At 34.8% G+C, this 56,491-nt stretch overlaps 3 protein-coding genes across 3 annotated transcripts in view; 2 read left to right on the top strand and 1 right to left on the bottom strand.

Moving 5' to 3' along the window:
* Window positions 1-529, bottom strand: part of Smp_009580 (putative ubiquitin (ribosomal protein L40)) — a gene marked incomplete at its 3' end in the record, with an annotated part of 782 nt that extends 253 nt beyond the window's left edge. Inside the window, 2 exon segments of the mRNA XM_018794870.1 lie at window positions 1-11; window positions 15-529. The exon segment at window positions 1-11 is cut by the window's left edge and continues 253 nt beyond it. Of these exon segments, the coding sequence (XP_018649239.1) occupies window positions 1-11; window positions 15-494 (491 nt within the window). The 5' untranslated portion in view covers window positions 495-529.
* Window positions 530-21,064: 20,535 nt separating this feature from the next.
* On the top strand, window positions 21,065-26,587 carry Smp_009560 (hypothetical protein; the record flags this gene model as incomplete). Its single annotated transcript, XM_018794869.1, has 3 exons — window positions 21,065-21,283; window positions 23,225-23,476; window positions 26,002-26,587. The coding sequence occupies 3 exons, from the start codon at window positions 21,065-21,067 to the stop codon at window positions 26,479-26,481; spliced, it is 951 nt and encodes a 316-aa protein (XP_018649238.1). The 3' UTR covers window positions 26,482-26,587.
* Window positions 26,588-28,590: 2,003 nt separating this feature from the next.
* Window positions 28,591-52,899, top strand: Smp_009550 (putative DNA mismatch repair protein MLH1). The gene is made up of 10 exons (XM_018794868.1): window positions 28,591-28,930; window positions 31,140-31,253; window positions 32,402-32,688; window positions 34,713-34,792; window positions 39,705-39,893; window positions 41,729-42,030; window positions 42,936-43,345; window positions 44,040-44,559; window positions 48,960-49,189; window positions 52,396-52,899. The coding sequence occupies exons 1-10, from the start codon at window positions 28,724-28,726 to the stop codon at window positions 52,811-52,813; spliced, it is 2,757 nt and encodes a 918-aa protein (XP_018649237.1). The 5' UTR covers window positions 28,591-28,723; the 3' UTR covers window positions 52,814-52,899.
* Window positions 52,900-56,491: the final 3,592 nt, after the last annotated feature.

Below are 56,491 nucleotides of genomic sequence, written 5' to 3'. Positions count from 1 at the left end.
CGTTTTACCAGTCAAATGTCTTCACAAAAATCTGCATACCACCACGAAGACGCAACACCAAGTGAAGAGTGGACTCTTTCTTGGATATGTAAATCAGACAATGTGCGACCATCTTCTAGCTGCTTACCAGCAAAGATCAGACGTTGTTGATCAGGTGGAATCCCTTCTTTATCTTGGATCTTGGCCTTCACATTCTCAATGGTGTCACTCGGCTCAACTTCCAAAGTGATCGTTTTACCAGTCAATGTCTTCACAAAAATCTGCATACCACCACGAAGACGCAACACCAAGTGAAGAGTGGACTCTTTCTGGATATTGTAATCAGACAATGTGCGACCATCTTCTAGCTGCTTACCAGCAAAGATCAGACGTTGTTGATCAGGTGGAATCCCTTCTTTATCTTGGATCTTGGCCTTCACATTCTCAATGGTGTCACTCGGCTCAACTTCCAAAGTGATCGTTTTACCAGTTAATGTTTTCACGAATATTTGCATCGTAAGGTCTATCGTTTACACTAACGAACAAGTATGGCAGCCTTTCGATTTTGCTGGCTATATATAGTCTATACTACGTTTATTTAGCGCTACCTTCAATTCAGGGCAGTAAAACAAGGTATTCGTCGAGGTGATTGTTACTTACTCAAACCACATTCTAGTCACATTTACTTTCAGAAAATAACTTGTTACAGTCTGAACCTCCTAATTCATTATGAAACGTTTTTGTTAGTCAGCAACTTCTCATTCAAGTGCCACATTTTTCGAGTTTCAAGATGACAAAAGTTTAGGTAATAATGTAAAATAAAGTTTGCCATTTTATCTTTATGGGTTTTAGTTCACGTGAAGTCATCAATTTATTAGAGCAGTTAACTGTTGGAGATATGCTTCGTTAGATCGGAACTTAAACATCTCCAAGTGCATCATATGAATGATTTTTCACATCTAAATCAACAGAAAACAATTGTGAAGACCTTGAAAATGTCTCACTAGTTTGTCTCTGACTTAAGCGAGTAAGAGACGTTCAGATACTTCTGCAGACGCTAAATTGGAAGACCCAGTTCACAACAATTGAGCGTGAAAATAACACGACTGTCCACGAAGGTTATAAGAATTCCGACTTACAAAGTGGTGCGACCATTGGATTAGCCGTGACTCCTGGATTTCGACTGCTTGTCACCACCCTCATCTTCTTTCCGACATCACTTCTTACTTTCTTATCACTTCAATTTGTCAGAAACTAACTAGCACTCATCAGAAATGTTGACAAGAACTACGGTTCTGAAATTGAGCGTGAAAATCTGGTTTTGGATGGAATAATCTCTTTTCTTAGACTATGAAACTTCATATTATAGCCTGAAGATATTTGAATATTTTCTAGGTTAATTTTTCAGAACACATATAGTGGAGGAGATGAGTTCATTAATAGGGACAATTCAAGTCCGGAGAAGTCAAGTTATTCTGCAATGTGGGATCAGCATCCAGTCACAGGTCTGCTAATATTATATCTTTACTGGCAAAAACGTTTTCGCCAACAACCTCTCACTATGGTTTCTTTGCGGAAGGATGACTGCCGAGTAATGTTTTTCTAGCTCCTTCATCGAACACATGAGGATAAAATCGCACACTGTTTAATGTAGTTTCTCGAAATTAGACTCTTAAAAAGATTTTAAAGGAACTTTCTCCTTTAAAAATGGGAAATTCCTAGACTGAATCCCAAAGAGAAGATTGCATTCATTGCCCAACTAAGCTGGTCGATATGTGTCTCGAACGTAAAAAGCTTATTTTATGTTATATTTCCACTTACACGGAGACACAAGATGGCGTTTTCAAGTCATCAAGCCCTGATGCTCCGAGTGTGAAGAATAATGATGGGACCAACTAATACTTTCCAAACCCCAGATCATTCCCTAGTATTCACACTAGTGATAACATCAACACCGGTTTCCCATGAATCTCTGATGTTAGCTTATGTACGAGGCTAACACACCAGAAAATACGCTGTCTACAAAACACATTTCTTGGTCCACATATTATCTACCTCGATTCTGAGAGAAGGAACAGTCAGAAGTTTCCTTACATTGACCATGTTGACAACCTCAGTGACTTAGAAGCACTCACCTCCGCTATTCCGGCAGCAATAATTCTCTTTTGGCTGGACGTATTCGTGGGCTTGATAAACGCTAAGAGAAGGGATGACGAACATTACAGGCTTCAATTTTCTTGGGTTAGTGACTTTCTCAAGCTCGAGTAGAGAAAACAGGTCGTGTGTGGTTAGTGACTCCATACAGCAAAATATTTCCGAAAAACACTTACCAGATAAGTCATTTAACCTCTTCCTTGGTAGTTTGGCAGTCTTACAATTACTTGTGCCGAAAGCTGGGACTTTTTATGAGCCACAAAAACGTAGACCTTCACAATGACCAGAATGGCAGCCAATATCGGAAAGTGAAGTGTTCGCACACAATTGAGGACCGTTCAGATCGTGTCCAAGTGAGAAGACACAATCTGGTGGTGATTGAGATAAGTGAAATCAATCGGAGACAATCTGGAAAGGAAAGAGTACAACAGGGAGAGGTGCCGTGACTTTTTTGTCATAAAGAGCTGTACTATAGTTGCATGGAGAAGTTTTAATATCATTTTGGGATTGAAATTTCGTGGCTTTTGGTTCATCAAGGCATTCTTCTAAAAAATACCAGAAAGAACTGCAATACGTCATTGTGCTTCATACCCACATATCATAGTTACACAGTTTATAAAACCCCAGTTCTATGAAACACTGCTGGTTCTCTTCATTGCAGGACAATATTCAGGGAGAAAAGATTAGCCAGATGGGAAGACTGAATCCCAAAGTATGTAAAGACCGCCTAATCACCTCCACCATTTTAATTTTTTTTCACTGCTCCTGGATTAGGTGGTCTTCGTTCGCCGTCGTTCATGGCTTCGCAGTAACAACTTTTCCATAGATTCTGTTGATTCTCAGTCTGTTCCGCTTTGCATCATTCTTGGTATTTCCCTTGGAATTCTGAGAGACGTCCAGGGCCGTTCTGTTTTCTTTTGGTAGGTCCTCTTTGCGTCTTCTACGTAACTGGTTCCTGTGACTTATGCATCCATTTTCCTCTCTGGCCTATTATTTTCTCTTTTGTACAAGCTTCTTTTCCAGGTCTTTAGTCACGGAGATACACAAATGTTTCGGTCGCATGTAAATGTCTTGTTTTTGTTCTGTCTTCTTGGTTGATTTCATTGCATCACTTATTGTCTGTTGCTTTCGTCCCATGAGAGCTTCCGTCGGTGAGTTTTGTTGTGGCGTTCTATTGTTAGGTATACTCCTGCATATGAGTAGGAATCAATGGATGATTTCTTTTACGGCTACTGTTTTTGCTTTCAAGTCATCTCTTTTAAATGTGACCACAGAACGTTCACTTTGGCCGTTAGATTACGGGTGGCATGGTGGAGAGCGAATAAGAGGGATAGTATTTAGGTTGCAAAAATCACTGAATATGCCGGATGTAAATTGGGAGCCATTATCGGTGACCACAGTCTCTGGAATTCCATGGCACGGAATATGTTCGTCTATACTGCTAATTTTTTCCCAGTCGTTAAAGTTACTAGTGGATGGATTTCAGGCAACTTCGAATGCGCATTTACTAACACTAAGCAATAAACTACTCTTATGGGACTTGGGAAATCCAGATGTAATCTGAACGATGGATGTTGTTGTTCTGACCAATTTACTGATTCAAGTTTCGCTGGGTTTTTCGGTGCAATCTGACATTGTTCACACTTGTCGGTTATGTCTTCAATCTGAGGATGGACTTTACTTTGGATTGCTTGAAAGTCGAACATATTTAGACCACCGGAATGAACTGGGTTGGTGCAGTGTGTGAGGTTGGTTATTCATTGATACTCTTCAGCAACTTCTTGAATATCGGGTCCTGATCAAGACGATGTGACATTCGTGTGCAAATATCAGCAATTTTTTCTGATTGTAAACTACAGATAAGCGTTGATGATTTGAACTGAACCTCAAAAAGAGATTTTAATTTGTAACTCACACTCCCTCAATTTACTATTCCAACATGTGTGAAAACAATCATTCTTTTCCTTCGTTACTAGTTTCATGCATCGATAACGAGAATCAAAAATCGAAAACTGGTCACCAAACAGCTGAAGTGGTTGTTTCTGCAAACGATTTTTCACGTGGATTTTAAAGAAATATAATATTTCGGTATTTGTCAGTTTCTGATGCAACGAGTTTCCGCGAAAGAATTCGTACTTTCCAAAAGTGTCCTTGATCTCCAAAATCGACACTAAACGTACCTACATATCGGAGGAACCGGGTATCGAATGTTACGTTTGATGATGAGTCATAATTGAATTTAGCGATATTATTGGTGTAGTTGTCGAGTGTACATCCAGATACGAAAGATGATGGTTGTGGACTCTTAGTGATTTGCCTATTAAATAACATCTCAATCAGTTTTGGATGTTGTTTTAGTTGGCGTTCAAGCTCATCAGCAACACTTTAAACAGTCAGCTCTGTCGCCAATTGTTGTGTTTTGTTATTGGGCTTAAGAACGGCCTATAATGTTACTGATTTAAGAACGAAGATGACTGAGCCTCTATAATACGATTGGTTTTCTTCGGAACCGACAACAGTCAATTATACTCAATACGTAAAAATATCGACGGCTACGACAGGATAGCAGAATATGACTTCCGAGTACGGAGCAATTAAGCGAACTGAAGAAACAAGACAACCAATCAGAGGACAAAGATCATGCAGAAATAGAATTGGCTGAAAATTTGCGAGTGGTTATCGTCCCAGAAGAGATCTCAGCCTTTCTAATAAAATCTCTTCTTGCGACCGCCTTCGAAATTTCACAGAGTAACATGCGTTTTAGGAGATCACACGATACAGAACAAGAATGATCACGTTTGCATCAATAAAAATATTCAGAAGTTCCGTGGAAAACGTATAAAGACAGAAGTCAAGTATAACAGATCAATACCTGGTGGTAGCCAAGTTGAAAGTGAAAACAGAGAAGCACCAGAAAAAGCTGCGGCACAAGAACATATTAGAGAGCTATGTGACACGACCGAAGAGCCATTAGGAACATACTGTAGACTAAAGTGATCAGCTAGGAATAGATAAGAAACACCAATTGCCGAGGTTCAGTAGTGGTGGAACACGTGTGCAAAACGCTTTGTAGAGCTAGTGAATAGACCAGTGTCATCGAACTCACCGGCCATAGAAGCAACTCACATAAACCTCCCTATAAGCGTTACCGAACTAACAATAGAAGAGATAAGCACGGTCATCAGACAAATCTTTTAATTTGTTCACCGGTCAAACCAAAAATGCCAAAGCAGGAGGACTAGACAGACTAGCGACGGAAGCACTGAAATAATGTGGAGAAGTATTTGTAAAGATGCTCTAATTTCTCTTCAGAAGTTTTTGGAGGGAAGGGCAGTTAACAGCAGACTTTAAAAGGAGATATCTTAACTTGATGCCGACAAATGTATATCGTGGTGATTGTAATAACTGTAAAGGCACCACACTGTTGTGAATATCAGGTAGTGTTTTCATCAGCATTACTGGACCGAATAAGAGATTCAGTATATACCGAACATCGAAATCATCCAGCTGAATTTCGTAAGGACTGATCTTATTTCCACCAGGTCGTAGTATTATGGATCACTGATGGACAAATATCTGAATTGAGCCCATCTGTAGAATTTGGCCACCATAATTATGAGAAAGTATTGAAAGCGTGGATCGGCGAACGTTATGCAATGTTTTTCGATCATTTGGAGCATTTTAATGGACTATTATTGTCACTTATGCCTTTGTTCCTACACACACCGCATATGTAGACAAAGGCTACCAGTGTACTAGCGGCTTCAGCAGAAACGTACACCAACATTCACAGCGATAAAAGAACAATTATGAAGTACGGCACAGCAGGCAGCAAATAAATCGCACTTGATGATGTAGCTCCAACACAAGCGGAAGCCTTCATGTACTTGGGTAGAATCGTTAATAAACAAGGTCAATTCCATGAAAATATCAACCCACGAATCTATAAAGAAAGGACCACATTCTTATGATTGACCACGCAAAACAGCTGTTGTTCGAGAAAATAGTCAGATTCATTAATGTTAGGGTCGTTTTATCGTATGGAGCGGGGATTCGAAGGACTGCCAAAACCATTATCAGAAGGCAGAGGTGTCCATAAACAGTTGTTTATGCAAAACGCTTCAGGCCCATTGGCCGAAGACCATCATTAACGCCCTTCCTGCAGAAGACAGTCTAGTTTCCATATAAGGACAAAATTTAAAAAAGATGCTAGAGGTGGATCAGAAAAATCTCGTGAAAGTTATCAAACTGCATAACAAAGCAAACCGCAGCCTGGAATCCCCTGAGAACCGTTACTTTACCTTAATATCCTATTCGTAGTCAGACATCATCAACATTGTGTTCTTACAAGAAAGTTTCTGGTGTCAAGTACCCAAGTTGTTTTATTACCTATCGTGGCGAGTTTTACTTTACATTTATTATTATTTTCTTAACTAACTTTGTTTCCTCTTTCCTTCCAATTTTCTAGTTTACTTTTTGATGTTTTATATGCAAATATTCCTAGCAAGTATATTTTCACATTTTTCGAAGTACACTACCTAATAATATAGCATAGTTTTAATAATCTTCCCACTCTTATTAAACTATCCCATACTTCTCTTTCATACCACTAACAACCTTAAAAACGGTCCGGACTATACGTTATCATGACAGACTCGCATGTTTTATTCTTGTCGAGACGGAAGTACTGCGTGACAACTGCAATAAATGGTACTACAATGTCGTTAATAGACTCAACCTTATTAAATATAAGGGATTTCACGAACCATGGCCTCTACGGCTGTGAAATAAACGCTGTTTTAGAACGTCTCTCTGGATGCTGGCGCTTTTAGAGCTTCCGAATTCATCTGATGAACTTCCCATTGATGGATTTTAAGTTATAGAAAAAATGAAACGGTTGGTGAATCTTAAGGATTCACAGACAGTTGACGAGGTCAAACTTCATGTCAGTAACGACTGAATCGCCAATATTCAGTTTGGACACAGAACTAATGAACTAAAATTTATTCGACTAGACCAGACTACGTTCTTCTGTATAGCGTTTTTGAGTTACTCATATTAAATGATATCAAGACACAAACTCTATGTTCAACTTAGACGGTTCTAATTTAAGAAAATAAATTTTATCAAAAATACAAAATACCTCGAACTGTACAGGTTGTGCTATACAGTCAAGGGTTTCTCTAGCACAAATCAGCCTGCCAAACAACAAAAGAACGAGATAATACACAGGAGTTCAATTCCTGAAAATCAATAAAAATATTCTCAGCAAGATGGAATCAGGTATCTATTTTCAGAGATTAGAGTAATCTTTTCAAGCACACAGTAAGAGGTTAATAGTGACATGCAGAACCACGCTGTAGCATTGAGTTGAATCAAAAACGACCTTGTTGTCAATGGCCCGACAACATGCAATAGAAAAATTAAGTAACGAAAGGTAAGTTTTTAATGAAAGTCACAAAATAAAAGCTCAGATGGAGAAGACTGAAGAACACAAAATGTGATTAAGAAAGATCTGAATAAAGGTAAAAATATATGACAGGAAGAAGAAACAAATAAGTGACAGTACTGTGCAGCGAAATGCTGGGAAGGAATTTTCAGCGTTTTCTTCCTGCTACAATGTCTAAATAACACTGAGGTCGACTTCAGAATAGCGATTCCCAGAGGACTAAGGAATAATATCGAAAACCCGAGGTATGGACACGGTCACAGAGGCACCGAAAACCAACAGTATCCATACATAGTGTAGAAGTTAGTCATCTTCAATCTATAATACCATATATTAAGAGGAGACTTGATAACGACGTATAGGATATGGGGAAATACGTTTCTTCTTGACACATATTCTGCTTTTTCCCTCTATTCAATTCAGAACAGCTCAGTGGAAACACCCAGCGAGCTCAAAAGCAAGTGATGGAAAAATTTCATGAGATACAAGCTTTCTCACCGAGTAATCAACTGTTGGAGTGGACAGTTGCATGTTGTCTCCAGTCCAACTGTCTCATTGAGGATAAGATTAGATAGCCGTAGAATGTTGCTAGATAAGGAATGATAAGAGACCCTGACTGTCTTTCCTAAGGAAATAACATGTGCAGCATAAATGGATTATGAGGAGTATAATCTTAACGTTTTATCTTTCACTTCATTTTAGCACTAGACTATATCAAAGAGGATATACATTTTGTAGAAACCATGAAATGACTGGTAAAAATTTCTACAAACGCTTTCATTGTCATAGTCGTCAAACAGTAAGATTCCACGCCAGAGATCATAGTAACGGCATGTTTGCAGTCTTTCAAAAGAAGGCTGGATATCTACTTCGGCGCGGTTGCTACTGTGGGTGATCACGCAGTGCGACTTACAGTTATGATCACTAACTATGGCCGAATTAACTTACCTTCAGATTCGTAAGAGACATAAGAAGTTTGTAAGAGTACCCTCTCCTTGAAAGACACAAATCTACTAGACATCGTACAGAGACGTTGTGCTAAATGAGAGGTGAGACTAAGGAATAAGCCACATAGATAAAAACTCAGAAACTTGGCCAAGCTGTAGGATACCGAGAAAAGATCTCTTGATCTCAATCAAAATATTAAGTACTCCAAGTCTCTTCAATATGAACATCCTATCAGAATACCACCGCCACACTCTTGTAAAACTGCGAGATCGCGGATATCCCGTCACTTTTCGCCATTAATAGTAGCCCTAAGTTGGAACACTTTTCCAGGTGAAGTGACCACATTTCACTAAGTGGACAGCAGCATTCACTCAGTGATTCAACTCTTCATGGACCACCTTCACCTTACGAACGTCTCGCTACTTGTGCGCTATTATCACTATCATATATCATTAGCATGTTCCCATACCACTTATTATCATCCGTGATTTTCTTTTATTCATACACAGGACTTGCCACATTGTCTATATTGTCAGTTATTTAGTGAGACGGCCATCTTTTACCTTTTTAGTTTTCTCGTCATTATCTTCAATGTTACAACCAAGCGATCTCTTTTCTAGCAACCCCATAGCTACACGTATCCAGAAACCCCACTGACTTGAGAATAACTCACTCAAATTTAAAAAATATACAAACTAACAAATAACCACCAAAGTGACTAGAGCTTAAGTAGTCGAGTGGCTAGATTACTGCCTGTCGAACATTATAAAAGACGTAGAACCACACTAAGACGACAGGAAGAGATAAGCAAGAGATCAACTGGTTCGTATATGATTGTCAAATAGATATTAGTTACCTGAAGTTATTGCTTATTGAATGTTGGAGATAACTTCAGTTTCAAGGTTGGCTTGTTTGCTTATCAGATAGTAACCGTGACATTACCTGTTACACTGTCCCATGAAACTGGAATATCAAAATCAGTATTTTTACCGGGTTTTAAAAACCCAAGGCAAATAAATTAGTTCACTGAAGTTTAAATTGTGTCCATTGTTAAGGAGAAAGCACATCGATTTTAGTTTTGACCTTTGTTATTGGGAAATAATTTGAGACTACTTGTCTTCTTAAGCATGTCGAGAATGTGTACAAGTGCACTATGTAATGTGCGCCTATTTTTATGGAACCATTGAAGGGTTTGTGAAAGTTCTGTAATTATCAGATTAATATCAACTACATTACTGTTCTGTTATCTAAACTTACGGATCGGTAGTATCGGAATATTTTTCGGGATCTCTTATGAAGACGCTTTGTCTTGGAATGAAGAAGCCAGATTTTGGGTGTATCACCAATCAATTATCACTGTATTTTCCCTACGCATTCCTTTGACTGGATGTGGTTATAATTGGTATTAAAAGCCTTAAATCCTAACAATTAAAGGACGGTTGCTTTATTAGAGGAAAACGGATGCTTAGATTTGTCGTACAGTCAGATCTATGGGTTAGTATTAGGCTGATGGTTTGAGAATCTTAACTGTAACCATAACGTGTTCTTTACAGCATGTTCAGTATAATTTGTTGACAGGGTCGTAATAAATTATGCTATATTTAAATGTACCACTTTAAAAGTTGGACATGGAAATCTAGTTCTTACTCGCGGATAGATCACTGATAGACGCAGTACAATGCTTCTAGGTCATGTAATCTTATAAAAATATAGGTATCCGTATACTAATCCCGTCCTTATAGTTACTAGCACCACACCTTCATGACCTAAGTGTTCATTCTCTGTAAAACTCTATTATTTTCACTACATGGGCTCTAAGTAAGGTATCGTTTTTCTCATTGTTTTCAAGACCGAGTTGCTCCAAGTGAATCTGGTTTCTTCGGTTTTCAGGCATTTAGTAACGGCGAGTCTCGTTGTTTGTTGTGTTCCTAGGTCCTCTTTTGAAATTTATTGGGCGTTAAGATTGCAGTCAGTTTTTCAGTAACAACGCAAACTCTGGTTTTATTTACAGGGGTTCAGGTTGCCACACCCCATTACCACAGTGGGATAATCATTGTTATATTTTGTGGTAGGTTCTCTGTGGTATTCTTCCGAAATGAAAGTCCTCAGTCCCCTTCATTATATATTTTTTCCCGACCGTTGCTGCTACTTTGGCGTCCTACCATGCAAGCTAGGTCGGTTGAAGAACGGTAAGACTAAAAGCAGCAAACACAAGGTCCGAAGGCGAAGTCGTACTGTTGACTGTACAGAGGTGTGACGGCAGTAAGGTGTTTCCTTCAGACAACCAGCATAACGGCGATACTGTCTTCCTACGAGGAAGGGTGAGGTTAGAAAAAGTCGACCCTAAGAATGCACACCTCGCCTTATCACACGGATATCCGTCTCTGGCGGTAAGGTCCCAACAACTACGGAGCTATCACAAAAAGGTCGTGTGTGACCGGCCTTGAGCACTGAGGTCACGCTCTCAGGTCACCAAGACCACTTCTAATCCGATTTTCTATTCAGGTGCCTCTAGAAGAACCCTTTCATGGTGTGGGCAACCGTAAAGTGATAACCGCCCTCATACCTCTAACAGCACCCAAGACCACTGTATTCATAATCAATCTCCCTTTTCAATTCCTATTATTCCCCTCACCTTGACTTTCAACACTAAATTTCCTCTTTCGGCTTCCTCCTCAAGTGTCACCATAGCCAAAGACTGTAGTGCGCAAAACACTGTCCCAGGTCTACTGAAACCTCGCTCCAGACTACACATTGAAGCCTTCAACATACATACCCTATGTCAAATCAGCCAACAGGCCTCCTTGGCTAAGACTTTAGCATCTCGTACGATTGATGTATGCTGTGTCTCCGAAACACACATACAGGGTCCTAGTGTGTTCATTTACTTGACCTCACCCCGCCAAAATGGACGGCCGTCGAGATACAGCCCCCGTATATCTGGTGACCCGATGGCTAGTTCTCATGGACTAGCAGATGTAGGCATAGCACTTAGTACGAGGACAGAACAAACACTATTAAAGTGGGTCCCCGTTAACAGTCGCCTATTTGCTGTCCGGTTAAATGGCTCCGTAAGAACTCGGAAGGATAGGGACACACGTCGTTCCTTTTCGTCGTTTCCGCCTACGCTCCCACTGACTGCAGCCCGAATGAAGTGAAGGATGACTTTTACAGAAAGCTCTCTGAACTTTTTCAAAAAGCTAAGCGCTCAGACGTAGTACTCGCAGCGGATGACTTTAATGCCCAATTAGGCAGCTTAAACCAAACAGAAAGATATTTATGTGGGTATTTTAGTATTCCGGCTCAGCGAACAGAGAATGGTGATCGTCTGTTGCAACTATACTCAGACAATCGTTTATGCTTAGCAAGGACTAATTTTAAGCATAAGGAGAGACATCGTCTAACATGGCGACCTCCTGCACCAAACCAACAATGAACTCAAATAGACCATAATGCCATCAGTCATCGTTGGAGAGGCTCGATAGTAGATTGTCGCTCGTTCAGGAATACATGTTTAGACTCTGATCATGCTTTAATGCGAATACGCATTTGCTTGCACCTCACTGGATGCAGAAAAGCCGCATTAAGAATGCCCATCAGAGTTGAACTCAGTGACGAGAAAGCCAAAAGTAAGTTCCAGGAACAACTGAAGTCACACTTGGGTTATTCCGAGAACGAGGCTGAATCAGATTTTGCTTGGAAAGATATACGAACGGCTGTTGAAACAGCAGTAACATCTATTAGTAATTTAACCCAAAAGGTTACAAAAACCAATGGATTTCTTCCAAGTCTATTACACTGATGGATTCTTATAAACTCATCCCATCAGGCTCTGAACACGATGAAGAGCGTAAACAAATCAGATCTAGGTTAACTGAAAGTCTGTGGAGCGGCCATGAGCAGTGATGGGCAACGAAAGCAAAAGAGATGGAAAAGGCAGCGGCTGTAGGCAACGCCAGACAGCCTTTCAGACTAACAAAAGAAACTGGAATTAAGAAGTCAATTGTAAGCCAGACAATCTCGGAAAAAGACGAAACTCTTATCTGCTCCCAGTTTAGATGTTTAGAACGATGGGTGGAACACTTTAAGGAGTAGTTCAGCTGGCCTTCAGCTACTCTACAGCTACCGACCATTTCCAAACAGCCTTAATGGAATATTGAGATAGGCTTCTTCGACTCTAATTGAAGTTCAAAAAGCTATAACTAATCTGAAACGAGGAAGAGCAGATGGATTGGCTCCAGAGGTCTTTAAATATGTTGGTCCAGTTTTAACGATTAGGCTGACTAATATTTTCTCTAAAATCTGGGAGTTGGACGTAATCCCATCCTACTGGTCACAATCTCTGATTGCCCCAATATATAAGAAGGGGTAAAAGTCATCCTGTGATAAGCATAGAGAGATTAAAGATCCCCATCATATTAAAAGACTAATGTTTGAACGAATAATATTTCTTTCGATAAATTCTCTTCAGGTTCTACAATTATATATCCAAATTAAGTATACTTTGTTCGAAAATATTAAAACATTTACTGTTCCCGTTTAGCAATGTTGTCTCTTCACACTAGTCACTTCTGGTCATGTTCTTAGCTTGATAATATGTATTTTATCCATCCGTATATACACATTATTCTTACTTTATAGCTCTACTAGTGTATTGTATTCTAGCTTATCCGATCTATATGCATTAATAATCCTTTATTGGCAACCAAAAACAGTATATTTATTCAATGGCTGTACGGTGAGAATGAATGACTTTCTGAAAGAGCATATTAAATCTGTATCTGGGACAGTTTTGGAGCTCATTCAAGAAGGAGTATTTTCAAATGTAACCGTTGTCATCAGTGGTTATGAATTCAAGTCTAACAGTCTACTCTTGGCTAGCTCGAGTGACTATTTTAGGGCATTGTTCAGTTTTCAACAAAATTCAGTTGAAGAACCTCGTTTGGAAATCAAATGTGATTACGTTTCACATGTTGGTCTCAGCCATGTTATGCTGTTTATCAATTCGATTGGCCAAGTTCATGACTCTATTCCTACTGAAGATTATCAGGATGTCTATGTCGCATCAAGCTTCCTACAAGTACACTGTCTTCAAAAAATGATGAGTCTTCGTTTGGAAGGAACTCTTTGTACAGATAATGTTCTTAGTAAATCATACCATTGTTTCATGCTAACAGTTTTTCAGCAATTTTTAAAATCTAATTTTAATTTTCGGTAATTTTATACTTGGCGACTAACTAGTTACCAAATTTGATACATTTGATTAGAAAGTTTTATTAGAGTGACCATGTTCCGAGAATTATATGCTCTGTATGATTAATTGTTATTGTGTTTTTGAAATACACTAGCATATTATCGGGGTGAATTACATCACTGTTTGTGTTGATGATGTACATACTCGTCAATACACAAATCAAAGTAAGGGATTAGGGTGCTAACCATTTATTAGCTTGCCAAACAATTCTTAATGTAAGCACTCATAGATGGCGTACTTATTATATACACTGGAAACGCTTTTTGACATATCAGAAGGAAAACAGCCACAGATGGTATATTGAAAAAAGCTTTGATATCTCAGCGTATACTGGTGCTTAAATCAATGAAAAAATAAACTAAAGCAGGATTACTATTGACTTTATTTCTGTTCTAACGATGCACCTGTTTAGTGAGTAATATAATCTTTAAGAATTCATGATGGAATTTGGGGTTAATCATAAAATCACTGGCAGATACAACTTTCGTTCATCCTATTATCACCATTTACCCTCTCGATTTCAGCGCCAGGAGACAGTGTTGTGCGTAAAGCCTAGTATTGTGGTACAGACGACATGGATACCAGTCAGTCAGTCATGCACAATCTCGGACCTGATAGATGTGTACGTCAGTTCAAGTTGTCACACCTCATTAGGACATCGAGAAGAAATTGTTGAAACAGATCCCAGAGTAGATGTGTTAACAGAATAAGTGGTAATAGAAACGACTAGGAAAGGAAAATATAATTGAAAAAGAAAATATCAGTTCATGGAATCAAGAAGTGTATGAGGAAACTTAAGAAACTAGGGTTGTGTATTTTGGGACCACGGAGTAAGCGATGCCTGGACTGGGAATAGAGTACTAGGTAAAGATGGGAAATAGATTAAAGAAGTAGTAAATATCCATCAACTGAGATAGTTGGGACAATTATTACGTATGTCTAACCACTGCCTACCTTGACAGGCGATGTTTTCTGGTGCAGGAGGAGACTGGAAAATGCTAGGGGTGGCCAAACCAAACATGGTATCAGTCTATGCAGTCACTAACAATAAGACTTAGCCATGTCGATAGGTACAGACTACCTAGTTGGGGGCCGCGCAATTATCATAACCAATGGTTAGAGAATATGAATGACATTGTTCAAAATCGTTTGCAATGGCACAGGTGCATCCATTATTTGTCTTCCCCTCAAATTCTGAGATTCAGAATTCCTCATAACTTTTTTGGCTTTTGAATCTCTAATTTGTATTTTTTCGAGTTGTATCCTTGATACCTAATCTTTCTTATTACCACTGATGCTGTTACTACATCTACCGTTGTGGGATTTTGCCTGACATCTTCGTCTTGGTGTGCTGATGTGGTATGGCAACTTGAACAGATGTACATTCGTCCAGGTTCCATGTTATAACTGACTGGAGCTAAGGGAAATCAAAGAGTGAATGGACCCGGGCGATTGCGAACGATTTTCAGCCATGTCACACAAAGTCTCCAACAATTGATTACAGTAATTACGTGAACCTATCTACATGGTTCAGCCCAACAGTTGAATTCTTCATTGATTAATGCTATCGATGGATGGATATTTCGGATGTCTCTCAATTCGATATTGTATGTGAGGTAGTCATTGTGTTTCGGACCTCAGCGATATGCCTTCACTCGCAGGACCACAAAAAGATGGTTGTTTAGATATCTGAAGGATGAATCATACTTGTTTACCTTGCTGGTTAGTGAACTGCTTTAACTAGCCAACCTAAATTACCGTTGAAATCTTGTATAAAATATGCAGGCATTGCTTTCCCATTATATCCAAACTTTTATTTTATTGGCTAATTTTTAGAGATTATGAATTTGGCACACTTGTTTGATGATGAGCCGTTATTTAAAAAGGCCATATTATTCCTCTGGCACGAATTTCAACTAATCGATTATTTCTCAAGTGATTTTGTTAATTTAACTACCAAACAGATCACAAAAATATTTCAAAGTGATCAAATCAATATATCTCAGGAACGTGTTGTGTTGGAAGCAATACTTGTATGGCTTTGTCATGATGTTACACGTCGGATGGAGTTTTTCAAAAATAACTTTCTCCATCTTGTAAGATTACCTTTGGTGAGTTATTCATTCCCTTTGATTAAGATTTTTGGTTTATACTGTGTGCTCACTGAACAGTAGCTAATGTTTTGTTTTTTTAATTCATGGGACCGTTCAAATTCTGCTGATCAATGTCAGCGTAGCAGTAAAAACAGTCATAGCAAAATATTGTGAATGCATCTATTTTGTGGATTCAGTTTAACTGCTTATGGCCGGGAAACGATAATAACAATGATAATAGCAATAGAATAGAAAACTGCCGAGTGCATAAAGGTATCCGGAAATGAAAGACTTTTTTCATAATGGATATGGTATTAGAGTTTAAAAATCTTTACACATAATTAGTAACTAAATGACTTTGCTGAAGCTATCTTTACAAAAAGATTCAGACTAAATCTATACATCCAAAAGAACGATTATTATCATTGTCGTTTCTTGATCGTAATCTGCTAAAGAGAATTCGCGAAGTAAATACATATTATTTTGCTAAGATCATTGTCTTCAATACTACTAAAACATGTAAAAAGGAAGAACTGAAGTTATTTATGAAACGTCTTTTCATCAAGTTTTCAATGTGGTCACTATACCCTTTTGCTCACTATTGTGAGTTTCATTTATCAAATGTCATGTAAACGCTTTGCCAATGAATTCCAACTGAAGGAAAGCTTAGTTTGAGGGTAACAACAATGTCTTTGACTACGGTGTTATTTAACCCAGGTTCAATTCCTCGGACGGCATTATTTCCCCTAAAATTACAGAGTGCCAGCCAGTCCAACACCTCCTGTTTATTGATTCCAACCATTTGATACTACAGCGTAAAACTTACTAATCACTTTGTGAATTAGTAGACTTTTTGTACTTACATAACCAAACTATATTTTTATTCATAATTCGTCTTTTCATCGATTGAACAAGATAGTCATTCAATGATATGGAACCATTTAATTCCCTGTTTAGTCATGTAAATTTGATAATAGTTTTTATTTAATCAATGAACATCAAATCCTTAGTGATTATAATAACGTCACGATAGCGACATAGGTGGTAGTAGTCTAGTTTAGCATATAAACCACCTTGGTTTTCACTATTCAAAAATTATTGAAGCATGTGGTTGTGTGAAACTATTGAAAACCTGTACTAGTTTTTATCTCGTTCAATTTTATCAATCATTTAGGTTTCCTTTATACTATTGTAATAAATTTTTTAAATGCTCATATATGCACTACTGAACACGTGGATAAATGTTTTGATTGTCATGGGTACGGTTACCTCACGAAGTGTAAGTTTATCCCAAACTAAATAAATGTTTGTAAAAATTTTGTTGTTTTTAATAAGTTGTGTAATAAGCAGCTATGAATGTACAAAATCTCATTCTATAAATATCTATGAATTCGTTTTTTTTGTTCCCCTCCAAAGATAACGAGAAATGAATTGATGGAAATAATCAGTAATCCAAAATACTCTGCAGCTAATGATGCTTTACAGTTATTATTTTTGGCACATAATTCTTTAAATCAACCATCATTTCTTAATGAATTAGAAAAAATTTCAATATCAGATATTTGGGGTAGTCAATATTTAACGAATTCACTTATAGATCCTAAACAATATAGACCAAGGGTTGGAACTATATATCGTGTCTATGGACTTGGAGGAGAAAGTGGTTTCAATAACGTAGGTTTTGACTCATGGCATATATATATATATATATATATATATATATATATAATTTTGTTGAATTGTTACATACGGTAGCACTTTCGTTTTAGTTATTTATTAAGGTTTTTTTCGTTCGAATTTATATACACCTTTGAGAAATCTTCAATCACAACCGATATTTGAAATGTTGGAGTTTAATTTATTGGGATACTGAGCTACAATCTAACTCAATTTACTATTCAATATTTAATAGGTGTTTGATGGGCCTATGGTTTACTCATGTAAATGCATAAATATATTTTTTTATTTTAGAACGCTTCGGCTTCTTATGGATTGCAGTCAAATGAATTTATGATGTATAATGAAGATTTAAGTGTCGCTACTAAATATACACCTCCGTATGCTGCTTCAAGGGTTCATCATGGTGTAGCTGCTTCTCTTAATTGGATATATGTAGTAGGTGGCGAATCTGAAGAGGGTGAATTGTTAAATCAGTAAGAAATTGAAAATATTTCGTTAATCACACCACATACATATATACGTACTTTAAATACCTACATGCTTTATTAAATATATCTGGTTGTTAATTGATTATAAAAAATAAGTAGAGGTTGAAATCATATTGAACATCTAATAAAATTTTACTTAGGAATTTAGTTAGCTAAATTAATTCAAGTATATACTTTGTTTTTATATCAGGATATTCAATTACACTAGATATTCAGGTAGGCTTTTTAAATACCTCTAGGTGTCATACGGTAAATCCATCCGTATAATATATAACTCATGTAATTGGGTTAACTTTTTTTTTAATAGTTAAGATCACGAGTCAATTGAAGCTAGACCACCATGGAAAACCTGGAAACACTGTACGGCCGTTTCGTCTTATTGTGGGACTCTTCAGCAGTGCTCATTCACGATCCCTCCTTAAGAGGTTCGAACCCACGACCTATCGGTCTTGTGCGCGAACGCTTAACCTCTAGACCACCGAGCCGGCATCCAATGGTGTTAATGTCTAACTTCAACTAATCCAAAAAATTGAGCGACACATCCACGATTGTCTTCAGTGAGTTACTATCTCACAGCAGACGTGGTTGAACTCCACTGGTCACTGCTTCTCACTATAACTCCAGGAAATACCTCTTGTGATTAAATTGTGAAAACATCGTCTTTGACTTATATACCATTGATTGTCAGTATTCCTCTACCTATCATAAATAATTAACCATACTAATTAAAGTTGTTAGTTTTGCTCTCAATAATATACACTTGGATCCCGGTTATTAGTTAGGTTAAGTAAGGCAAAAAGTATCAGAAGAACGTTTCACCATTCTTGTGCTGACAGACCAACGGTAGTTATCGCCTGTAATTTCTCTCAAATATCTGTTACATACTGGCTAGGATGAATTTTAACCAACATTATGGGGGGCAATCCAAGAGTAAATCAATACTTTTCTCAGTTCTTTGAATATAATTGTGCCCCAAGGTTCATTGTTGTAAGAGAGTAATATTGAATTCCTCAACATATTTTAAATCCTATGCAAAAACCCAGCTTGAGTGAGGGTATACAACTAACTGCTTTCATTCTCCTGAAGAATTAAGGGATAGACAGAATTGGTAATTTTCATTATTCTGAATCCTTGGCATATTTGGTATTGTGGAAACAACCTCAAAGTGTGTGATGGGAATACATATCTATTACGTGATGATAATAAAGTGACCTAGACAAAACCTGTGATTTAGGTTACGATTAAATTGCTAGGTGAATATGTGTTACTGGATTCTTTGGAACAAACTTTTCATCCTTGTACCCATGCTCTGACATATCACAAATCGAAATAACCCACTTTTTCCCGTCAACAATTTTAATAAATTAGGATACTACGGGCTGCAGATTTGTGCTTAAATAGATTTATTACTTAAATTACTGTTAGTAGGTAAAATGTATCTCTAAAATTACGTTACTGAAATTTAGCATTGCATTTGTTTACCATTTGCTACCAATTTTTCAATAATTCTTATTTCCACAAGGCTTTAGATAGATTTCGGTCAAATAAACTCGAAGACAAAGCATTCTATCGCGTTTCTAAGTAAATCACCACTGTGAACATGGTTTTAACTCATTTTACATTAGTTAGGACTGGTGAAACATGCCTAGTCCACAGTGTAGACATTTTAATTCATAGACGGTAATTCCTTTATTTATCGGTGTTTAACTGCCTGTCACAAGTGTACGCCTAACACCGTTATTATCACTCTGGTGATTCCCTAATATATAGGGTATGTTATACACGCACATAAATGTCAACACTATTATTTCGTCCAGCAGGGAAATAGAGAGAGGGAAATTTATTATAAATACAGCGGTCTTGAGTGCTGTTAGAGATATGAGAGTGGTTATCACTTTCCGGTTGCCCACACCATGAAAGGGTTCTTCTAGAGGCACCTGCATAGAAAATCGGTTTAGAAGTGGTCTTGGTGACCTGAGAGTGTGACCGCAGTGCCCAAGGGACAACTGCTTGAGGTCGGTCACACACGACCTTTTTGTGGGTAACTTTTGTGTTAGCTCCGTACTTATCGGGAACTTACCCCTGGAGACGGATATCCGTGTGATAAGGCGAGGTGTGCATTCTTAGGGTCGACTTTTTCTAATCTCACCCTTCCTCGTAGGAAGACAGTATCGCCGTTATGCTGGTTGTCTGAAGGAAACACCTTACTGCCGTCACACCTCTGTACAGTCAACAGTACGACTTCGCCTTCGGACCTTGTGTTTGCTGCTTTTAGTCTTACCGTTCTTCAACCGACCTAGCTGGCATGGTAGGACCTTGAGGAACGATTGTTCCAGCCAGTATAGCTCGATTGAATCATCACGGTAGGCAAGCCCGACCACCATGTCATGGTAGCAGCAACGGTTGGTCGTCCAACGGTGGTGTTTGCAAGTACAATCAAGTTACATATTGAATGTTATTAGAAAGGTATACTAATGCAAAAGAATGCTGCAAATCGTTGTGTATGTAGTGGTTCATAATTTTTAAAATTTTAAATCGAACATCTTAATAATGGTATCATTGTAAAAGATAGATAATAACTTGGGTTGTTTCGGAATTGGAACTTCCAGATTTCGAAATCACTAGTCTACCTATTTAACAACTTAGCAAAAGTATCTATGTATGTCTGTATTCAGTATTCACCGACCGATTAAATAATTTTTATTTTTCTGCTTTTGTAATTTGACTACCGTTTAGTCGATTATTAAACTTCAACCCAGTGATTTGCACGTGGCCTACTATCTGTTGAGTAGCAGGATTAAACTTTACTTCTTATACTTTAATTTCAACAACTCTACACTAAGTGTACGTCATTGTGAATGGGTTACCGTTTTCTATTAGCATTTAAATTGTTTCTTTCATAACTTTTTTTCCCTATAATGTGACTAACTTTTCATAAATCCTCTTTTTTACTTTCTTTTTTCTTATAAAACATTTTAGTTGTTCACGTTTTAGTTTAACAGATCTTGTTTGGCATACAATGAGTGAATTGGACTCTCCTAGATCACATCATACTTTAATATGTATTGAAAATTATTTATATGTATTTGGCGGTTATTGTTTAAATTGGGCAACAAATTATTCACCAGCTAGCGATTCAATTTTAACATATGATATCTGTACAAATAAATGGAATAATTCAAATCATAAATTACCATTTGCTTTGGTAGATACATGTGCATTACTATTGACTCATAAAGGTATATATATATATATAATTCAAAATATTTGTATCAATCTATTTAGTCATTAATTCTATAACTTTTCATCTTACCTACAAAACATATATTAAGAAACTGAATAGGGGATTATGAATATCATTTTATATAAGGTGCCTAGATATTCGAATTTTTTTCTACTAGTATTCAACTCTAGTTTTAATAAATTTTCTCGTACATGAAGTGTTCGTTAGTATTATTAGGCCTTGTCTAGTTATTGAGTCGTTTTGAATTATATTTCAAAGGTTCTAATACCTAACTACATGATTCAGAAACCGGACTCAGTAGCACGAAACACACACAGCAGAAGCACTCACTATTTTCTCATTAACTTTAAACCAGTCTCCAACATCTGACATCGCAAAGAAAACTGAGGAATTCCGTTACAATACTGATTAACTATGACACGGTACAAAATGCAGGTATATGGACAGAGACATTTGATGTATCATTGAGAATCGAACTCAACTTTATGCGGGCTCGTCGAAATTCCCAAAATAACAATTAGAGAAATCATTTGTTGAGTGGTTCTGGTTGAGTTTTTAGGAAATTTTGTACTTCTCAGCAGCGTTACTGAAATAATTTACAAAGGGTTATACTCATTTGCATAAAAGTAACAACTTTATCATTGTTTAGTGTACTGGATACAATCGATTCGAACTCTGTTGATAAGGACTGATTCAACTAGAAATTTTATGACCGAAAATGGAATTCGATAGTTGAATTCATGGGTCAATCGAAGCTATCTCACAACAAACTCACTGAAGACAATGGTGAATGTGTCACCCAATTTTGTGGATTAGTTGAAGTTAGACATTGCCACCGTTGAATGCCGGTTCAGTGGTCTAGAGGTTAAGCGTTCGTGTGCGAGACCGAAGGTCCTGGTTTCGAATCCCGCGAGCGGGATCGTAAATGCTCGCTGCTGAGGAGTTTGATGCCAGGACAAAATGACTGTCCAGTGCTTCCAGGTTTTCTATGGTGGTCTAGCTCCAATTGACTCATGAATTCAACTATGGAATTACTAAAATCTCCACAAAACCCTCTTCTGATAAAAATGGAATCGTGAATCTAGGTGTTTTTACACAGCATAGTTGTAGAGTGAGATTACTGACATTATACAATACTCTTTTGTACCGAACTATACTATTCAATATTGAAATCTTTAACTGTTGTCTAAGTGGATTGTTTCAAGTGAACTCTTGTGCAAGCGTTACTTTTCGCATCATTATAAACGCTAGGAATCAGTTTCTATTATATCAAATAGCTAAAATACTCAATTTTTGATCAATACATTGTATAGTTCGAGCCCTCTCTTTTTTGATGCGACCTAGGAAACCGAATGGTATTGTCTCGAAAACTGAGCACAATCTGTTTTAAATTGAATTAGTTTCAATTGATCATGTTCATTCTTACTTATTTTATGTTCGGTTTTTCAGAACACATTCTAATCATCCATTGAATCGTTGTTTTGTACCTGCATAGGAGGATCAGTTTACAATAATTGTATCTTGTGAAAAAGTTGTTCTAATATTACGTTTTAAATCCGAAAAGAACATTTTACCTTACTATTGAGCTATTAGGTCTGATGCTTGCTACACTAGTGTAAAATTCAGATAAAGGATGACATTAGCGAGTATAGAAACTATAACTATCCATCTTCTATATTTGCTTAAAATGCTTGTGACTTGACGGCGATATCGAGACAATCCGCACAAAATATACTTATACCAAAAGAAACTGATCAGTTGCAGTTCTGAACATCAATGCGAAGATCCAAACAACCAATATATGTGTGTAGGAGTAATCATTATAAAAATAACAATTTTTGATTAGCCGATTTTGTTAATGAAAGTAAACTTGATTCTCACTACGCGTTATATTTATTTCTTTAATGCTATTGATGACAAAAACAAGGTCTTATTATGTTTGCTGGTGGTCTTGAAGAATATGGTGATGAAATGCGTCCGTCTGATTGTGCTTTTCTATATGATCCGACAGAAGAAGATGGAGAAAATTTCAAGTTTCTACCAAAACTACCAATGCCTCTGATCAGTGCCGCATTGGCTTGTGACACTGTAGAAAACCAAGTATTTTTGTGTGGCGGTCGAATGAGTGTTTACGGCTCGGAAATTAGTGATATTTCAAATAAAGTGTTCTGCTTTAAATTTAGTACAGTGAGTTCATTGATTTTCTGTAGATAATATGCCTACAAAATATCCCATATTACACTTATTTATTTATTTGAACACATAAATATTGGTACAAAGGGGCACCGAATACATATTCACCACACAAGTCACTTGATTTGTGTGTGGGCTGTGATACTGCTTAGGTGCCCAGGTCGGAATTGGTGGTTTTCTTAGGAGGCCACACCCGGAGCCTTTGACCTAAAAGTCTGATCCACAAGGCAGTGGAGCAACGTCAGGAGATGCAGTTTCATGACAGCCGGTGACCAATAATTGGTTCATACACCATTTGTTCCCTTCAGGATCCTGGAGCCTATGTGCACCATTGGTTTGAGATCAGGGTTTTCCAACTCCCCTAGGTGGACTTTCCGTGTCCACTAACCCGATAAAAGCGCCGGACATTCGCCTTTCGTCCTCTCACTTTCGTGAACAACACCCCCGCCACGAGAAGACAGTGAGTAGGACTTCCCTGGTAGTGGCTGTATACGCGTGGCCATGTGAGAGGATTTAGAGAGGGAGGGTTGACTTTCCCCACCCTCAGCCGTACCAGGGCATTTGGGGGTAATATACTATACATTTTATGCTATTGTTCTCTAGCAACAACCGTTCATCAGATGAATATGAGATATGATTTCGTGGATTGAGCTTATGAACGGCAACTAGATTAAAATCAGTGTCATAGTGATCAACTAAATTCTCTCTATTAGCTCAATTTTTGAACTTCGTATAATCTATTTACTAGTTTGTTGCTCAGTTTAACAGTATCTGAATAAAAGTTTGACACTCGTAATAAATATTATTATATTGGAATATAAAACGGGGAACTTTACTGAAAGCTTTCAGATAAATGTTTAATATATATAGTTTATGATGTCTAGGAGATTAAACAGGTCAGATGCTTTAGACGATGTTTTTACGTTCCCTAGCTAGAACATTTAGTTAATCCCTAGCAGCTGTTAATGTTCCCTAGAACAACATTTTGAAAGCTTCATCAGTAAAGGTTAGTTTAAGTGGTTTCCAATCTTTGAGATGCTTAACAACAATTACTGAACATAGATCGGCAAAATGCATAAGTGAATTGTATGGCAGGTAATCCACTAACAGTAACACTGAACAGTAGATTAAATGTCAAGAGAGTAAAAATATTAGTGTAATATCAGTTAAGTTTACATATGGTCGGTAGACAATTAGAGATAATTTATAGTAGGTCAGTTAAAACAGAACTCTTTACCATAGAAAGATGAGAAGAATTAAAAGGTGCATCAACTGTTTATTCCTTTTTTCGTAATAAATAAAATAGCAAAATGTACGGTATTTACTGGTCTTTAGGATTTGTTTTTTTTATTTTTATTTAAACACATAAATATTGGTACAAGGAAGCACCAAATACATATGCGCCTCACAAATCTCATTCGATTTATGTGAGGGCTGTGATACTGCCCAGGTGCCCAGACTGAAGCAGGTGGTTTTCTTAGGGGGCCACACCCCGAGCCTTTGACCTAAAGGTCTAGTCCACAAGGCAGTGGAGCATCGTGAGGAGATGCAGTCCCATGGTAGCCGGTGATCAACAATTGATTCATACGCCATTTGTTCCTTCAGGATACTGGAGCCCATGTGCACCATTGGTTTGGAATCAGGGTTTTCCAACTCCCCTAGGTGGACTTTCCGTGTCCACTAACCCGATAAAAGCGCCGGACATTCGCCTTTCGTCCTCTCACTTTCGTGAACAACACCCCCGCCACGAGAAGACAGTGAGTAGGACTTCCCTGGCAGAGGCTATATATTCGCTGGCTTAGAAGATTTTGAGAAGATTGTGAGCTATTTTTTCTCACATTTTTTACTTACATGTCCAACCGTTGAAATATCATCTGGAGAACATTAAAAAAACCTGGCTGAATATATAATAATGGAATAAAATTATGCCTTTGATCAGACAAGTATTGTCGTTACTAACTTATCTTTTCATTCTATATTTTTGGTTCATATTATCAACCTTTGATTCTTCTCATTATCATTGATACTACATCCTTTTGATTTCTTTGCTATTCACCTCATCTTTTTAATTTCCTCTCGTCGTGGTAATGTGTTATGGCTACTTGACCCAATGCATATATGTGTCAGACTGTACCTTGTGTACGACTGACTCACTGTTAACTTTGATGGATTTTATTTAGGAAAAAATCGTTTTCTCAGTGAGCATTGTATTTTTTATTGTTTTGTTTCCCATTAATTCAATTTTCTGTGTATCTATCCTTTTTAATTGTTAGTTACAGTGATAACAGTTTGTATTCATTGTTGAGTTATATAGTCAATCTACATTTCATCAAGTTCACTGTCGGCAATTGAATAATTTTAGGTATAAAGTAATGATTACATGTTTGTAATTTATCTTTATTAACCAAATGTACTGATATTCAGGTTGTTTATATTTTGTGATATTGTCAACTGTATTGTTTTGTTTCTTATGTTTTCATAGAATCGTTAAATAACTGAAATATTTTTTTGTGTTTTAGAATTGTTGGACTCAGGTCACTGTACTAGATTTTCCACGTTACAATGCTTTCTCATTTGTACTATACGATATATTATATGTGATTGGTGGTATTACTATTGATGAAGTCATTGAAAATACACCGAGTTCATTGTTAGCTTCGTTGATCAATGTTGATTGTGAAGATTCTGTGATGGATAGACAAATAACTACTACTGATAATGATCGAAATATTTCTCTTAACTTGTTAGAACATTTTTCTGTCGGAAATTATATTCGTCCGAATATCCTCCAAGCTCCATTTAGACCATGTCATTTCGCTGAAGGTTGGCAGTTAAGATTACCATCTTCGACATCATCAAATAGCTTGCATAGAACATCAACTCAGTCACGTCCCAAACGTTTGAAATTATCACTTGCTAGATATGCAAATCATTCACCTGTTATATCAAGATGTTATGCAGTTTATTGTATAGCTCCATATTTAAACTGTATGAAGTAGTTGAAATGAAAGAAAACAATGTATATATTACAAGGCTACTTGACCGCTATGTCCATCTAATTGATATATATTTTGTAAACCTCGTTAAGCAGAATTACTTTTTCCTCCTCCTCCACCCCATATGATTTTGCGAATTCTATGTTTATTATTATTATCACTACCTCGTTGTCTTTCTTTATTTTGTCACTTTTCTTTTGTTTTTATTGTTAACTTGGTTGTTCAATAGTTGATTTCTTATTGCTATTTATGTAGTTAAACAACATTTGCTTCATATTATATTAAAATTATTGTAAATCACTTGTTTTCATTTGAAAATTTTCATTTTTCTGTTGAACGCAATGCTAACAATAATCGATATGATATATATATATATTGAGAGCGTAATTATGGACCTTACTAAATGTTTTGTTTCAATTAAACTTATCATTAGTGTTCGGTTAGATTATCGGAAGCCGTAGTTCCTGTTTATTTATTTATTTAAACGATTGGTCAAGTAATCTAATATTTAGTTCAATCTGGAAGGCCATTGTTATTCCAATTGGTGAGCTCATCTAAAGTGGTCCAATTTTGTATCTGCAAAACGAGCTAGTATCGTATTGTTAGACAGCGTTGCAACTGTGAAGATCAATGGTCAACTGAATAACAATTGGTTCAGAATCGTTGATTTTATGTGTGGGTGTTATCGTAAGCTTGGTATTCTGGAGAGCTAGTGGAAAATTCCAACCAAATACTAAAGTATTTTGGGAAATCGAGTAAAGCATTTCGAATATATAGAGGTTGGAACCCTGTTACACTTTTTATCTCTATAAAGTGATGAGATCTGGGTATATTCTGAGTCAAATTTACACGGTTTTATGCATTTTTATCACAAATTATGCATGAATGACTTTTTATAGTGCCCCTTAAAAATGACTATAAAAAAGATTTGTTGTGTACTTTTTATTTACCTAATTTTTTATATAGTCCTCATCCAGCAGACTAGATTATTTAGTCATAACACAAATCACTCATTAGTTCTGTGATCCTAGCATTGACTAATCTAAGATGAATATATTCTTTGCTGATATTTGTTAATTAAAAACCTTGATTTCTATTCCACTTACGAATCGCTTCAAAATATTTTTTCACATAGTTCTGATAATCTTCGTCTTCTTATTACATTATCCAAATTTACCAAAGGGACTAATTGCTTCAAATATGTATTTTTTGTCAGTTAAATTGTTCCGTATAAGAATAAGCTAAATAGTTCGTCAAGATAAATATCGGAAGTGTAATTATTTAAATTGGTTAGGAATGTAGTCGTAACTTGGAGCCGAAATTTGTTTGATATCCCAAGATGTTACTTCACCCAGCCATTATTTATCAAGTTTTCTTGCCTGTCAGTTCCGCCTGATTCTTCCAGTCATGTTCGTTTCAACTGAGCTGCGTTCCAGTTTGCATAAATTAAAGGCATCAACAGTATCAAGTCTAACTTCTAGAAAAAATGCTTTAGTGATTACGATATAAATGGGACAGTCCGATTCAAAGGTCAACTGTGAGAGAATATAGCTTGTTGAAAAGGTCTAACCCATTAGAATCTGACCACCGACTTAGTTTCCTTTTAGTACCAATTACTTTGTGCTCGTGTGAAATATTTTAATGAAGCTGAAAATGATTCGATTATGATCTCTGCAGTATCACGACAAACTTGCACATTCTTCACACTTTCTTAACTATTGGTGACTGTGTTACTTGGCAACTTCGTGAATCATTATGTTTTGTCTTTTCCGGTCTCCCGAAGACTAAAAGGTCCTAAACTTGATTAGATGCTAGATCGTAGGTGCTCAGTGTTTGAAAGTCCCCAAACTAAAACGAAGCAAATATCTAGTGTCATTTGACTTTCTATGCTACTCCAGCTGTTGTCAGTCTCTGGTGTAAACTAACTTCTAATTCGTCTGGTGAAACCCATTTTACTAAATATTTTTATTATTACATGATACCCTATCTGTGCTTAATCTTATAGTGATTTTCTGTTGCACCAATTTATCTTTGTGAGACATTCTATATAGCCATACTTTCTTCTAGTGCTCTGTATTATGTTTTTTTTTATCCAATTGTCTTTTTTTTCATTTTCAAGTAAAATATTCTGATCTGAACGCAAGTCTACAGTACTTTTCAAGTTTGTTACTGTAGTGAATGTATTTATTATTCGTCAGAGGATATTAAATGTTATGTGCGAAATTCACCACTAACCTTCAGTCAAATGGATAAACTAAACTCAGATGATAATTCTAAATCCTCCGCTAATTTACCACTGCTAACTCCAGACAAATCAATGCCACAGACCATTAAACGTCTACCGAAAGAAGTAATCAATCGAATTGCTGCTGGCGAAGTAATACAACGTCCTGTAAATGCAATTAAAGAACTCTTAGAGAATAGTATAGATGCTGGTAGCACAATGATAAAGGTACTTATACGTGGTTCGTTTCACTTTAAGTCTTTTTATTTAACTGATCAATACTATCTCATATCAGCTATTTCTATTATGTAATGAAGTCCATAGTTATGTTTTTTTCATAAAACATATTTTTTTGAAGTTGTTCATAGAAATTTGTTAAGTATATCTCATAAAAAGATTGTAAGACATGGAAAACTGTTAGCAATAGTGAAATACTGAAACAGGTGTTTTGCTCTGTTTTGAGACTCATCAGGAATTCGTAGACTGAGCTGGAATTATTCAAGTATCATTGAATTACTGACTATTAATTTAACTGATTAATCACCAATGTTATTAACACATTTTTGACTTTTACTCAGTAAAGCATGATTAACATTGTTTTTTTTTCAAAAGTCAATACCTATTCCTGAAAAAGTCATCTCCTGACCTATTGAATTCCCATTTTATCAACTGGATTTACAGGAAGTACTTTATCTATTCAACAAGTGAATTTTCTCAGAGGTTTTCAATTCTTTCGTAGAGGTTCCGAGCTACATATTAGCTTTTGTTTATTAGTACTAACATATATTTGGTTAATACAATAAGATGTATTTTAAACAGCTAAAGTGGGTTGATAATTAATATTTCTTAATTATGAATGGATTTTAGTCAAGTTAAATTCTTCTAGTATGTCAATCGCCAGAATTTAGCTCTTAGTGTAAAAACAGGGATTGAAAACATTGATGTTTTTTTTTATTTAAAAGGGTCAAGGGTCAGGTAAATTTTTGAACGCTCTAACAATCCATCTTGTGTAAGTTATTCTTGAAAGTTGTATAAATTTTGTGGAGACTAAACTAGAATAATACAGATTTCCAGTTCTCCCTAGTTTTCAGGGGTTGTTTATATGACAGTTCGTGATGAACAATTCTTTACACACCTTCTGTAAATTCCATTTTGAAGGTTTTGTGTGTGAAAATCCCTCCATGCACATATTTGCAAAGTGTTCTTATTGGTTTCTTTAGTTGTACATGTTGTTATTCTTTTTGATGCCATTTAAGATGGTATTATTTTATTTTATTATAGTTTTCTCATTTTTCTTTCACCTTCACTGAGTTTCTATGTTTCTTCCGGAACTGTATTTATGTTGTTTTAGTTAATACCTAGTCTTGGCGGCAGCCATATTGATTGTTCCCCCTTTGATTGTGTTGCTTGAGTTGACTGTGATTGTGCATTTTGATTGTGAATTGTTGCACTTTTCCAGAATTGGAAACACTTTGTGTTATAAAACAACAAAATATCATCTTTTGAACGGATTTTTACGTGATCTATCCAGAAAGGGTAGAATAACACTTATTTTTTGGTGCGCTCGGTAATTTTCTCACATTTTTTATCAGTTTGTCTATTTATTGTAATTTAGATTGATTATTGAGGGAACAATTATTGGTTGAATAACTGAGCGGTAATACTTGTTTAGGTAATAATGTACATTTGTATTTATGATGAAATTTAGAACCGTTATTTTCCCAATCCCCTTGTTTTGATTTCAACTGGGCAATAGCACGTGTCTAAACTAAACCTTGGTTTGGATCTTACACCTTCCGTCATAATAAAAGACCTTAATAGTTAGGTGGCTAGCTACCTCATTCAGATTCTTCCTGATAATGTGGCCAGTAAGGCAAAATGTGAAGGGCTACTGAAGGAAGACATAGAATCACTAAGTATATAAGCTATTGTAGTATGTAAAATATTGATTGCATCATATCTCAATTCTATTCCGATTTTATACTGTGTCAATAAACAACGATCCTGATCTATTATCTGTCTTTTAGTTGTTGGTCTGAATTATGTATCTGCGTGTAATGTTATCTAGTTTAGTGTTCAGTGTATTATCGTATTTCATAGTTGAAGACAAACCCCTTATTATTAATATTATAATTTTTTCGACACAATATTTTCATTCATTTATTAATTGATCATTACTAGGTGTTACATTTACGACATAATCGTATATAGCAAGTAGTTGTTATGTTTGTTGCTCATTCACCTCTTGTAATCTGTTTTCTTATTGAAGTGGTACGCTTGTTTTCCTATGCTTCATGGAAATTTTCACTTGTGACTTTAGCTCGTTGCTCATACCCTAGTATCTGGTGGTTGAGTTAATTTAATCACTTAACTAATCTGTATTATTATTTAAGATATTTTCTTTTTCATACTAAAATTTTTTTCTTTTTTAAAATAGATTACTGTTAAAGATGGAGGTTTAAAACTTATCCAAGTTCAAGATAATGGTTGTGGTATACATCAGTCAGATTTGCCAATTTTATGCGAACGTTTTACTACAAGCAAATTAAAAGTTAGTGGTTATTATATTTCTTGTATTTTCTTAATTATATTCTCCTTCAATTATCTCATTTTCATGTAGTTGTATTTTGATTGAAAAATGATTATGTATAAATAAATAATCAAACAATTAGTTACAAAGGGGGATTTGTAGAGATTTTGAAATTGTATAGTCCGCATCAAACATTAAATCAATAGCTCAAAACAGAACTTAATATTGATCGTAGTGTAGTTTTCTCTTCTTTTTTTTTTCTGTAGACAATAAAATAAACGTTTGTGAATAATGAAATCTTCCTTAATTGTGCTTCATTTATACTATATCCATCAATATTTCTATTTTTATAGTTATGATTATCGTTATTAATATTATTGGTACTTGATTGATGCCTTCCTCATTCTATGCTAAAGTAGTCTTTTCATCAATATAAATAGTAACAATAAAAGACGCTAAGTGAAATGGAACCAGTCAGTCCATAATTCGATACACATTTCTATCTTCCCTCAATTCGTATCTCGTTTTTTCATCATTCTCTTGTATATTCCTGTTATCATAACAATTTTATTTAAATTTACAGTACAGCTCGTAATAATAGTTGGAAATGAAATAATTGTTATCCTAATGAATGAAAATGTTTTGTCTGTTCTATTTTATCGCTAAGTTTTTAAGAGATTAGGGATAATACAGATTATATTTTTAGTGGAATGATATTTATATTAATTGACGAAAAAAACTGTAATCAGAAGGGGTTTTGTGGAGATTTCAGGATTCCCACAATAAGACGAAACGGCCGTCCAGTGCTTCCAGGTTTTCCTTGGTGATCTAGCTTCAATTGACTCATGATTTCAACTATGAAAACAATTGTAATTGCATTACTTAATAATTTCTATAAACGTGTAGATGTTATACTTTAGCATATTTAAACAGACCATAATCTTCGTTGATAAAAAAAAATCGAATTTTGTTCAAAAAATACTGTCTTAACGGTTATTTTTTTAAGCAGGGAATATTTTTGAAGCCAGAGATCTGGGAAAATTCCACTTTGATTGATGGCTTTTCATTCTCGAAATTCTAGTATTTAGTATGAAGTTTTTTTCCTTCAATTTTTCATTGGAATTCTTTTAATTTGTTCGTCATATGATTTCTTATTACTTTCGTATTAGGAATTTTCAGATTTAAGTAAAATTTCTACATTTGGTTTTCGTGGTGAAGCATTATCTAGTCTCAGCCATGTTGCCTTAGTTACTGTGACAACACGCACAGCAAATCAAAACTGTGCTTTTAAAGTTAAATATCGTGCTGGAGTCGCTGAATCGAAACCTGTACCTTGTGCTGGTAATCCGGGAACTACTATTGTTGCAGAGAATTTATTTTATAATGCACCAATCAGAAAATCTGCTTTGAAAAATGGAAGAGAGGAATTGTCTAAGGTGACAGAAGTAGTTGCTCAGTAAGTCGACTGAAGTGTTAAATCTTTATTTCTATTTTGAAGTCAGAATACTAAATACAGAGGGATTTGCTACCGATTGATAAATTCAAGGCGCTTAATTTTTAAATTTCAATTCAGGCTCTGAAAGCCTTTTAATATGGTAACAATCTGTAGTCCTGCTCAGACAGTAGGAGTTTTGCTTTATGTTTATCCACATGTCATGCTACTTATTAAAAATGAAAGTAGTTGTAAGCAGATTACAATATTTTAAGACATAAATACGAACTATAAGCTTTTTCAAATTCACTTAGTATTGTTTGTTTGAATCTTCCCATCGATGTGTTAGGACTGCAACTGGTTAGTCTCTAATTGGCATATGTGCATACTGTGCGTATTGCCTCGATATAGCCTTGATTCACAAGCATGATAAGCAAAGATGGATAGTGCTTTTTCGTCATGGTAAAGGGTTTTTAAGATTTGAAATTCCATAATCAAATGTTTTCTAATGAATGTAATATGCGGAATCAGTTGTACCTTTTGTTTGACAATAAATCTTTTCATGATACTAGAAATATATGTTACGTATTGAAAAACCTCAATCTTGAAGGATCTGGTTAGTTCTGGTGATTCCACTTCACGAGAAATCTTCAAAATCATGCATATAATCAGAAGCATAGGTTCAATAGAAATGCAAATGGAACTTGTGTTCAGCAGAGACTATTGGTGTCCTCTGGTTCAACCCTAACCATTCAACTGTGGGCTTAATCTTCCTTTCTATCGTTTTTCCTAGAACTTTCCATTTATTTTTCACGACCATTAATTAGCCATCATTACAACTTTTAGTTATTCTGTTCTTAGCGTCCATCAAGCCGTCAATTATATTCATCTTAATATTTTTTATTAGGCGATTATTACATAACTTTCTTTCAATATCTGATTTTCGTGAGCAATTCATGACAGGATACCACTTCAAGTTTTCCTTTTAATTATTCAACACCAGTCTGTCTTACTGCAGACCACTAGTTTTAACAAATAAAATTAACTGTAAATGTGATTGTACAGCTTAAGTAAGTAAAATAATCGGGAAGGAAATATATTTATATTGAAATCATGAGCCGATCAGTGTTAGACCACCATTTAAAACCCAGAAGGACTAGACGGCCGTTTCGTCTCAGTGTGAGACTCCTCATCAGTGGGGATCCACGACCCCACACATGGAAAATTTACCTAGGACCTTCGATTCATGATTTCAATCAAATTTAACAACCTACACAACTCTATGATGATAATTATTATGTGCTCACCGGTGACTAGCTTCGAGAGGAAATTCTCGGCGTTCTAGGGAGAAGCCGTGACTGAGTTCAAACATGTAAGGTATGAAGTAGTTACCTAATGAAGATGATGGATGATGGCCATGCAATGTTGTGGATTGATTTAAGTTAGACATCAACACCGTCGGATTCTGAATCAGTGGTCTGTAGGTTAAGTGCCCTCACGATACGGAACGTCTTGGGTTCGACTTGCTCGTGCGGGATTGCGGATGCCCACTTCTGGAGGGTTTCAAACTAGGACGAAACGGCCGTCCAATGCTTCCAGGTTTTTAATGGTGGTTTAGCACTTCCCGGTTTATAGTTTCAATGAAACTCAGCAAGCTCCACAATTCTGTATTGATAATATCTATATATTAGCAAATATTTGTATTGTTGATAATGAAGGCTCACCAAACAAAGTTATCTTCACTTAGTCAACTAAAAATCTGTATACTCTACGCCTAAACGAGAATGAAAGCCCTCTCATTGTGTTTTTACTTAATTTCAATCAATTCTTTGAGATAAACTCTAAGCAAAACAGGAAATCGTGTCAGACTTAAACCATGTTGTATATGATATGGTTTCTTAATTTTTAAATGCTTGAAATTCATAAGTGATAGAAGTAAATAATTATTTTATTCAACTGTGTAAAGTCGATTGTATTATTTTTTATATGTGATTTACACAAACTATTTACTAGAGTTTAATCCAAATCACCTTTATTCTTTACTTTAGGTATGCTATTCATTATGCTCAACAATGTGGATTCCATTTACATTCTGAAAGTGCTACTGGGAAAAGTTCGATTGAACAAGGTTAGTTTAATGCTAATAATTATTCACTTCGTGGTTTATTCATAAATGTGCAAAGATTTTAGGAGGATAAGTGCATAAAAGACATGTTAGTTCGAAAATACCGCATAGTCTATTAATTCGTTCATCTTATTGGATAAGGAGTTGAACATTTTCCAGTTCTAGGTATTTTATGTTCATAGTCTGTATATCATATGTCTCCTGGTTGATATAAAGCCAAAAAGTTATCTCTTATACCCAAATAATCATCATTCAATTATTTTCAGGGATAAAAGTGACAGTCCGGTTGGTGAAGTAAATGAATGTATTAAAACGGTATGGCATATGCAATTTTCTCATTTCTTAGTATAAGTCATGTCTTTAATTCATTGTATACAACGACGTTCCAGGCCTGTCAGTTGAAAAGACTCAGATTAGCAGGGTCATTATTTTCTGAAAGAACCTTTCCCACCTAAAGCATTCAGGTGATATAATCTTACTCTCTTATTTAAGTTTCACATAATCATTTGTTAATTAACATTTGTGATGACTATCAGTTTTTTGTTATATCTATACGTTTATGAGGGCAATTATAAAGATGATAGTGTTGTTGTAGCAGATGTGGTTGACGTTTGCTTTGCGAGAGACAGTCTGGGATACCTGTTGACCCACAGGAATCTTTATGTGGTGGTAAAGTGTGGAGTTTCTAACACTTTGTTACTCTCGTATCTGTTTTACTACTGCAAGACCTATCCACTTCAATGTACAGATATTTGATGGATCTCTGTGTTTATTCATCTCTTTCTGAGAGATCGCAACACCGTGTAATTAGTACTGAGATCTGTAAATATGCCTGGCTGTAGTATGATTCACTACTCAAAAGTATCATATTGTATGACTGGTTATAAAAGCTTGCATACAAGCACCTTTAACTGCCTTTCGAACTGGCTAAGAAAAAACTACAGGTGTTCAGTTCGTAATATGACGTTGTCAAATAAAGAATAATTAGTTTGGTCTATAATCTTTTAGCCAATAATAACTATTTGAATTAAATCACCGGGGTTATATAGTGAGGTTAGACATAGGGCATTCGGGAATGATATTAAGTCAGTTAATGAGGTTGTGAATCTCCATCGACTGAGATGGTTGGGCCACGTGTTACGTATGCCTGAACACTGATTACCACGACGCGCTATGCTGACTAGTATTGGCAATAGTTGGAAGAGAGTTAGGGGCGGTCAAACCAAAACGTGGCATCAGAGCTTGAAGTCACTAACTTCTAGTCTAAGCCATGTTGGTAGATGCAAACTACTTGGTTGGGGTCCGCATGACTATCGTAACCAATTGTTGGAGACTCTAGGTGACATAGCTCAGAATGGATCACAATGGCGCAGGTGTATTCACTCTTTATCTTCCCCTAAACCTTAAGATTAAAATTGCTTCATATCTGTCTTTCTTCCTGTACTATATCCTTATATACAACCTATCTTTTATATACTACCACCACTAAATTAACTACTACTATGAATTCGGTGTTGATCTTGTTGTGCTAACGAGGTATGGCAACTTGGACCGATGCATATATGTGCCTGGTCTTACGTTGTAGCTAACTGACTGATATTATATTATCCAACGTTTTGAGACATTATTAAACATAATTCACAATCAACATCACTGGTAATTCTCATACTACAATTCTCTTAGGTGTTCTTTGTGAATAATAAAATGTACTTTTAAAGGAAATGAAATTTCACTTGTTTTTAACTCTTTATTGTTGTTCAATCTGTTTTTTTCTCATGAAAAATAGTTTATTATCGTATTAACAATTTTTCACTTTATTTCCCCCATTACTATGTGTTTTTAAGTGTTTGTATATGGCACTGTACTAATTTCTTTCTAGTTAAAATAAATAAACCATCGAGATTGTCATTTTTGTAAGAAATATATCACGTTTTATCATTTTTTTAATTCAAAATACTAGCAATGTGTTGTACAGTCAAGCTTCGTTTATTGTGTATCGATGTTATTATTATTATTATTATCATTGTTTTCATTTTTTTAACCTTTGTCTTATTTTGTTTTAAATTACAAATCAAATTTTTCTTCTCTTGAAGTTGTTTCACCTGATGTGTTAGTTACTTCTGTTTTATTTTCTGTGAATTAAGTCTCAAAATCTCTTCACCTACATTTCGTGTCTAGTTTTCAATATAGAATTTTTCAACTTCTTATTTCGCAATAATGTTTTTCCCCCACCTATTTAATGTAATTGGGATAGAATATTTTATTATGTAGTGCGTATCACAAGTTCAATCGATGGCCTACATATATATATGGGCATACATTCAGGAATTCCTGTAGCAAAAATACATATTTCGGTTTTTAAGTTAAAATGTAAAGTTATTCACATGATTTATTTATGACCTAGAATGTTTATCGGTTGATTAACTTTTACTGAGGGACCTAATGTTTTTCATCTTTTATCAAGAAGAAGAATAAGCAAAAATAGGATGTACCTGTATGATTAAGTAAAGAACACAGGTCACTTTATTCCACTTATGCAACTACGCGACCAGCTTAGCTTAATTCCTAAGTGTTTTCCCTTTTTCTCAACCATGATTAATGACAACTTAGTCTTAATATATTTGAAATTTATTCCATGGGATTGTGATGATACATTGATAAACTTGGTTGTAAATGCTATTATATGTATTTACGTTTCATAGTGTTATTTCTATGATTCAGTTAATTCTAAGAGCACTCAGTCGAATAACTTTGATGCAGTATTTACGATGATCTATGGACCCACACAAAGGTCATCCGTTCCCACTTCATTGGTCAGAATACCAGAAAGAGCATTTAGGTACCTCTTATATTTTAGATCTGCTACTCACGTGATTTTATCTTTAAAATACATTACCACAACAAACCGAAAATAATAAATCACAAAACGTGTTTAACTACAGCATTTTTGATATGAACCTGATTAATATATTTACTGGCTACTTAACCGTAATTTATGATTAGTAAGAGAAATAATGAGAATTAGTGGATAAAAACAAAGCTTACGTATATCGATGTATAAAGATACTGTGAACCATTGGATACATAGATAATATACAAACTGATTCCCTGCCACTCAGTTTTCCGAGTTAACTAATTTCCACTTCATGACTCTTCTTAACACTTACTAATGAAGAAACATCCTTGGATCTGTGGTTTACTGTCTGTAGGCCCAATTTAGACTTTGAATTATCATGAGTCTTTAAACTTTTGCAACCATTTCAGTACAAGTTCCACTGTTGTTCCTGGTGGTATTTTTTTTATTAACCTTATGAAAGAAAACTTTTCATACGGTATTACTTTGAAGTGATATTCAAATAAACTCTCAATTACATATTCTTAGTAGATTGAAAATTGATATTTTAGGTGCCGGCTCAAAGGTCTAAATGTTAAGCGCTAGCGCTCGAGACCGATAATCTTGGGTTCGATTCCCTCGTGCTGAATCATGAATGCCCACTACTTGAGAGTTTCCTACTAGGATGAAACGGCCGATTAGTGCTTCTAGGTTTTCAACGGTGGTCTAGGTTAGATTGACTCGTGGCTTCAACTGTGTGGATTCAGACATTTATTAAAAAGAACTAATAGAAAGAAGGAAATTATTTTCGATTCGTTCTTCATCACGGCTTTATGCTAATATATATATATATATATATATATATATATATATATATATATATTCAGTTATGAATAACAAGCAATTAGGCACCACAAAATTAAACACAATTATTACGAGTCTAGTTCGAATCTAGTACCGTGATAACGTTTTTTCTAAAATTGAACCAATGTTTTTCAAAATTATCTTTTATATATTTACTGTTAAATTTGCTTTAATATGTTTTCTAGTTATATAGGTCTTGTGCCTACTGCAGGACATCTAATCTATGTTACCAATTTTTTTGTTCAAGGTAATTCTTGACTTATTCAATTCTTGTATTTCCCAGATTTAATATAAACAGCCACATTGAAAATCCTAGTTGTTCCAAGTTTCTATGGTTAAAACTGTAAGTGATGGAACATTATGTTATCTTCTAGCTGATAACGTAATATATTAGATAAAATAGCCTGATTGTATTTCTAACCTTCAAATGATAAACTGGCTGCTTGAAGTTCATTACCTTACTATGTACATGATCAGTACGTTATATATATTATGTTTATTTACGTGAACCTTTTTTGAAATACTTTCTAAAAATAGTTAGGATCCTTTTTATTGATTAAGTACAAGCAAAATTACATTTGATAATAATTTATTACCTTATTTTTCATAGTCTTTATCTGTTTACTTCTTATGGATGCTTCATTATTTATCAAGAATTTATTTATTCATTGGTCCTTAGGGAAATATTTCTGAATGTTGATTTTCAATTTAAATCGTCTTAATAAGTGATACTACTACCAATACTACTACTACTACTAATAATAATAATGAGTAATAATAAATATCGCATAAAAAAATTAATAATTGGCTTTTTTCAAATCAGTGGATAATAACTGATCCTTTTCTTATCTATCCATTATGAATAATTATATTTGGTTATAATTTTAGTGAATGCTATATAAATTACTCAACAGTTAAGATGTTATTACTTCAGATATTTGAAAAGACCAATTTTATAATTTTTATTTTATCATTTTACGATCAGAGTAGAGGGAGAGCTCTAATCATTTTTCCTTTCTTTCTTAAATTAAATAATTTCCAATCTAAGAATAAACTCTAGTGAATGTTGTCCCTCATGTGGTAGTGAACGAAGTTTAGGTGAGGATAACCAATTTATTGTTTAATCAAAAAATTATTGAGTACTTTCATAAAATATGGTAACCATACATGAAATACATTATTAGCACATCTTCTTTCAGTTGTATGTATTCTTTCTAGATTTACGTACATCTGCTGGTTGGTCAAGAATGGATGCAATACGTGCTGTAATTGGTTCGTCTATAGAACAGAATTTAATTTCTTTCACTAGTTCACAGTGTTCATCTTCAGAATCAACACGTCTAGCCATAGAACGTTACGGTCTACGCTATGAAGGTTTACTTACTGCGCCAAATCAAGTTTCTTCAGGTAAATTACTGTTTTTATATGATGTTATACTATTTTTGTAAATTAAATTATAACATGCTGTCTGTTATAGACTTCATAACAAATAATGAAACAATTAAGCAAAGTTGTTTTTGGTGTAACTTGTTTTTTTGAAAGAAATTTCTTTATTGCCCCATCACTGGAAACTTGATTATGAGAATTTTAGTAATATGACGTCTGCAGCTAGCTTATACTGGTAACAAACAATAAGAATTAACCAAACTTCATATTTTATTCTATCATTTTTAAGTACGCTTAATTGTGTATCTCTCGATTTTCACCATAAATTTATTGGTAACTTTCAGAATATTCAATTTGCTATAAAGCGAATAAATAATCATACCAAGTGACGCAATACAAGACATTTACAGTGGGATATGATAAATAATGGAAATATCCTATATCCAATCTTAAATATCGCTCAAGATGTCAGAAACTACTCGAATTCTTAATTTCCAAATTGTATATCATTTTTCATTATCCATTTGTTGTTAGGAGGTTTGTCTGTATGACTAAAACATTTCGATCTTTGGAGATTATAAGAACGATGAAGTTAGCTATCAGGTAATTCGAATCACATGGGCTTTTCTATATTTCACCAACAGGGTTACTTAGTGTTCTATAGAGGAAATAACTGTTAGCAGAAATGCTGTAGGTGATGTAGGTGCATTCACTCATTCTACTATTTTAGATACTGAGTCGCAGAATCTTGTGTGCCTTATTCAATACCTAATCTTTTCTACCACTATCGATACTATTGCTACTTCTACTACTCTGAGCTTTGTCATGATAATTTTATCCTGGTGTCCTAATTTGATGTGGCAACTTTAACTGTTACGTTCTTGATCTGTCTTCCCAATAATATACATGAGAGAACTTGTCTCGATCTAGATTATGGCCTTGACACAGTCTGACTGATTTAGTCCTGAAGCTAGAAATGCATGAGTCCGAATCGAGACTAACAGCCATAGGTAGAGAGACGAAAACTACTTCGCCGCCTGATTGGTTGGCAAGCAATAGAGAGCAAATGAGTCAACTGGAATACTATTCGATTTATTCCTGATTCCCAATTCAGATTAGTGTAAAAAGATGCAGGAGTAAATATATAACACGACCACAACACACAAACAATTAGAAAAATACAGTTACGTTTAAATTGAGCATTAGGGTAGAAAAACAGAGTATCAAGGGTTATGCTTAAATTGCAATAGCTTTGGAACAGAAAAGGTTAAGGCAATCAACCATACAGGTACAAATAAAACGAACAATTTTGTAAATTCTATAAACTTTCATTCTAGTTTACTTTCGTGTCAGTAAAACATATATCATTCACTTAAATATATTAATCAATTGGCCGAACTCAGTTTGTTATGGCGTGGTCTTGTATCAAGTATGTGAATTTGAGAACTGGTACAGTTTATGTAATATCAAATATCGTATATCTTTGTGAATATCAACATTGTAATCTTGTTTTACTCGATTGAATAGTTTCAAATAAGGTAAAACATAAATCTTTGATTCTATCGTTATCCAGTACTCTAGAATATCATAAATATAAAATTGATATTAGTATGGGGATTTGTGGAGATTGTAGTGTTTTCACACTACTGAGGAGTCTCGTACTGGGGCAAAACGACCGTCCAGCGCTTCCACGTTTTCAGTGGTGGTCTAACTTAGATCGACTTGTGAATTCAGTTATGAAAATAAAGTTGATAATTAAATTTATATAAACTCAAATGTTTACTAACAATAATTTGCATTGTTTACTTGTTTCGTTTTTTTGTATCTTCTTTACTCGCCTGTTACACTTTTTACAGGTTGTAGTCCATCTTTAAAACTTAATCTATTCATCAATAATCGTTTAGTTAGTTGTACACCAATAAAACGTATTGTTGAATGTGCTTACTCTTCTGTGATTTCACGTGGTTTATCGTCTAATTCAACTGATCATCAAGCAGTATTAACAAATAAGAAATTTAAAATATCGACTAATTCAAATATCATGTATAAATCTTCAACATTTAATTCATTATATGTATATTTAAACATACAATTGCCTGTACATACTTTAGATGTAAATGTACATCCAACAAAAGCTGAAGTAAATTTTCTTCATGAGGTTAGTTATCATATTTTATAGTATGTTTGTTTATGTACTTATATAGTTAATCGAATTTGAATAAGCCTTGAGATTCTTTTGTTTTAATACGGTGGTTTTTAACCGAGTTAAAAAGGTTATAACAAATTTGAAGTAAAAAGTTCTGTGTGAACTACTGATCAGTTTACTACAATAGAAATGTTTCTATGATAACTATAGAGTGATCCATTTAATCAACATGGTTCTTAAGCTCATAGTTTCTATTATAATTCGACGGTTAGCGGAAGCTTGGAAATAACACACCTGAGAAAAGTTGAAACATTTTAGCATTGGCCATAAATTTATTGGTCAAGTGTTTCTTGTTCGGTGGTTTTTGGAGCATGGTCGAACTCTAGATGAATCGATTTATCTGAAAGTGGCACTCCACCTCATTAATCCGTAGGTATTCTCATAGTTTTTTTTATTGAAAGACGTACAAAAAAAGTATATCAATCTGGTACTGTTCTCTCCTCAGACACTTCATCGGGTCAGAAATTTTGGATTACTATCATGGTAGTGGTTTGCCGCGAATGGCATCCATCGAGGCTATCCATTTTCTTCATGTTTGTTTGAATGTGTCAAAGAAGTTCACTTTGAGATAATACTCCTGTCGTGGGCACTTCTAGAAATTGGTCTCTTACTTAGAGATTCACTAGTCAACTTATAGTACATAGATGACCTTTTTATTTTTGTTGAAGACGTTAACAACAAACGATTTGCTAAATATCTTGAATAGCAGCGCTAGAAATCTTGAGATGGATCCTTCTTCCTTGAAATATTACATGTTGCTTCAAGATTGATCTATGTCAATTATTATCCAATCTTTTTTTGTTAAAATGTAAATTATTTCACCACTCTCATTTTATACTTGATTTCATTTTTTATAGGATGAAATAGTTAATGGACTTCAGGATGCTGTTGAACAAGCATTATTATCATCTGCACAAATTCAAACATTCGTTCGAAATTGTTTGCCAACGCCGATTACTTTTAAAAATCCTAAAGAATTAAATACTCATAATGATCGATCAACAGACAGACCAAACGAAAAAGTACGAATTGATCTACGTGAACAACAACTTGAACGTTTTCTATCACCTCAATCAAATTACATGAATAATAATATGGCTTGTAGTAAGCTTGAAAGATTACATAATAATTCGTTGAAAAAATCTATCGGTGAAATGAGTCCGGATATTGAAGTTGATTCTGATGAAGCTGATGAAATATTGAAATCCAATCTTCTTCAGGAAAATAGTTCATGGAATAATAGTGAACTTGATAGGAGCAAAATAAAGTTAGTGGTCTTTTTATCATAATTATATATGAGTGAAATTATTCATTCTTAAAATGAAAATGAAATAATATTTTTCGTGATTCCTCATCACAGTCTGTTATCGACTGAGGAGAGTTATTCAAAGTCTGATAGCACATTAAACAACTGTTTCATTTTATTTTGAAACTTCTCATTGTTCACATAGAACTCATCCCGAAAAAATTAAATCCAAGTCTCGACAGCTAATGAGTTACTGTTAGGTAGTTGAATTCGAACTTAGTAGACTCTATTTCTAACTCCTCACCATACATTTGAGATTGTGTCACGAAGTAAATTACTGGTTAGCATATGATATAACTACTCATTTAGGAGTATATATATATATATATAATATGCATAGCCTGTTGTATGCTTTCATTATGTTCTCGTGACTTTGGCGTTACCTTATCTGTCAAAAGTGATAGGATAGTCTAATAAAAGGAGCTGGAGGCATAGTAATTGAGTCATTCAACTTTCGGCCAATACGTTTCAGGTTCCTCTCCTGCTTCACCCACTTTTCTCATCAGAGATATGTCAAAAGTACCTATTGAATTTTATATTCACACGATTGTTACATTTACTATAAATTTGTCTATAAACATGCAATTTATTCAAACAAAGAATAAAAGGATATTTAATCTTTGTCGTATTTTGGTTTAATTTTATTTCTTCTTAGAGCAACCACTGAACAATCCCACTTATTCTATGACCAGCAAGAAAAGGATTTCGATGAAAATGAACTAACCACTACAGCTCAAAATCATTCACAGTCATACACTAATAGTAATGCAACCATTGATAATAACGATACTACTGTTAGTTTAACATCTAAACCGATAATAAGAACAGATACAAGTTTATCATCTTTACAAAATACTACTACTATTAATGATTTACTTAGCAAATCGAATACACTTTTAGCATACTCAAATAATGATATGATAGAATCAATATCATCAAAACCTCGTCATCGAACAGTCTATTTAATGAGTATTCTTGCATTAAAACGTAATTTGGAATGTGATTTAGACCAGTCCATTAAAAATACATTACGTTCATGTAAATTCATTGGTTTTATTGATGAAACAAGATGTTTAGCACAACACCATACAGAATTATTACTTATACGTTTAAAACCTTTAAGTCAAGCATTATTTTATCAATTATTATTAACAAATTTTGGCAATCATGGTGAAGTGAGTAATATATTATATTATTAGTTTTTCCATCTGAAAAATATTTTTTAAAATATATTTTTCTTCAAATATTTGACATAACAAATATTATTTTTAAATTCACTTAGTATTGTTTGTTTGAATCTTCCCATCGATGTGTTAGGACTGCAACTGGTCAGTCTCTAATTGGCATATGTGCATACTGTGCGGATCTCCTCGATGTAGCCTTAATTCACAAGCATTATAAGCAAAGATGGATAGTGGCTAGCAGTGGAATCCAGTGTGACGCGCGTTTCGTCCTATTTGCGACTCGTCAGCTAGATTCACATGCATCTCAGAGTTGATGTTCAATCCGGGACTCGAACACAGTATTTTTCGCTTCAAATGCCATCGCATCATCCACTCAGCTACTAAGTCCTGATAGCCACTTGCTTGTGCAAGGTACATCCAGCTGACGAGTCCCAAATAGGACGAAACGCGCGTCCTGGATTCCACTGCCAGCCACTATCCATCTTTGCTTAAAATATTATTTTTATTGTTAACACTTTGTACATTAGAATAATAAATTGGTTATATTATTGTTTTAATCTTTCTCTATAATTCAGTGATCAGTTTGTTTTCTCACATTGATTTGTAGGATAATCCATCATAAATAAGAATACATTAATAATAAATATATTTTCTTGTTATATCTCAATGAGTAGAAAAATTGTATTTCTGATGTTTCGTGGCTTAATGTAAACCATTTTTTAGAGTAGATAAATAATCGAATAAAATTGACAAAGGTTTAAATAGTGCAGAAGGAACATTGAGGAAGTGGCTCACATTAAGCCACGAAACTCCAGAAATACAATTTTTCTACTGATTGGGATATAACAAAGAAATACTTATTGATTATTAACTTTCTACCCAATACTCTATTTATTTGAAACTATCAAGTCCAACCTACTAAGATTACATTACATAACATTTAGGTAAAAATTTGTATTCTTGAACATGTTGCTAATTAACAATTGTATAAATCCCAATCTTTTTAAAACCATTTCATTTAATTCTAGAGAAATTATTCCATGTATAATATATGCTTGTAGTTATCAATTGTCTTTTTTTCTTTGTGATGTACGAAAAGTGAGATTTCATATTGTACTAAACATATAATATTGAATTAAATCATCACTAATTCAATGAACCAAGTTGATATGAATTAGTTAGTGAATATATACTTCATTTACCAAATGGATTTATTCGGTTTTAAACCACACTATTTGTATAAGAATTGGTTATATTACTCAGCTGTCCTAACTGAAATCCACTGTATAAAGATGCAATATGTTTGTTGTGCCTTATATATTTCACCTTGGTCATTTTAATACATTTCCTTTTTCTCTTAATTTCCTTATGTGCTATTTTCATATGCTGCAATTCACTTTGATACAATACGTGTTCGATTCCGTTCATCGTCATCTCCGTTTCATTGGTTATTCTTCAGTGACGTTTGTCATTATACCGTTTTTGTCTTGTGGATTACGAATTATTTTCTTTTTATATCAATGAAATTCACTGAGAAATTTGAAATAACCTTGTATTTTCATTTTAGTTTGTAGTAAGTATCATGTTAATGGCAACCTAGTAGTTTTGGCAATATAATGTTCATCAATGTTCCAATGTAGTTCCAGCTAATCATGGCTTAGTTATATCGCTACCATTTTGTTCTATCAGTACAGTATGTACTACTACTACTACTAATAATTGGAAATTTGCGTCTTCCTGTTTGTATTTTCGGAACTAAACCTACCTAATTACCATTCACTTGGATATAAAACTAGCTAAAGTTAATGAAATCTAATAAATGATTTCTGATCAATAAATATTTCATGTATACTGGTTTGTATATGTTTACTGTTAATTAACAAACTTCGAATTGTTTATATCTTATTCTATACATATACATAAATGACATTTAAAACTGCGGGAAATTTTTTTCAAAATTGTTTTTTTTTCTTAAAATTTATTTATTTGATAAACAGAACAAATGTGGTTAGAATTTCTTATTTGAATTCAAGTGTATTGTTAGTTCATTAATCAGGAATATAACAGTTTGTTCTTTATTTATCAATCTACTATGTTTCCTATTTTTGATAATTGATACTGTAAATTAAATTTACTGAATCTGTTCTGATCTATAGATAACTGTTTAGTACTGAGATGAAAAAAATTGTAAATAGATAGATAAATAAGAAATGAATTTGTTCATGCTTTTTTTCCTAAAATCTTTAGTCCTACGATGAAAATCGACTATCAATGAACAAAATGATTTATGAAAGTATTCTTATCTCTGTTAACATTGAAATACGCTAACTTTATATATTTTTGAAATCATTCAGATTATATGTTCAATCTGTAGGCTTAGGAGTTGTCTATCTATCAGTTGGAATCACAGAATAAAAAGTTATTATTGTTTATGTTTGGTTTATTTTTCTGGTCTTTCAGGAAACAGACCATCACGATAAGCAGTAAAAGTCTAGGTCGTCAAATTCAGTCATATCAATACTACATGAGATCAGTTATGTATTTCATTTCGCTGTACTCAAACGTACAACCTCCAATTTTCTTATGTGTTCCACTTGATATTCAACATGAAGCGATTGTGTTTCTTTTTTATAAAGTTTTATTTAAACACAAATATTGATACAAGGAAGCACCAAATAGATATGCGCCACAAAAATCATTCCATTTGTGTGAGGGCTGTGATACTGCCCAGGTGCCCAAACTAAAGCAGGTGGTTTTCTTAGGGGGCCACACCCGGAGCCTTCGACCTAAAGGTCTGGTCCACAAGGCAGTGGAGCATCGTGAGGAGATGCAGTCCCATGGTAGCCGGTGATCAACAATTGATTCATACGCCATTTGTTCCTTCAGGACATTGGAGCCCATGTGCACCATTGGTTTGAAATCAGGGTTTTCCAACTCCCCTAGGTGGACTCACCTTGTCCACCAACCCGGTTAAAGCGCCGGACATTCGCTTTTCGTCCTCTCAATTTCGTAAACAACAGTAATGCCACGAGAAAACAGTGAGTAGGACTTCCCTGGCAGGGGCTATATACGCGTGGCCATGTGAGAGCATTTGGAGAGGGAGAGCGGACTCTCCCCACTCTTGGCCGTACCAGGGCATTTGGGGGCAAGTAATGTTGTTAAAATTCATTATCTAGCATAAGCCTACATTTACAACTTATACACATTAGTGTTGATTGGTTGTTTCTCCGTCAACATACAAATAAGATTTGTCTGTATATGAGTGAACCAAAATTATCAGTATAGGGTTGTAAAGATTGTCTAGTTTGATTACGATCATGAATCAATGAATTTTAGAACGCCATTGAAAACTTGAAAGCGCTGGACGGCCGTTTCGTTCTAGTATGGGACTCCTCACTAGTACGCATCCACGATCCTCCACACAGGAATTAAACCCAATAACTCCGGTCTCGCGCGCAAACGCTTAAACTTAAGACCACTGGGCCGGCAACCAACGGTTTTGATGTCTAAATTCAACCAATCCACGATATTGCGCGACCATCTTCCATTGTATTTGGTAGATAATTGCCTCACACCCGACACGGTAGCCTAACATTGATTGATTCGTGATCTCAATCAAAAATCAACAATATTCACAACCCTATACTGACAATTACCATTTACTCATTAGTGACTAGGTTTGAGAGGTAGTCCTCGACGTTCTAGTGAGAAGCTGTGACCAGTGGAGTTAAGTCATGTAAGGTGTGAGGCAGTTACCTACTGAAGACAATGGAAGACGGTCGCCCAATATCGTGGATCGGTTGAAGTTGGACATTAACGCCGAAAATGGTTGTTTTAGCGCCCTGTTAACTCGTACTGTTGACACTATCACAGTAAGGGTGTAAAAATGATTATTTGACCGATATCAGTTAATAACAATGACAGCTTTTTGTAATTAAAGAAAGTTATTTCAAGTAAACAGAAACAAATTACGTAAAAGTCACTGTTCATAAATTTTGAGCTTGTAAATCTTCTGGTCGTCTCTGTGCACATATTATTCATTCTATTAATAAATTGCTGTATTTTGCTTACCAGATTAAATATACCATAGAGAATAGTGTCCGTCAACAATCTGTAAAGTGTAACTCAAGAATCAAAGTTATTTGAAAGGTAGCTAATATTCATTGAATATATATATATATATATATATATATATATATATATATGAGTAGTAGGTTTCAGTACAGATAACTATACTAACTGCTAATGAACGAAGTATGACTTCGTTGAACTGCCTATTTTGATATTCTGTACAGTCCATAAAGGTTATTGTTTGAAACTATTTTCTGCTCGTTCACTAAATTTTCCTGAATAACTACTATTCCTTCATAATGTCTTTTAATAATGTGTAGATAATTCTCCGTGAACCAGCCCCATTAGCAGATCTTTTATCAATAGGACATGAATATCTTCGGAAATCTTCACGATACTTATCTAATCTCAGTTCAATTGAATTTATTAAAGAAGCTACCGCTACTCTTGTTAAGCATGCATCTATGCTCTGGGATTATTTCTCAATTAAAATAACTACTGATTCAAATGGAAATCAAGTGCTTACTGGGATTCCTTTAATTATAGCTGAGTAAGTTTTTCCATTGACTTGATAAATATTTTGTTTTCACATTGTTTTCAAAAACAATTTTTGTCGTTTTATGGAGACACGGAAATGCTATGTACTTTTCTCCTATTTTGAGATCTGTCTACATTGCTTATCAATCCGTTTTCGGATTAGAATTAAAAATATTCCTATTTTTTAACAAGTACCTTACGTTTTTGGTTTAATACAACTACTTCTTAATGACCAATATTATCAACCTCAGTCAATTTGTAATCTGATGCAAAACTGAAATTTTCATATTGATCTTTTTAATTAATACAGATGACTTCGGCGGATTTACTTCGATATTTTTCATGCAGGAATATGATTTATTTGAGTGACTTATTGAACTTGATGGTTTTTGTATTTTAAATTTTATTCACTAACTAGAATTAAGTGGGAAAATAAGACAATAAATGTCAATAAACTCAAGAAAACAGTTGTTTCATTTTTGAACTATTATTGAGGTTTACAAACTGTCGATCTGATGTAATTTTCAAATGAGAAGCTACATTTTTATAAAATATCATATTTTTACGTCATTGATAAAACTATCGTGTAGTGGAGTAGTTGGTCAGCGCTTAAAGCGCTCAACCTTCAGTTGCTAAGCCATAAATTCGAGTCCTACTCCACCCACTTTGCTTTAAACAATCGACCACCACCAATATCCCTCTCACTTTAGCCTAAACTCAAGTACAGGAATCAGTACCTGGTAATGAGTTGATGATAATCTCATGTATTAAATTTCAATATATATGTATATAGATCTTGTACCAGAAGGAAAACTAATGGGAATATATTGCTTCGTGTTATTTTGTTTCTTGTAGACCACCCAACTGGGTATATGAATTTTTTACTTGAACTATTCACTTGATTTCATTCGTAAATGGCCGGTTACAGTGAGCAGTGGTTTTCTCTGTTGCTTGGCAAATAACTATTCAAGGAATGTCTAACAATATGTGAAGCTCTAGTGCTACGAAGTTACTTAATTACTTACTTACGCCTGTTACTCCCAATGAAGCATGGGCCCCTGACCAGCATTCTTCAACCCACTTTGTCCTGGACCTTCCTTTCTAGTTCTATCCAATTTTTGTTCATTCTTCTCATGTCTGTCTCCATTTCTCGGCGTAATGTGTTTTTTGGTCTTCCTCTTCTCCTTTGGCCTTCAGGATTCCATGTGAGGGCTTGTCTTGTGACGCAGTTGGGTGATTTCCTCAATGTGTGTCCTATCCGCTTTCAGCGCTTCTTCTTGATTTCGTCCTCCACTGGAATCTGGTTTGTTCTCTCTCACAATAGCTTGTTTCTTTTTCCGCCGTCATTGCTAGATCTTCCACATATATACGTTTGTCGGCTTTGATGCTCCTCTTCACTTGCTTGTTCACTTCTGTGTATTCGGCTTGTGCCTTGGGACTGGCAGTAGTTCCAGGGGGCTTCAGGCGGAGTCAATGCTGCGGAGTGCCATTATTATAGTATGAAAAGCCTCACTGTAATTTTTTACTAGGATTTCGATCAGATCATACTACTTTCCTTATAGAGAATATGACGACAGAAAGTTCATTTTTACCTCTAAGTATACTGAATTACTAAAAAGTCTAGATGTTCTAGCCATTCATATAAGGTAGATGAGACTGTTAAAGGCAAACCACTCCTTTTTAAGTTCTTCACCACTGCTTACTGTATCGTTCTCACTAATAGTACAATAATACGTGTTAACGCAGTTTTTGCTAAAACTACAATGATACGTAACAGAAGTTTTTTTGCCACATAGTCATCTTGTCAACTAAATGCTAAACTACCAATATCTACAATCTTTACTACATGAAGAGGGGCATTTCATTGCCTAAAGTCGTTTTTCTGTATTATGTATATTGATATGACATTGCTTGGATATACGTACTTAAATTCTATGCAAGTTTCTTTATTTTGTATAAAATTATCCAACAAACTATGGTAACAATTATTTTCTAATCAAACTAATTTAATGATTTCAATTAAAACTCAGATTATTTTAGTTGCAATAACCTACATCAAAATAAAGTTGCTTATATATATATATATATATTGCTCAATGTCTGACATAGACTTGCCACAATCTTCTGTCACTATAACAACGAGCTGTGGTAGTTCAAGTGGACAAATATTATAATATTTTTTTCTATTCATTTTCTGCCTTTAGGATAATCTAATGATAACTTCATCTTAACAGAAACACACCTACACACAAATATACATATATTTGTAAAGAATTAAATTACTCATACAAATGAGAAATATTAACTGTATTGTTATACACGGTATTTATATTCTAGTGATTTTGTTTTACTCAGTAACCAAGTATAAGTTTATGTACAGGGCTTTAAGCCATACTTTCCATGTAAGATGTCTAATGATACACTACCTGACTGACCATAGTGCAGTAGTTTGTGTGTTGTCGTTTAAAGTTGCAGTTCAGTTACTGGGATTTAATCATTTTCATCTGTATATCACTGAATTAGTTCCTTTTTTTCTTCTAAAAGATAAATTTATAAAAATATGTCTACAACCTGGAGTTTCTTCCAGCTTTCGATTTCCTCTTATCAGTAAGTGTGTTTTAGATTGTATGTATACTAATAACTCAAGTTATTTTCACGTTTAATTTCGATTGACTAGTATTAGTATGAGAAAATATATGGCATTAAGCACCCTAACATTTTTACAGTACTTCACTTAACAGTTTTACAGTTTGAACGAAGTTCAGATACCAGTTAGCAGTTGGATATATATTGTTAGACTATCTACTTTACGATTATAGACTAGATGTTCTTCCAACTATGAGTTATCAGTTTCATATTTCATAAGCTTGATTAATTGCACTAATAGTCTCAATGTTAACGATCATTAGAATAATTAGTGTTCAGAATATGAAGGAATTATAGGTTTAAACAAAAATCGAATATTTTATCCAACATTTCTAGTGAAATAAATAAGGAAATATTTTATTTTGTTTTGAAACTTTATCCTAGACAATTTCCCACACTACTACAATGATTTTTTTTCAAATGTTTCTTCCCTAAAATGAACATGACGGTTTTTTCTCTCACTGTTTTGTTAACTAGCGTCATTTAATACATAAACTTCAGGAATGTCTTTCGATTAGTGAAGAACAATTATAGTAATACTGTCTATGATCTTTTTTAAATCTTGCATTCTAGTTATATACCCGAATTGAACCAGCTTCCAATTTATGTGACAAAATTAGCTACACAAGTTAGTTGGTCAGTTGAATCCATTTGCTTTGAAAATATTTGCTGTATCACAGCGAATTTCTATGCAGTATCATCAAGTTTATTCAACGATTGTTCTTCATCGCCCATATCATCTTCCACATCAATTATTGATGATAAGTCAGATAAAGAAAACACTGTATCGTCATCGTCATTATCACCTCGTGAATGGATGATTCAACATATACTATGGCCTATTTTATGTTCTTCTTTATTACCTAGTCGAAGATATCCTAATTTCGATTTAGATCATAATGAAAATGACAATAAATCGTTCTCTTTACAATCTTGTTTCATTCGTCTTACGTCATTAACAGATTTATATAAAGTATTTGAACGTTGTTAAATTGTTTTAAGTTGTGCATTTATTATTGTTATTTGATTTAATTACTGTTGTTATTCAAGAGATTCAAATTATATTTTTTGATTACTACTGTTGTTTTATCTAAATCGACTACTGTTACTAAGTGATCAGTGTAAAATTTATAAACTTTGGATTTAAAATAAAAAAGAGAGAATCAGGTAACCTATACTATCACTTAACCTTTATGAACTAAATGAAAGTTAATTTGTAGTTCCATGATCCGGCTCCATTATAAGTGAACGGAAATTGAGCGATAAACACAAATTCCCCATATATTCTACTTAGGCCAAACCCGTTTAGGCGACGGTGGTAATAAAAAGCCAAATATGAATTCATTTCAAACACTGGTATACTCAGACAGACGTTACAGTGAGATGAAAAAAGGCCAACGCGCTAACTCCGTAAGTAATAGGTGACACAATCGTTATAACCATGAAGCAGATACAAGTATACAAACACGTACCCACTAGCATACACTTATGTATAGAGTGTGACCAAGGTTACACGTAAGTAATTGACAGGGGAAAATGTATGGTTGATAGGACAAATGGTAATATTAGGATAATTTGTCTATCCAAAGGTGAGAACAAATCACGTAGGCGTGATATGCTACAGAATTCCAAGTGGTTTTAGTCTCTAGAAGTAATTCTAGTGTCACTTAGTTTAGCGATAGCAGATAAAGCTACAAATATGGAACTTATTTCCTTTATAAAAGCTATTATAGATAATAGTCTTCAGTTCATAAGTTTTAGAATCGTCTCCTTACAAATGAGAGGATTTTCAATTTGATCTGCTTTTAATAGTTCCGTAGATATACTTCCCATCCTACAAATTCAACCACTATATACTTGAATAATAATAATGCACGATGATTAAAAAACAATCGTCTGTGAATACTAAGCCTTGGTGAATCATTCTAGTGCTTTGTGATGATTTGACAAACAAGTTACAGATCCTAAGTTTTTCTACATCAAACATGAAATTGATGTTGGATAGTTTGAGCAAATCGTCATGAAGTGGTGTACTTGGGTTTCTTACAAGTTGATACCGGTCATCAAGGCGTACCTGTAATCTTGAAAGAACTTATACTTCCTGTTTGATTCGAACTCTGGGCACCTGAACTTCATAGTCTAAGACGTTAACACTGAGCTATTCGCACCTTTGGACTAGAACAATCAAGTTAAAGAACACATTTTTATGTATAGGTTTTCAATCTTGTGTGGACTTATGAGTTTACATTATTGAAATGTCCGAAACAAGAACAAACTGATTATTTGATTCTGTAATTTTTCGATAATTTTGTAGATGATGGATGCTATTCTCTCGAACGAAAACGATTCTAGAATATTCAATCAATGAATTCAAGTATTTTAGATAAGTTATTCTAATGGATTAGTGAAATAGAGCTCTATCTTAAATGTTGATAAAATATAGTTTATATACTTACGTAATAATCAAATAAATTTATTTACGGTCAAATAAAGAGATAAGATCAATGTCAAGTCATATACCGATTCAAATTAAGTATATATTATTGAAGTGGACACTACAGATTCTTTTTCTGTAATCATAAAATTTTTAGCCCCCAAATGCCCTGGTACGGCTGAGGGTGGGGAAAGTCAACCCTCCCTCTCGAAATCCTCTCACATGGCCATGCGTATACAGCCACTACCAGGGAAGTCCTACTCACTGCCTTCTCGTGGCACTACTGTTGTTTACGAAAGTGAGAGGACGAAAGGCGAATGTCCGGCGCTTTAACCGAGTCGGTGGGCACGGCAAGTTCACCTAGAGGAGTTGGAAAACCCTGATTCCAAACCAATGGTGCACATGGGCTCCAGTATCCTGAGGGAACAGATGGTGTATGAACCAATTATTGGTCACCGGCTGTAATGAAACTGCATCTCCTGACGTTGCTCCACTGCCTTGTGGATCAGGCCTTTAGGTCAAAGGCTCCGGGTGTGGCCTCCTAAGAAAACCACCAATTCCGACCTGGGCACCCGAGCAGTATCACAGCCCACACACAAATGTGTGGTGAATATGTATCCGGTGCCTTTTGTACCAATATGTATATGATTAAATAAAAAAAATAATTTAGACATTTTCACAAATGAATATAAATGAGCAATTCAGTAAAAAAAAAGTTGACGAGCCACCACACTCAAATGTGAATTATATGCACTAAGTATTTGCTTTTTTATAATAATGAGAGATGAAAATGAGTATTAATTATCATCGTAAACATAAGATTAGTGTATCTCGATAAACTGGCTCAAAAATTGATTAAATTTGATACCAAGATATACAAGTGGGATTCCATTTCGCTTCAAAGAATTTATTGATATTTTATTAAATTAACATAGTTTAATTATCAGGTTTATCTTTAAGCATTTGATTCTAGATCCTAATTTCTTTCTACACAAGGACTTATATTAGTATTGAAGTAAGTTAGGCAGGGTTCGAGCTTGAAGCTGAATGATCTGTCCATGCTAATTTAGTGTAATAACTTTTCGATGATTTTATTAAGTTACAATTATGTGAAAAATCATTTAGTCACTGAGTATTTATGTATTTCTTTGTACGAACTACTTACTGCACAGTTTTGTTAGTTTAAACAATCGTAGTTACAAAAGTATATGGTTTGAGACTTCATGTGATACTACCTAAAATCATTATTGCTAGAAATGATGTATGAACATTATTTTTTTTTAAATATTTACTAGTTTTTTATCATTTTTGGAGCTGCATGAAATTTTAAAAAATCGGGAAAAAACTTTCATCTCAATACATAGAGTAGTATTATGTTCACTCCCCTTAACTTACTTACTTACGCCTGTTACTCCCAATGAAACAGGCCCCTGACCAGCATTCTTCAACCCACTTTGTCCTGGACCTTCCTTTCTAGTTCTATCCAATTTTTGTTCATTCTTCTCATGTCTGTCTCCATTTTTCGGCGTAATGTGTTCTTTGGTCTTCCTCTTTTCCTTTGGCTTTGAGGATTCCTAGTGAGGGCTTGTCTTGTGATACAGTTGGGTGATTTCCTCAATGTGTGTCCTATCCACTTCCAGAGCCTCTTCCCGATTTCTTCTTCCTCTGGAATCTGATTTGTTCTCTCCCACAGTAGAATGTTGCTGATAGTGTCTGGTCATCGGATCCTGAGTATCTTGTGTAGACAACTGTTAATAAACACCTGTAACTTCTTGATGATGGCTTTCGTAGTTCTGCAGGTTTCTGCCCCATACAGTAGAACTGTGTTGACATTTGTATTGGAAATTCTGATCTTCGTGTTGGTTGACAATTGTTTTGAGTTCCAGATGTTGTTCAGTTGTAAATATGCTGCTCTTGCTCTGCCGATCCGCGTCTTCACATCTGCATCAGATCTACCGTGTTCATCGATGATGCTGCCCAGATATGTAAAAGTTTTCACATCCTCCAAAGCTTCTCCGTCAAGTGTAATTCGATTGGTGCATATTGTATCGTACCGGAGAGTGTTAATTTACTCTTTGTTTGTATTGAGACCTACTGCTGCTGAGGCTACTGCTGCACTGGTCGTTTTCTCCTGCATTTGTTGTTACGTTTGTGATAGAAGAGCCAGATTATCCGCGAAGTATAAATCGTGAAGCTGCATCCTAACTGTCCACTGTATCCCGTGCTTCCCTCCAG

The sequence above is a fragment of the Schistosoma mansoni genome, chromosome 1 (assembly GCF_000237925.1).
Source record: "Schistosoma mansoni strain Puerto Rico chromosome 1, complete genome".
Taxonomy (NCBI): Eukaryota; Metazoa; Platyhelminthes; class Trematoda; order Strigeidida; family Schistosomatidae; genus Schistosoma; species Schistosoma mansoni.
The sequence above is the reverse complement of the archived record's forward strand: the minus strand, read 5'-3'. Positions and strand labels throughout refer to the sequence as shown.

What these genes read in the sequence shown, in the direction of transcription:
- Smp_009550 (XM_018794868.1), top strand. Translation starts at nt 28,724, where the DNA reads ATGGATAAACTAAACTCAGATGATAATTCTAAATCCTCCGCTAATTTA. An exon ending in GAAAAGTTCGATTGAACAAG is followed by an intron (nt 34,793 to 39,704) that starts GTTAGTTTAATG and finishes TATTCTTTCTAG; the next exon opens with ATTTACGTACATCTGCTGGT. An exon ending in AAGTAAATTTTCTTCATGAG is followed by an intron (nt 42,031 to 42,935) that starts GTTAGTTATCAT and finishes CATTTTTTATAG; the next exon opens with GATGAAATAGTTAATGGACT.